Source organism: Triticum urartu, chromosome 3, assembly GCF_003073215.2.
Source record: "Triticum urartu cultivar G1812 chromosome 3, Tu2.1, whole genome shotgun sequence".
Lineage (NCBI taxonomy): Eukaryota > Viridiplantae > Streptophyta > Magnoliopsida > Poales > Poaceae > Triticum > Triticum urartu.
The window spans coordinates 583420685-583492773 of NC_053024.1; positions in this window are offsets into that span (position 1 = coordinate 583420685).

A 72089-nucleotide genomic window follows, 5' to 3' on the forward strand; every position below is an offset into this window, starting at 1 on the left:
AAATATATGTACGAATATTAGGGATGTTTAAAACTTTAAATACACAATGCGTAACTTTGGTGGCACCTGCCTCGCAAACCCGAAAGCACCCTAACAACCACCTAGCTAGGATATATATAATGACATAATGTCGTACCTAGCTAGGATGCTTAGCCCACCACCTCCCACTTCGTGTCAGCGGGGCAGATGCATGTAATGATCGATACTTTGGTCATACATGCATGTCGACATGACCTACCATAAGACGGACCAATAAATCTTTCGTTTGGTCAAATGACAGTTGTTGTTGTCGATAAACCGCTTCGGCCAATAGATTGAACCATCATAAGCATCGCACGAGAGGGACCAGAAAACCTGCACCTCTTGCATGCGGCCCAAAATGATGTACGTTGGGAAGGGGTGATGTGTGTTTTCAATATAGAATAATGTAGAATTTAGATGTGGTGCCTACCTCTCCATATAGACAATCCGAGCATCTGGGAGGGAATCCTGACAATGCATGAGGTCGAGTTTTGGTTGACCGACATTTGACGGTGACCGTCCCTAACATGAACTAGGAGGAATCCATTCATGGCAAACACATACCCCTCAGTATCGGTCAAAGGGATGATATATATACACTCGGGGAGCACACATATATCCGTGTCGTCGCAAAAAACCGCACAAGGGAGACGTGGTTGATCAGAAGACCCCGTATACACTGCATGTGGCCCAAAAATATGTATGGGTACAATGGTGTATGATGTGTTTAAATCCCAAATGCACAACTTCGATGGGCCATGCCAAGTACATTACAAACCGAACACCGTACCCGACTCCAAGCCTGGTTCAATACCTATGATGTTAGTTTCCCAACTTCGAGGCGGCAGCGGGGGGGGGGGGGTCGTCCCATGCATGCGGTCAAACTTTATTTTGTCTAGCATGGGACACATCTATATATATCTATACATCTATATATACATCTATACACATATATAGTGTGCGAATAACTATGAAAGTTGCTCGTTGGATGAAGCCAATCCAACGGTACAGAGATGGCAAATCCAAGCACTACTGGCCGTTTGATATCATCTACATTCCACCAGATTCTGCCACATGTACAATCTAGAAGACTCCATGGTTGAACTTAAGCATAATGCACAAACCTCTAAACACAAGCACTTCTCCTTTGTTCTCTAGAATCTTCCATATCTTAATTGCCCAAACCTTTTTTTCTAAATGAATTGTCACTATTTGTTTTTAGCTTTACAATGCATAATTCCATGAATCTTAAAATAGTTTTTTTTACAAAACTATTTGATTTTGGATGAGATGAACTATAAGAATTAAACGAACATCTACATCATGCATATCTGGGAGAAGAGGCGGGAAACCGATGATAGGAGTGGCGAGAAACGGTAGCCTGTTTTGAGTGAAAACCTAGTAGAGAAGGAATCGTGAACTACACGACGCATGCGCACAGTGCTTACCCATGTACTGCATGTGCTGTCGAAAGGGCTCAGTGTCACGACCGGTTTTCCAATAAAAATATTTATTGAGAAACCAATCTTTTGAGTCCAGTATGAGAAAAATTCTCCTTACCGGTAGACAAATTCTTGATACAATAAGCCAGTAGCATAAAATATATTACAGGGTCGAGCTACGGTTGCTCAACCAAATTATTACAAGCACGCCAATAATTATACATAATGGCGGACATGACACAGTGGTGTGGAGGCATACTACTGACTCGAGGATAGGGTGGTGGTGGAAAAACACAGCGGGGAGTGAGATACATGACTCTAAAACTGGCATCTCATCGAGCGTCGAGGTGAGGCTCGATGAATTTATTTGGTAGCGGAAGCGGATATAATACAGTGACCAAATCCAGGGTCGCACGAGACTGACTGGGACTTCCTCTAGGCGTCGGACTCGCTATCAAATTCTTCATCCATGAGATCGCCTTCGTCAGCATCTGGCCAAATCAACAAGCCAGTGAGTACTTTGAAAGTACTCGCAAGACAGTTCGGACGTAAGATATAACAAATGCATGCATGAATGCGTCATGATTAATTCACCAATGTACATTCAAAAATTAGCATAACGAAGTAAGTAAAAGGGAAACGGCGGTAGTCCGCCTGAAATCCCAACAAAACATAAATGAAAACCGATCGGGTGTCTGAAGCGACGCCTCGAAAGGTGAACACGACACCACATAAAGGGCTTTAAAAGAAATGCCACAGTCGGACGTCGGGGCGACATCACATAAAGGGCTTTAAAAGAAATGCCACAGTCGGGCGTCTTAGCGACACCACATAAAGGGCTTTAAAAGAAATGCCACAGTCGGACGTCGGGGCGACATCACAGAAAGGGCTTTAAAAGAAATGCCACAGTCGGGCGTCTTAGCGACACCACATAAAGGGCTTTAAAAGAAATGCCACAGTCGGACGTCGGGGCGACATCACAGAAAGGGCTTTAAAAGAAATGCCACAGTCGGGCGTCTTAGCGACACCACATAAAGGGCTTTAAAAGAAATGCCACAGTCGGACGTCGGGGCGACATCACAGAAAGGGCTTTAAAAGAAATGCCACAGTCGGGACGTCTTAGCGACACCACATAAAGGGCTTTAAAAGAAATGCCACAGTCGGACGTCGGGGCGACATCACAGAAAGGGCTTTAAAAGAAATGCCACAGTCGGCGTCTTAGCGACACCACATAAAGGGCTTTAAAAGAATGCCACAGTCGGACGTCGGGGCGACATCACAGAAAGGGCTTTTATTGAAAGTAAGTAATAACAATACCACAGTCGGACGTCTGAGCGACATCGCAGAAAGGGCTTTTATTCACAAGTAAATAATACTCATAATAAACATTCAATTCATGAAAATAAACGGGTTAGTCCATCCACAGGAATAATCATTTAACCGGACTTAGCACTCATGCGATTCACCGGAGTCTCTGTCATCAAACTGGCACTTGTCAGGATAAGATAATACTGAACTTGGACATGGAATAGATGATTCAAGGAATATATGACTCTGCAGAGTTTGTACAAAAATTTCCCACAGCCAACGGATTTCCGTAGTCACGAAGGACTAGTTCCGTTTACGGTATTTCGGAAGAAAACACAGCTAACCAGTACACACCCATCCTACCTCTCGATGCTAGGAATCACCCTAGACATCGTCCAAGAAAAACTTTTGAGACGGGGAGATCACAATCTCGAATAGCATGGGATCAAATTTATATACGCGCGCTCTAAGGGGTGCCCCCCTCTCGGTCCCAACCGGAAACACCCATGCCCCCTGACCGGATGACTGGCTTTAATCCAGGGCCATGGAACCATCATCCGGCCTCTCCTTTTGGTGTGTACCAGGAAAGCGGTTTGCAACTTACTAAGCCATATTCCTTGCGGAAAACATGTGGTAGTACAGGGAAGGAAATGGGAGGAACTGGACCGATACGGTTTGACACTGTAGTCATAAGCCTGGCATAAGACTGGCATGCTACAACACTGCCATCTTACCCATCCTCATGCCAACACATGGCCATTCATACTCACATCCATCCACTTATGGATCATCGAACTCACTTACCTCAACAATGCATGGAAATAACGTTCATCGGTATGCTCAACAACATGCCATGAGACTAACTAAATGCAAAACATGCCAAGACACTCATCATATCAAAAGTTCAAACATGCTTGCCTGGTTCGGAGTAGTCGGAGCCTAGCTCGGTGAAGTTCGCGGCTCCGTCACCTCCTTCGGTATCTACGGTATAAAGAAAATATATGCGCTATCGTAAATACCAAGAGGTGCACAAAAAGTATTCCAAATATTTTTCAAATAAATCTGATAAAAAACTAGACAAAATTTTAAAGAGGACAGAAAAAGAATCAATCAAAAATACTTTTCTGTTTAAAAGTTATAAAGGTTTTTGTCCAGGGACTCATCTGTAATGAAACAGAAAGGTTTCCAGGGGCTAGCTTATAAAAACAGAAAGCGCTTCGGTAGCGACTACGCCAGCCCAGAGGGAAAGCGCATTGGCAGAAGATGTTTTCAGAAAACGCTTCGCTCAGACAGGATAGAGAGGCTGACAGGCGGGTCCCGCCCGTCAGGTTTGAATGTTCAAACGGGGCGGCAGAGTTCGCCGGTGCCCGAGAGCCGCGGTGGTCGCCGGCGGCGATCCACGGCGAGGCAGGGAGATCGGAGGGTACCTCCGTGTTCAGGGCGCCCTTCCGCGTCGGTTGGTGGTGGTGGGTGCGGTCGGCGAGCACCACGTCGACGGCGAGCCTCGCTCCGGCGGACGGGCGGCTTCGGGTGGTCGTGGGACTCGTCGGAGGGAGCTGCGAAGGCCAAATTGAGGAGGGGGTTAGCTTACTGGGTGCTAGAGGGGGCTAACTGACAGGGTTTTGGGCGCCGGAGACGGCCTCACCGGAGCGAATCGAGGTGGAGGCCGAGGCGGATCGGGGCGGCCGGAGTCGGGGGAGGAGACCTCCTCGAGGCTCCTCCAGTGGCCTGGCGGGGTGTTTGTGGGTGCAGAGGGAGTGTGTGCTCGAGAGCGAGTTCGGGAGCCCCTTTTATAGGCGGTCCGAGGCGGTGGCCGAGAACGGGGTTCTCCGGCGAAGCTACGGCGGCGCAGGGCATTGGTCGGGGAGGTTTAGGGGTCGAGCGCCGTCGTGGGGGTCCACTGGGTCCGTTTTGGTGCTAAACTAGCCAGGGTTTGGGTGTTTAGGGGGAGCTCGACGGAACGGGGGCGGCGCGGGCCCGTCGGCGGCAGGGAGCGTGCCCAGTGCTTGCCGGGCCACGGCGACGGTGCAACGGGGTTGCTGGCGTTGCATGAGCCACGCGGAGCGCCAGGGAGCGTTGGGCGGCGCCGAACGGCGTGAGCCGCCGTTCTGCTTCTGTCGGTTGCTACGGGTTTCGGCCGCCGCAAGACACGCCGGCGCAGGCGGGCCAGGGCGCCGCCGACGCCGGGAAGGCGCCAAGCGCACGTGTGGTGCTCCAGACAGGAGGAAGAGGCGGCGAGGAACGTGCCAAGGGCACTGTCTACGCGTGATTGAAACTGACGAACGAAAACGACACTGAACTCTGAATTTCTGAATATGAACAGCAACAGTGCATGCAAGGTGTTCGACAGAATGAATTTGGCCTCTGGGGATTTTTCCTTGAGCTGATTTTTGGTGGAGTGGCTACTCATTGCTCCAGTAGGCTGCCTGAATTTTGGTGGAATTTTTGGAGAAGTGTAGATATGAATTTCACCAAATTTGGCAAATCTGGTCCAAACTTGCAGAGACTGAAATTTGAAAAATTTGAAAAGAGGAGGAGTGGATCAAGATGGTTCTGGGTTGTGGGTACAAAGGACTATCCAGGAGAGTTGGTTTGAGGTCAAAACTCAAATGCAAAAGGGTACTTGCTTTGAAATCTCTCAGGCTCCAAATAATTTGCAGAAATGATTTGAGGGGAAAAATAATTAGAATAAAATCCAAAACTTGCTTGGATTAGTTGGGACAGTAGAACTTAGGTTGATTACAAGGAGGAGGGGAGGTTTTGGAGGGGTTTTTACCACATGGGCAAAATACAAAGTCATGGGTGGTTTCCAAGATATGAAAATCCCAAATTTTCCTAGAGTTTCTTTTTAAAAGAAAAAGATTAAACTCCAAAAATAATTTGAGAGGGAACCAACAGAGAAGAAGTTTCAAAAGATCAAACACCATAGTTTGAAGAAAAATAAAATCCTTGCCAAAGAAAAGGAAGTTTTTAAGAGGAAGGATTTCTGGAAAAGAAATTTTAAATGCCCTCTTAAAAAAATCCAACAAAGTTTTTGATGAAAACCAATTAAAATTTTTGGAGTGTCACAACACCTACCCCCTTAGGAAAAATCTCGTCCCCGAGATTTCAGTTGTTCCTCAAATAAGTGTGGATGCTCTATCCGAAGAAAATCCTCTCTTTCCCAAGTTGCTTCACCGTCGGTGTGATTGCTCCACTGAACTTTGAAAAACTTGATGGTTTTCTGTCGGGTTCTCCTTTCAGACTCCTCTAATATTTTTAGGGGGTGTTTCCGGTAAGTGAGGTCTGGCTGCACGTCAATGTTCTCATGGGATACTTGCTTCTCTGGTTTGCTTACGCACTTCCTTAATTGAGAGACGTGGAACACGTCGTGAATGTCGGACAAGTCTTCGGGTAAGTCTAGCTGGTAGGCTACAGTGCCTCTTCGTGCCACTATGCAGAATGGTCCAATGAATCTTGGTGCTAACTTCCCTTTAATCTTAAACCGTTGCAGTCCCCTCATAGGTGATACTCGTAGGTACACAAATTCACCGGGTTCAAAATTGACCCCACGATGTTTCTGATCGGAATAACTCTTCTGTCGGCTTTGAGCGGTCTTGAGTCGGTCCCTGATTAGTTTGACTTTTTCCTCGGATTCTTTGAGCATGTCTGGGCCGAAGATACGGCTGTCTCCGGTCTCTGACCAATTTAGCGGGGTACGACACCTCCGTCCGTATAGGGCTTCAAAAGGTGCCATTTGCAGGCTGGCCTGGTAGCTGTTGTTGTATGCGAACTCGGCATATGGCAGACTTTCTTCCCAACTGGTTCCATATGTGAGGACACATGCTCTCAGCATGTCTTCTAAAATTTGGTTTACGCGTTCAGTCTGTCCATCAGTCTGGGGATGGTAGGCTGTACTGAAGGCCAATTGAGTTCCCAGAGCCTGTTGTAAATGATCCCAGAATCTCGAGACAAATTGAGTGCCTCTGTCGGATATTATAGTCTTCGGGACTCCATGCAGACAAATTATACGGGAGAGATAAATCCTGGCAAGCTTCTGAGTGTTGTAGGTTGTCTTCACTGGAATAAAATGTGCCACCTTGGTTAATCTATCGGTGATGACCCATATGGCATCATTCCCGTGTCGTGACCGAGGTAGTCCGACAATGAAATCCATCCCTATTTCATCCCATTTCCACTCAGGTATTTTGTTTGGTTGCAGTAGTCCGGCTGGTTTTTGATGCTCAACTTTTATGCGTTGACAAGAATCACAACACGCAACGAATGTGGCTATGTCCCTCTTCATACCGTGCCACCAAAATCTTTCCTGAATATCCTTATACATTTTGGTTCCTCCAGGGTGGATTGAATATGGAGTGGTGTGTGCTTCAGCTAGGATTTGCTGTTTGAGGTCTTCTATGTTTGGCACGCAGAGTCTGTCCCCGTATCATAATATTCCATCTTCGCCTATGACAAACTCCGAGGCCTTGCCCATACTCACCTTTCTTTTAATTCCTTCAATGCTGGGGTGACCAGGCTGAGCTTCTTTAATTCTCTCCATAAGGACGGGCTTTATTTCCAAGTTTGATATGGTGCCTTCCGCGATTATTAACAAGTTGAGTTTGGCAAATTCTTGTTGGAGTTCAGGTCTCAAGCTTTGCAGACTATTTTCGTCGGAGCTGGGGTTCCGACTAAGAGCATCGGCCACTACATTTGCTTTCCCTGGATGATAGTGGATACCAACATCATAATCCTTTACCAATTCCAACCAGCGTCGTTGCCGTAAGTTTAGTTCTGGCTGTGTGAAAATATATTTGAGACTTTTATGGTCCGTGTATATTTCACGTCGATTCCCAAGTAAGAAATGCCTCCATTCCTTAAGTGCATGAATGACTGCTGCCATTTCTAAGTCATGAGTGGGATAATTTTCCTCATGCTTGCGGAGTTGTCGTGAAGCGTATGCGACAACCTTGCCTTCTTGCATCAACACGCACCCGAGACCTTTTCGGGATGCGTCACAGTACACCTCAAAGTTTTTGTGTATGTCTGGCACAATTAATACCGGTGCTGTGGTTAATTTCCGTTTTAACTTTTGAAAAAAAAATTCGCATGCTTCTGTCCATTCAAACTTCTTGTCCTTCTTGAGCAACTGCGTCATTGGCTTGGCTAGGGTGGAGAATCCTTCAATAAATCTGCGGTAATATCCTGCCATTCCCAAGAAACTTCGTATGTCCGTTACGCTGGCTGGTGCCTTCCAGTCAAGTATGGCCCTAACTTTCTCTGGGTCCACTGCGATACCGTCTTGGGTTAGCACGTGGCCTAAAAAGCCTACTTGTCTTAGCCAAAATTCGCACTTGCTGAACTTGGCATACAATTGATGTTTCCTGAGTTCTCCTAGCACAATCCTGAGATGTTCCGCGTGCTCTTCTGGTGTTTTGGAGTATATCAGAATATCATCAATAAATACCACAACGAACTTGTCCATAAACTTCATAAATACTTTGTTCATGAGGTGAACAAAATATGCAGGGCCGTTTGTTAATCCAAAAGGCATAACTGTGAACTCATATAGTCCATATCTGGAGGTGAAGGCTGTTTTGGTGATATCTTCTGTTCGCACTTTTAATTGATGGTATCCTGACCTTAAGTCAATCTTTGAGAATACCTTGGCCTGAGCGAGCTGATCAAACAAATCATTTATTCGTGGCATCGGGTATTTGTTCTTGACTGTGACCATGTTAAGTGCTCGTTAGTCTATGCACAATCTTAGTGTTCCATCCTTCTTTTTGGCAAACAAAATTGGTGACCCCCAAGGTGAGGAGCTGGCTCGAATGTATCCCTTGTCCAGTAATTCCTTTATTTGTTTCTTCAACTCAATCAATTCGGATGGTGCCATTCTGTATGGTTTCTTGTATATGGGGGTGGTTCCTGGTGCTAGCTCAATGCTGAATTCTATTTCTCGATCTGGTGGCATGCCTGGTAGTTCTTCGGGAAATACATCTGGAAATTCACATACCACTAGAACCTTGCTTAACTCAGAAACGTCCACCTTATTCAATCTCGGCTGCCGGGGTGTTTTTCTTTCCTTGGCTGATACTTTTATTCTCTTCCCGTGGTGGTGCGTGAGAATTACGGTCCGGTTGAAACAGTCAATAAAACCTTTGTTGGTGGTTAACCAGTCCATCCCTAGGATGACATCCAGTCCTTTATTTTCCAACACAATAAGATTGGCGTAAAATTTCAATCCTTCGAACTCAATGACCACATTCTGACAGTAACTCTGAGTAACTTGCTGAATCCCAGGGGACTTGATGATCATGGATTTTTCCAAGGGAAACATCGAAAAATTATTTTGCAAAGCAAAACTTTTCGAAATGAATGAGTGAGAAGCTCCAGAATCAAACAAAACCGTTGCAGGTATTGTGTTGACAGGAAACGTACCGAGTACGATATCCGGAGCGTTTTGTGCTTCTTCTTTGGTCATGTGGTTTAGATGACCCTTCCTGTGATTGTTGTTGGGGTTGAAATTGTTGCGCTTGGGCGCTGAATTATTTCCACCATTGTTTGGCTTCGGGGTCGAGTTCCTTGGCTTGGGGCACTGTTTGGCGTAGTGCCCTTCTTCTCCACAAGCGTAGCAAGTAACGCCTGGGCGATATGTGAACTCTTTGTCCCTTGCATGGAAATTCTTGATTGGGCGTGAGATGTTTGTCATAGGTTTGTGTGTCCCACCTTTCTGAAAATCTGTCCTGCTTCGATGATTGCGAGCATGGTTAGTCTGGTCCCTTTTTCGCTTGCGGATATCTTCCAGGCTGCGTCTCTCATTTTCCAGAGTAATGGCTTTGTCCACCAGCGTTTTAAAATCTGGAAAAGTATGCACGACCAGTTGGCATTTTAGCGCGGGCGCCAGACCGTCAAGGAATTTCTCCATCTTCTTACTTTCAGTCATACGCTCTTCATTAGCATAGCGAGACAATAGAGTAAATTGACCGTTGTAATCTGACACAGTCATGTTCCTTTGTTTGAGGTCATCGAACTCTCTCTTCTTGATTTTCATAATACTCTTAGGAATGTGTGCACCACGGAAACCTTCCTTGAAATCATCCCAGGTTATATCATTTTCGTTGGGGTGCATGTGCAGAAAATTCTCCCACCATGATGCAGCTGCTCCTGTGAGATAGTGCGGAGCATATAGTACTTTCTCGAGATCTGAACATTTTGCAATAATTAATTTTCTCTCCATATCTCGAAGCCAATCCTCGGCTTCAAGAGGTTTGTCAGTATGAGAAAATGTTTGGGGACGTGTCTTCTGTAGCTCAGATAACTTGGAATGCTGCTGATACTGTCCATGGTGATTTCCCATGTTGATGACTTGGTTCATCATTTCCCGATGTTGTTGCTGACTCTGCTCATAAAGGCGGCACATTTGTGAAAGTGCCGATTCATTGCCCTGTTGGCTTGACTGTCCTTGTGTGAACTTGTTGCTGGGTTGTGTATCATAATTTTCCTCTGGTGGAGTTGGCATGGAATGAGTCCAAGGATGAGACATTTTTCACTCTGGGGATATATTTTGTAAAACCCATAAGAAAAGCGAAAAGAGTCACAAAAATGATTCCATAAATGCATAAAGTTGGCAAATAAAAATTAAATAACCAAGCTTACTTAAGAAAAACAAATCGATTTGCGCACGGAGAAGGACTGCTCATTACATATCTTACACGCGAGCGGTAATTATACAATACATCACTCAGGATATGTGTACATAATCCTGACATGTTATTTAGGCTAGTGCACTCCTCCAGATCCTACATGATGCGCAAACAAGCTACTTCTCACAACCTATGTACATATAAACATATCATACAAAGCGGTACATTGCATGGCGGCTAAGCGTACTCAGGCGGAGATGTTGACGATCTCCTTTGCCCTGCCGAGGGTGAGGCGTAGCGAGGCTGGGGACTCGACTTCCTCCTCGCTAATAGGCTCCATACGTGTAGTGTTGCGCTGAGTAGATGGAGCGGGTGCCAGGGGCGGAACAACACGAACAGGAGTGGGCGCGCAGGGTGGCGCAGTGCGCGCTGGAGTGGGCGCAATAACTTGGTTGAACTCTTCGGTGGTGGGCAGGCGGCGAGTAGGTGCATAAGATGCTGAGGACGAGACCAAAGTCAGTGGCGGTGCGGTGGGTAGGAGCTCCCTCCTGTTGGCAGCACAGCCATGAACTGAGTCCATGCGAGCAGCCACGAAGTCGTCCACCAGGTTGTCGAAGGCTGCCTCCAGGGCCCGGAGATACTCAATGAGCATCTCAAAAGCCTCGTCTCGTTCTCCTCTGGGCAGGAGAATGCATAGTGACAGGTGTAAGGCACATGGCATGGAAGATAACGGTAACGATGAGTCTTCATCATGGGGAGGACGTCCCTGAGACGAGCTATCGCCTCGCGGGCTGCCATCTGCATAGCATGCCTCTCCGTAGGCATGGCTCTTCCCAAGAACCGGAAGCAGCGTAACTCACCACGCCCTCCCTTGAACTGCACTGCGGCCTAGTGCATGGTCAGACTGCCGTTGACTCGGTGCTGGCAGAGTGTGAAGACTGGGCGCACAGATGGCCCCATCGCGACCTGAACGATGAAGGAAAGAAGCTTGACGAACCCATCGGGCACGTTGGCGAAGGTCTGAGACTCGCAGCTGTTGTCGGCCATCTACAAAAGTAGGCAAAAATTCTGCATGGTCAGATCATAAATTTATGCTGACTGACAGAAAATGACTACAATCAAGAAAATAAGAAAAGGCTCAATCATGCTAATAACCAATTAGCGATCACTCCTAGTGGCTTCCTACAGTCAGCCTGGCTCCGGTACCAAGCTTGTCACGACCGGTCTTCCAATAAAAATATTTATTGAGAAACCAATCTTTTGAGTCCAGTATGGGAAAAAATTCTCCTTACCGGTAGACAAATTCTTGATACAATAAGCCAGTAGCATAAAATATATTACAGGGTTGAGCTACGGTTGCTCAACCAAATTATTACAAGCATGCCAATAATTATACATAATGGCGAACATGACACAGTGGTGTGGAGGCATACTACTGACTCGAGGATAGGGTGGTGGTGGAAAAACACAGCGGGGAGTGAGATACATGACTCTAAAACTGGCATCTCATCGAGCGTCGAGGTGGGGCTCGATGAATTTATTTGGTAGCGGAAGCGGATATAATACAGTGACCAAATCTAGGGTCGCACGAGACTGACTGGGACTCCTCTAGGCGTCGGACTCGCTATCAAATTCTTCATCCATGAGATCGCCTTCGTCAGCATCTGGCCAAATCAACAAGCCAGTGAGTACTTTGAAAGTACTCGCAAGACAGTTCGGACGTAAGATATAACAAATGCATGCATGAATGCGTCATAATTAATTCACCAATGTACATTCAAAAATTAGCATAACGAAGTAAGTAAAAGGGAAACGACGGTAGTCCGCCTGAAATCCCAACAAAACATAAATGAAAACCGATCGGGTGTCTGAAGCGACGCCTCGAAAGGTGAATACGACACCACATAAAGGGCTTTAAAAGAAATGCCATAGTCGGACGTCGGGGCGACATCACAGAAAGGGCTTTAAAAGAAATGCCACAGTCGGGCGTCTTAGCGACACCACATAAAGGGCTTTAAAAGAAATGCCACAGTCGGACGTCGGGGCGACATCACAGAAAGGGCTTTAAAAGAAATGCCACAGTCGGGCGTCTTAGCGACACCACATAAAGGGCTTTAAAAGAAATGCCACAGTCGGACGTCGGGGCGACATCACAGAAAGGGCTTTAAAAGAAATACCACAGTCGGGCGTCTTAGCGACACCACATAAAGGGCTTTTATTCACAAGGAAGTAATGCTCATAATAACTATTCAATTCATGAAAATAAACGGGTTAGTCCATCCACAGGAATAATCATTTAACCGGACTTAGCACTCATGCGATTCACCGGAGACTCTGTCATCAAACTGGCACTTGTCAGGATAAGATAATGCTGAACTTGGATATGGAATAGATGATTCAAGGAATATATGACTCTGCAGAGTTTGTACAAAAATTTCCCACAGCCAACGGATTTCTGTAGTCACGAAGGACTAGTTCCGTTTACGGTATTTCAGAAGAAAACACAGCTAACCAGGACACACCCATCCTACCTATCGATGCTAGGAAATCACCCTAGACATCGTCCAAGAAAAACTTTTGAGACGGGGAGATCACAATCTCGAATAGCATGGGATCAAATTTATATACGCGCGCTCTAAGGGGTGCCCCCCTCTCGGTCCCAACCGGAAACACCCATGCCCCTTGACCGGATGACTGGCTTTAATCCAGGGCCATGGAACCATCATCCCGGCCTCTCCTTTTGGTGTGTAACAGGAAAGCGGTTTGCAACTTACTAAGCCATATTCCTTGCGGAAAACATGTGGTAGTACAGGGAAGGAAATGGGAGGAACTGGACCGATGCGGTTTGACACTGTAGTCATACAGCCTGGCATAAGACTGGCATGCTACAACACTTCCATCTTACCCATCCTCATGCCAACACATGGCCATTCATACTCACATCCATCCACTTATGGATCATCGAACTCACTTACCTCAACAATGTATGGAAATAACGTTCATCGGTATGCTCAACAACATGCCATGAGACTAACTAAATGCATAACATGCCAAGACACTCATCATATCAAAAGTTCAAACATGCTTGCCTGGTTCGGAGTAGTCGGAGCCTAGCTCGGTGAAGTTCGCGGCTCTGTCACCTCCTTCGGTATCTACGGTATAAAGAAAATATATGCGCTATCGTAAATACCAAGAGGTGCACAAAAAGTATTCCAAATATTTTTCAAATAAATCTGATAAAAAACTAGACAAAATTTTAAAGAGGATAGAAAAAGAATCAATCAAAAATACTTTCCTGTTTAAAAGTTATAAAGGTTTTTGTCCAGGGACTCATCTGTAATGAAACAGAAGGTTTCCAGGGGCTAGCTTATAAAAACAGAAAGCGCTTCGGTAGCGACTACGCCAGCCCAGAGGGAAAGCGCATTTGGCAGAAGATGTTTTCAGAAAACGCTTCGCTCAGACAGGATAGAGAGGCTGACAGGCGGGTCCCGCCCATTAGGTTTGAATGTTCAAACGGGGCGGCAGAGTTCGCCGGTGCCCGAGAGCCGCGATGGTCGCCGGCGGCGATCCACGGCGAGGCAGGGAGATCGGAGGGTACCTCCGTGTTCAGGGCGCCCTTCCGCGTCGGTTGGTGGTGGTGGTGACGGTCGGCGAGCACCACGTCGACGGCGAGCCTCGCTCCGGCGGACGGCGGCTCGGGTGGTCGTGGGACTCGTCGGAGGGAGCTGCGAAGGCCAAATTGAGGAGGGGGTTAGCTTACTGGGTGCTAGAGGGGGCTACTGACGGGGTTTGGGCGCCGGAGACGGCCTCACCGGAGCGAATCGAGCTGGTGGCCGAGGCGGATCGGGGCGGCCGGAGTCGGGGGAGGAGACCTCCTCGAGGCTCCTCCAGTGGCCTGGCGGGGTGTTTGTGGGGTGCAGAGGGAGTGTGTGCTCGAGAGCGAGTTCGGGAGCCCCTTTTATAGGCGGTCCGAGGCGGTGGCCGAGAACGGGGTTCTCCGGCGAAGCTTACGGCGGCGCAGGGCATTGGTCGGGGAGGTTTAGGGGTCGAGCGCCGTCGTGGGGGTCCACTGGGTCCGTTTTGGTGCTAAACTAGCCAGGGTTTGGGTGTTTAGGGGGAGCTCAATGGAACGGGGCGGCGCGGGCCCGTCGGCGGCAAGGAGCGTGCCCAGTGCTTGCCAGGCCACGGCGACTATGCAACGGGGTTTGCTGGCATGCATGAGGCCACGCGGAGCGCCAGGGAGCGTTGGGCGGCGCCGAACGGCGTTGAGCCGCCGTTCTGCTTCCTGTCGGTTGCTACGGGATTCGGCCGCCGCAAGACACGCCGGCGCAGGCGGGCCAGGGCGCCGCCGACGCCGGGAAGGCGCCAAGCGCACGTGTGGTGCTCCAGACAGGAGGAAGAGGCGGCGAGGAACGTGCCAAGGCACTGTCTACGCGTGACTGAAACTGACGAACGAAAACGACACTGAACTCTGAATTTATCTGAATATGAACAGCAACAGTGCACACCAAGTGTTCGACAGAATGAATTTGGCATCTGGGGATTTTTCCTAGAGCTGATTTTTGGTGGAGTGGCTACTCATTGCTCCAGTAGGCTACCTGAATTTTGGTGGAATTTTTGGAGAAGTGTAGATATGAATTTCACCAAATTTGGCAAATCTGGTCCAAACTTGCAGAGACTGAATTTTGAAAAATTTGAAAAGAGGAGGAGTGGATCAAGATGGTTCTGGGTTGTGGGTACAAAGGACTATCCAGGAGAGTTGGTTTGAGGTCAAAACTCAAATGCAAAAGGGTACTTGCTTTGAAATTCTCTCAGGCTCCAAATAATTTGCAGAAATGATTTGAGGGGAAAAATAATTAGAATAAAATCCAAAACTTGCTTGGATTAGTTGGGACAGATAACTTAGGTTGATTACAAGGAGGAGGGGAGGTTTTGGAGGGTTTTTACCACATGGGCAAAATACAAAGTCATGGGTGGTTTCCAAGATATGAAAATCCCAAATTTTCCTAGAGTTTCTTTTTAAAAGAAAAAGATTAAACTCCAAAAATAATTTGAGAGGGAACCAACAGAGAAGAAGTTTCAAAAGATCAAACACCATAGTTTGAAGAAAAATAAAATCCTTGCCAAAGAAAAGGAAGTTTTTAAGAGGAAGGATTTCTGGAAAAGAAATTTTAAATGCCCTCTTAAAAAAATCCAACAAAGTTTTTGATGAAAACCAATTAAAATTTTTGGAGTGTCACACTCAGGGTTGCCATTTAATCTGGGAGCATCTAATGGTGCACACGTATGATCCATGGGGTTTGGGTTCTGGCCAGTCAGAACGCGGGACTCAGATCACGCATGCAGCGGGGGGGATATCATACGGAAACCAGCATTTGGTGGAAACCGGTGAAAACCACGAGAAAAAGATGTTAAGACGATGATGTTTTATTAGCACACAAAATTTCAAGTTGAAACACATTAAGAGATGTGAGCTATGAAAAAGACAAGATCAGTGTTGAATAGTACCGAATAGTAATGTCACTATTTAGGGCGGAATTTGTCTTTTTCAGAGCTCACATCTCGTAATGTTATTCAACTTGAAATTTTGTGTCGCAATAAAACATCACCTTCTTAACATACCACATTTTTCAGATTTTTATGAAACTTTAAAATATGGTTTCCACGAAGTTTTCATTGAATATCATCTTTCGTGAGTGAATTATGTGCTATTTGAAAACATTTCGTGAGGAGAATCTCGGTTTTAAATCCCCGCAATCCAAAACTAAGCTGAAAATCGTAAAACCTGCCATGGTGTCATGACATCGCACTTATATGTCGAGGAATTTTTTTCGTCCATTGTGGCGCAAGTTTTATTACAAGCCTCTTACAAACCGGAGCTTCTCTCAAAGAAGCCTCATGGTTCCAATAGGGAAATGTGTCTCCCTTGTGGGCGAAACATAATCACTCCCTCTTTTCACCTTGTATTTTCTTCTACGGGCAACATGGAACGATAGGATATGAGTGCTGAAATTTAAACTTATTCAGGGTTTGTTTGGCCTTTTATACACTAATTGAGTTTTCTAGGCATTTAATGTCCATAATTCAAATCTGAACTACAAATACATGCTCCAGTTCACCAAAATGGCTAGAAAAATTATACATGTGTCCTTGGGTGCCTGTTTAGGTCCCATGCCAGGAATGGGAACGAATTACAACCGTACTGGTGTCATGGCCGTACTCAAACATTTTAAATCTCGGTTTTTAAGTCCACATAAATCCTAAACTCACCAGAAAGTCATCAAAGGTGGCATGGTGTCACGTCATGGCACATATATGTCATGGTAAAAACATTGTCCAATTTGGGCCAAGCTTTATTACAAACCTCTTACAAAAGCTGGAACTTCTCTCAAAGAAGCCTCGTGGTTCTGATAGGGAAACGTGTTCCCCTTGTGGGTGATACATAATCACTACCTCTTTTCGCCTTGTATTTTCTTCCACGGGCAACATGGAACCACAAGATGTCCATCCTGAAATTAAAACTTGTTCAGGGTTCGTTTGGCCTTTTATACACTAATTGAGTTTCCTAGGCATTTAATGTCAATAATTCAAATCTGAACTACAAATACATGCTCCAGTTCACCAAAATGGCTAGAAAAATTATACATGTGTCCTTGGGTGCATGTTTAGGTCTCATGACAGGAATGGGAACGAATTAAAACCGTACCGGTGTCCTGGCTCTTCCTCAAACATTTTGAATCTCGGTTTTTAAGTCCCCATAAATCCGAAACTCACCAAAAAGTCATCAAAGGTGGCAAGGTGTCATGTCATGGCACATATATGTCGTGGTAAAAACATTGCCAATTTGGGCCAAGCTTTATTACAAACCTCTTACAAACCAGAGCCTGTCGCAAGAACCCTCGTGGTTTTGATAGGGAAACGTGTCCCCTTGTGGGCCAAACGATAATCACTCCCTCTTCTAGCCTCGTATTTTCTTCTACACGCGACATGGAACAACTGGAGATTCGGGATGAACTTGGAAATTGTTCAGGGTTCGTTTGACCTTTTTTATTCATTAACTGAGTTTTCCAGGAATTTAATTTCCATCATTCAAATCCAAACTACAAATACATGCTTCAGTGCACCAAAATGGCTCGAAAAAACGTACATGTTTCCTTGGGGTGCATGTTTAGGTCCCACGGAATGAATGGGAACGAATTCAACCATCTCGCTGTCCTGTCCTGGCCACAAACATTGTGAATCTTGATTTTTACATGTTTGTAAATCCAAAACTCACCAGGAAATCATGAAACTTGGTATGGTATCACTACATGGTATATATAATTGTCCAATTTGGGCGAAGCTATATTACAAGCCTTTTACAAACTGGAGCCTGTCGCAACCCTCATGGTTCCGGTAGGGACACATGCCCCTCTTGTGGGCGAAACGATAATCGATGCCTCTTCTTGCCTTGAACTTTGTTTTCTACAGGCAACATAGAATAAACGGAGAGTCGGGCTGAAATTTGAAACTGTTCAGGGTTCGTTTGGCCATTATATATATATATATATATTACTAATTACTAAGTTTTCTATGCATTTAATGTAGTCCATAATTCAAATTTGAACTACAACCACATGCTCCAGTGAAGCAAAATGGGTGGGAAATCATACATGTGTCATTGGGTGCATCTTTAGGTCTCGTTTAAGGAATGAGAATGAATTACAAACTTGTCGCCGTCCTGAAACAATGAGAATCTTGGTTTTTAAATCCCAGTAAATAAAAAATTCACCCAAAAAACATGAAACTTGGCATGGTTTCATGACATGGCACATATATGTTGTGGTCAGAAAAATCATCCAGTTTGAGAAGAGGCACATACATTAGTAGCCAACAAAGTCCTTTTTGAAAAAAAAAAGCTAGCACGTTAATATCGCAAATGGTTGTATTATATTTACCATGTCGAAATTTAACCATACTCGGTGGAGTGCGTGCAGCTGTTTGATTAGACGGAACAAGCGCGAGAAGTCCTCCATGCAGCTTCGACAGGACGCGTGCGAGCAGTCCGCCGCGCAGGCTCGACAGGACGCGTGCATCCTGTCCACCTCGCAGGCTCGACGGGACACGTGCGAGAAGCAAGGCCGCCCATGCTCACCGGGAAGCGAGCTCTTTGACCTCCATGCACCAGCTACCGCCCGCCTCGCTGATAACTTCTCCATTAATGGGTTAGTTAAAGCACATGGATGGAGGGTGTTTGCTTGTGATCCCATGGCATTTGCTTTGTTCGTGTTTTCAACTAGTATTCCGCCCTAATTTAAATTGCCACATAGGGCAACGGATAATACGACCACAAATAAAATGGCAACGGATAATACGACGACAAATTTACAATGGCGCACATAATAATTGTCTTACATATTCCGGATAATTTAAAATTCCACATGCGGCAAAGCCCGGAAGACACGGGGGCAAGAGAAGAAGGAAATTGCAGACAACGATCTGGGCCGCTACTATCTCTACTCGTCGATGGATCGCCGGGCGGCGAAATCCTCCAGCTCCTTCTTCAATTCCTCACGACTTTGCTTGAAAGCAGCCACGGATTCCTTGACCTCCTGCTCGCACTCGATCCGGAGCTTCCTCAAGCCACCCATCAGTTCCTCGATGACCGCTTTCAGCGTCATCTCCGAGGCACTGCTCTGCTCATGCAGCATCTTCCATCTAGCGGCCTCCTCCTCCTTCTCGGCGACCAACTTGATGAGCTTCGCATTGTCATCCATGAGTTGCTCGACGAGGCCGGTCGCCTTGTCAACCGAGGCATCGCTAATCTTGAGCAGCTTCATCAAGCCGTCGACCAGCTCCTGCTGCGTAGTGACGCCAACGAGAATGTCGTCGTCGCTGGCGAAGGACTTCAGGAACGCCAGCTCATCGCGATGGCCAACACTGTGAATGCGCTTGTGAAAGCCCTCGCGTGCCCGTGAGAGCTCGTTCGAGGGCTCCGTGGCGCGCTCGGACATCTCTGATGCGGCTGTGGCTTCTCGGCGGGACCTCTCTAGTGCTTCAGCGGCCTTGGTCTTTGCTGCCTGGTTATATGTCCACCCTAAACTCCTCCTACCGGTCATGGTGGAACGACTTGACAGAGAAAACCAGTTTTGTGGGTGATGAGGAGAGGAACTGTGAAGTAATTTTCGAGTGGGTAGTTTTTATAGCTCGATGCTAAGTGTGAACATATATTAGTTTGAGAGGTGTGAACAGATTTGCAATTACTTATTGCGTTGTAATCAGCAATGTGACGAGAAACAAGGTCAAAATTTATTGATGGCAGAAGGTTGACTACATGGTTGCTCGCCGTTGAGGCGGCCGCGGCGCGCTCCGCTCTGGCGTCCCTGCGCGCGCTCTACTCGCCGTTGAGGCAAAGTTACAATGGCAACTCTTAATAATTCTTAATAATTGTCTTACATATTCAGGATAATTTAAAATGCCAAATGCGACAAGGCCCAGAACACTCACGACCTACATATGCATACAATTATAATAAAATATAAGCTAAAAGGCTGAGCTGGCGACCTTCCGACGATTGGTCTTCTCGGACTCCATGATCAGCATAGCACCCTTGCGGCTGTGGGCGATACTCTTAGCCACCGCAAGCAACTAGTTTGTATTTTTCATAGTTTTTTGTACACATAGAATCGCACATGAACTAACTGTATTAACCGTCTATGTTGTAAATTCTCACCGCAAACAGTTCATCCGAGTCGGCTGTTTGCCACGTATCACACACATCTTGTTAACTTGAACTATTTCTGTTGCGTTCGCTAATCGAAAATAGTTCGTTCAAGTGAATCGTATGCCCTATATCACACACACCCTGATGTGGCTAACCATTTATGTTGCACTCCCTAATAGCAAACGGTTCATCGGAGCGAACTATATGTCGTATATCGCACACACATTGATATGGCTGCCCGTTTCTGTTGTTCTGCATCATCGCAAACAGTTTGCACGGGTTAACCGTGTGGCCTGAATCGCACATGCAACTAAAATCTGAACCGTGTTTGATGAATCCTCTATCGTAAACGTTTTGCACCTTTTTGACGGTTCTAATACACCACCGTTTGTGATTACTGCATCGCACATAGTTTCTCGAAGGGTCGCTGGTCGTAGTGTCGTGTTAGTAGCATCCTGCAGTAGTGTCTATCCACAGGTTGCTACCATCAGTCTAGATTTCTGCATGCACTCCTTACATAATCTCACTATGTTTTTTTCCTATGCATGTCAGTTATTGTACACAATGGAACTGAACATATAGAGCAAAAGAGACGAGCCTTGCATGGCAATAAAATTTCGTGCAGACGTCGCTCCATGGTAGGCGCAAAGGCAGCCCCCCACCACCCATTTCAGATTGTAATCGAGAGGAAGATATTTGTTCTAAGGGGGATTCAGAAGGAGAAGACCACTCCTATTTACCCCCTGAGGTCTTCACTCTAACTTGGCATGGTGATGTTGGTTATATCATGCATATGGTGCCTTGCATTGCTTACTTTATACATCAAATATGTCATCTGCTTAGTTTAGACATGCTTTGTGTGAATGCTATCTGTTTAGTTTATTCATCGTTTATGTGAATTATGCAGCGCCATCTTGTTTAGTCAGGCATCATATATGTGAATTTTGCAATGCCATCCTGCTTATCCATTCATCTTATATGTGAATTATATCATGCATGCTTTTTCATTACGAATTACATTTGTCAACAATGTTAGTACATTCAACTACTCTTCATGTGCATCAGCCATTTGACACGATGATGGAAAATTATGGAGTGAAAACAAGGTCTTCAGAGCAGACTATGCTATCTGACGAAGTGCATATCTCGCTGGTTACGGATAGCTCCTCAGAGGAGGATTCAGAGACAGATGACCAGTCCTATCTCCCCCCCCCAAGGTGTATGCTCTATCTTGGCAGGGTTATGTTGCTCATATCATGCGTATGGTGTCTTGCATTGCTATGTCATTTGATTAGTTTAGACATGCTTTGTGTGAATGCCACCTGTTTAGTGTCTAATTACCATATATGTGAATTATCCATTGCCATCTTGTTGCAAGACATTATATATGTGAATTATGCAATGCTATCTTGTTGCAAAGGCATTATATATGTGAATTATCCAATGTCGTGCTGTTTAGCCAATCATCGTGTATGTGAATTATATCATGCTATCATTTGTATATTCAACTACTCTTCCTGTGTATCAGCCATTTGAAGCGGTGATGGAAGTATCTGGAGTGAAAACAAGGTATTCTGAACAGACAATGCTACCTGCTAAAGCAGACATCTTGCTGGTTACAGAGAGCTCCTCGGAGGAGGATTCAGATACTGATGACCAGTCCTATTTCCCCCCTGAGGTCTATGCTCGAACTTGGCAGGGTTATATTACCCATGTCATGCATGTTGTGTTGCATTTCTTAGTTTTTACATCATATATGGATTGCCATCTGCTTACTTGCTTACTATATAAATCGTATATTTGAATTATATCATGCCATCATGTTTACATACACAGCATGTATCTGAATTATGGCATGGCAACCCATTTAATAAAGACATCATATAGTTATATCATCTCATCTTGTTTAGTGTTTACAGTCTTCATATTTTGAATTCTGTCATTGTATCCGTGAATTATATCATGCTATCATGTTTTCATAGGCGGCATGTATGTGAATTATGGCATGTCAAACTATTTAATAAACACATTATATAGTTATATCGTGTCATCATGTTTACATAGTCATCATATTTTGAACTATGTCTTTCCATCTTTTTTAGTTAGCCATCATAATGTGAAATTGTGTCATGCTATCCTGTTTAGTTAGCCATCATATTTGTGAAATTGTGTCATTCTATCATGTTTGGTTAGACAACATAAATGTGAATTATTTCATGCCCTCTTTTATTCCCCACTATCCATTGCACCTGTATTATCATACAATGTATGTACATTCAATTAGTTTTCTTGTTTATCAACCATTTGAATTGGAGAGGGTGATGGCACTATCTAAGGGAGTAACAACACGGTCTTCAGAAAAGATAGTGCTACCAGTTGATGCAGATAGAACCACGGTTTTACTTGCCCAAGAACTGGCCCCACCACACATAACCCAGACTCTCGTAGATTGTACCACTACCTAGTTGGACAGAGAACCAGCTACTCCCCTTCTAACCCCAACCCCAGCAGATAATAACCCAGTTTCAGTTGACACAGCACTGTCTCCACCACAGAGCACCCAAACACGATCAGTTAGTAAGGGAATAGTAGTGCCCAAAGCATGAGGACCACCACTCCGAATCCTAACTCAATGCTTAAAGGAGAAGAAGAATTGTTCTCAGGTCAGGTTCTGTAGCTATGGTTCATACTCCTTTGCTCTTGCATCACTGTATTTACTCATACCAACTATTTTAAAATTTGAAGGATGGAATTGAAACTCCAATGGCTCAACAGGTATGTTTTAAACATGTTTCTTTAACTGGTTTGCTGTTGTAACTTGCTCTATGTTGATTTTAGTTTCAATTGAATAAACAGTTATGTTCTCATGTAATGCACATTACAAGTGTTGTTATTGCTATATAGTTTCCCACACTTATATTCTGTCTATTCTGCTTTGTTTTGAACAAATATTATTTCAATTGTGTCTCTATCTTGATTTGGCAACAAAAACTAGAATGATATAGACCATAAAGTAACCATGGTACATAGATATATGTTTGTTTCATGTTGTTATCGTGTCCACTTTACTACTGAACTGATTTACCAAAATGAGTTTCATATACAACATGGTAAACTTGTGATGTGTCTGCTTGTTTCTCTTTTAGAATGTGGACAAAATATTGGATAAGAGTACCCCGTTATGCAATGGTAAAGGAAGTAATGCAGATAAGGTTCAAGATAGTGAGACATCCATGTTGGTCTCCAAGAAAGCTGATAAAAACTATATTGACGACAGTGAGAGAACCCAAAAGTCCTATCTTAATGTAGTGTTCGAGTTACTGGCCACTACTGCTGGCACAAGCTCTTCAAACTCGCCGCCTGAATCAGTTTGTCTTCTTGAGTCTCAACTTCAAGTTGAAAGACATCGATTAGATGTGTTGCGACAGGAAGATGACGGACTGAGGAAGTCCCTGCAGAATTCATATGCATACTTTCTGGTGCAACAGCAAGAGTTGGAGGATTTAAGCGCCAAACAAGAGAAAGTTAATAAGCTTTCTAAGCATCTTGCCCGCATTGTGGGTACCCAGGATATTGTTTCTTAAGATCTTCTGAAGTGGTTTCAGTTCTGGAATTGTTTTGCTGTGGCATTTATTTGCACTGGTTGCCAACTTTGACAACCAGTGTATATGATATGCTGCTTTGTTCCCTATATTTGCACTGGTGGCGAACTTTGATGCCCAGTGGATGTAATATGTGTAATAGCCGTGATAGCCTAGCGTAAGTTGCTTGCTTATTTATTTCCCTGTTTTCTTGATTATTTGTTTGCTTGTAGTCAGTGCAATTCTTTTTCCACGGTTTGGCCACAATAACCTATTTTTTTAAACTAGGCCACAATAACCATGGGCTACATATTTACTGTAGTTACCATGGGCCTCCTACGGGCCATAGAAACAATGGGCCTTGTAAGGCCCGTGAAGGAAATATGCCCTAGAGGCAATAATAAAGTTGTTATTTATATTTCCTTATATCATGATAAATGTTTATTATTCATGCTTGAATTGTATTAACTAGAAACTTAGTACATGTGTGAATACATAGACAAACAAAAGTGTCACTAGTATGCCTCTACTTGACTAGCTCGTTGAATCAATGATGGTTATGTTTCCTAACCATATACATGAGTTGTCATTTGATTAACGGGGTCACATCATTAGAGAATGATGTGATTGACTTGACCCATCCGTTAGCTTAGCACGATGATCGTTTAGTTTGTTGCTATTGCTTTCTCCATAACTTATACATGTTCCTATGACTATGAGATCATGCAACTCCCGAATACCGGAGGAACACTTAGTGTGCTATCAAACGTCACAACGTAACTAGTGACTATAAAGATGCTCTACAGGTGTCTCCGATGGTGTTTATTGAGTTGGCATAGATCGAGATTAGGATTTGTCACTCCATGTATCAGAGAGGTATCTCTGGGCTCTCTCAGTAATGCACATCACTATAAGCCTTGCAAGCAATATGACTAATGAGTTAGTTATGGGATGTTGCATTACGGAACGAGTAAAGAGACTTGCCGTAACAAGATTGAACTAGGTATTGAGATACCGACGATCGAATCTCGGGCAAGTAACCTACCGATGGCAAAGGGAACAATGTATACCATTATGCGGTTTGACCAATAAAGATCTTCGTAGAATATGTAGGAGCCAATATGAACATCCAGGTTCCGCTATTGGTTATTTACCGGAGACATGTCTCGGTCATGTCTACATAGTTCTCGAACCCGTAGGGTCCGCACGCTTAACGTTGGTGACAATCGGTATTATGAGTTTATGTGTTTTGATGTACCGAAGATAATTCGGAGTCCCAGATGTGATCACGGACATGACGAGGAGTCTCGAAATGGTCGAGACATAAAGATTGATATATTGGATGACTATATTCGGACACTGGATGAGTTCCGGAGGTCACCGGAAAATTATCGGAGTGTCGGGCGGTTATCGGAACACCCGCGGGGACTAATGGGCCAACATGGGCCTTAATGGAGAGATAGAGGGCCGGCCAAGGTAGGGCCACGCGCCCCTCCCCCTCTAGTCCGAATTGGACTAGGGAAGGGGGCGGCGTCCCCCTTTCCATCTCTTCTCTCCCTCTCCTTCCTTCCCCCCTTCCTCCTCCTAGTAGTACTAGGAAAGGGGAGTCCTATTCCTACTAGGAGGAGGACTCCTCCTCTCCTGGCGCGCCTCAAGGGTCGGCCGGCCTCCCCCCTTTTCTTCTTTATATATGGGGGCAGGGGGCACCCTAGGACACACAAGTTGATCATTGATCCCTTAGCCGTGTGCGGTGCCCCCCTCCACCATAATCAACCTCGGTCATATCGTCGTAGTGCTTAGGTGAAGCCCTACGCCGGTAGCTTCATCATCGCCGTCATCATGCTGTCGTGTTGAAGAAGCTCTCCCTCGACACTCAGCTAGATCGAGAGTTCGTGGGACGTCACTGAGCCAAACGTGTGCAGATCGCGGAGGTGTCGTACTTTCGGTACTAGGATCGGTTGGATCGTGAAGACGTACGACTACATCAACCACGTTGTCATAACGCTTCCGCTTACGGTCTACGAGGGTACGTGAACAACACTCTTCCCCTCGCGTTGCTATGCATCACCATGATAAATCTTGCGTGTGCGTAGGAATTTTTTTGAAATTACTGCGTTCCCCAACAGGCCGTAGAAACAATGGGCCTTCTACGGGTCGTAGCATCAATGGGCCTTATACGGGTCGTACCATCAATGGGCCTTATACGGGTCGTATGATCGATCGGCCAAACATGGGCAATAACAAACCACATATGGGCCGTAAACGGGCTAGATTTGGAATTGTCCGTTCATGGGCCGACAATAACGAGTCGTCGTTAATTGGCCGTATTTGATGACGCTATGAAAACAGCCTAACGGATTAACGGGCCGCAAACGGGACGATTGTAACCACGGGCTGAATTTGGCCCACAGCAGAAAAGGCCAGTAACGGGCCGTAAGTAACCTAATGCTGGAAATAAGCCCAAGAATAAAAGGGCCCTGAGAAGGCCGAAAGATAACATGGGTTGGAAACGGGCCTGTAACATCCCAAATTTCCAATTGGAATGTTATACATAGGTAATCATATGCATATCATATTTTATTTGCATTTTGGCTTTGTTATCTCAAAATCCTAAGCAACTCAAGGACCCATGGAGAGAGTTGGGGATTTTATGGTTTTCATATTTGAATTTTCTCAAATATTGAAGAGTGGATCACTTTGGTTTTAATTATTTTCTCTCCAAATAATATTTCCAATATTAAAAATATATGAGACGAGATAATATGACTTCTCCAGAATAAATGAAATATTGGAGGAAAATTATTAAAATCAAAACAATTATTTTATTTGGATTTTATTGCTATTTTATTTGAATTAGAAAAATATGCATTTTTCAAAATTGCATTTTTAGGCCAAGAAAATGTTCACTAAGTTCTAAATATTTTATTTAGACGGTGAAAATTTGTTTTGGCATTTTTAGATTTTCATTTTATTTTATTTAGGATTTTTCTCGGCAGAATCATTTTTTTTCAAGTTCTGGACCGAACTCGGCCGAAGGCCCAGCCGGCCCAACGCAGCGCCACCGCCTTCCCCCACGCGCCCGCGTGCCCGAGCCGGACTCCGGCCGGAGTCCGAGATGCTCCCGCCGCCGCGGCCTGCCCCTTCCCCAAGACGGACCCCCTCCCCCTCTTAAATAGCGCCGCCGCCCCTTACCACCACCTCACCCCGCCCCGCAGCAGCAGCAGCAGCCGCCGCCGCCCGTCGCCTCACCGAGCGTCGCCGCTCGCCGGAAAGTTGCCGAACGCACGCCGGATCCCGCCGGAAACCGCCGCCGTTGATTGCCTGTTGACCGATAGGTTTTTCTTCGGTTAACCTCGGTTTTTTTAGTTTCGTAATTTATTTTCTTGGATCGGTTTTTGCCGGTTCGGTTCAAACAGCGAACGTTCGTTCGTTAGTCTTTTCTTTTTATTTTACTTTTAGCCAGGGACCTATCCGCGATTATTTTTATCGTAGATTAGCCCCTGATCTTCCAACCCTCGCCGTTTCTTAACCGTTTATCCAAATCCAGTGAAACCAATGCCAAAATCTTTGTTTCGAAACCCACTTTATGTTTAATCAACTTGAACAAGGTTTTGACAAATTTAAAATTTGGTTCCAAGCAGATTTGTCTACGAAGTTCTTTTGACCGTAGTTTCAGTTCTGTATATCTGTTTTGATCGATTCTTTTTGCAAATCGAACCTCTTCAGTTGAACTTTCAGTTTGGATCTTCCTACTTGAAGTTTTTCCCTTGCATCTTTGCTTGAGTGCTTATGTATGCTATTGTTTGTTTGCGCTAGAATTCCCGGAGTGCGCAGCGTGCTACTACGAGTCACTAGGTTTTGTGGATCATCAGCAAGGCAACTAACACATTGATCATACCCCTTTATTACCCAGTTTTTATGCATTAGCTCAACCCTCAAACATTGCATGAGTAGGATCTCTTAACATGTGGGTTGTGGGAAGTAGATGATGAGGTAGAACCTATTACCCTTTTTATTATCAAACCCCTCGGAGTTACTTCTATGTTATGCTATTATTGCCATGCTATGCTCGTAGACGTGGATTGGGTTTGCATGTATCCATGACAGATGTGAGATTGTTAATTAATGGTTTACTAAAGGTGGCTACTTAAACACACATCCAGGTGGATTGGTTGTGGGCACCTGGGGATATACCAGTGTTGTCCTTTTTGGTTCGCTACCCAGGCTCAAAGGGATCATAAGATTATTCATGCTAGAAACTTCCGTGTGCAGCCACAAGCCATTATGGGCTCTAGCATAGTTGAGTAAGTTGTGGGGATCCTTTCCATGATGGGCTAGCAGATGTAGGGGATTGTAGGTGTATCGGCCTATCTATCGGTTAAGGGGACCTCTTCGGAAAGACTGTGTCTCGATCATCCATTTCTCAAACACCATGGAGTGCGATAAATACAATGGAGGAGATCGAGTCTTGTGGGGAAAAGTGCGCAAACCTCTGCAGAGTGTACAAACTAATCATGGTTAGCCGTGTCCGCGGTTATGGACATCTTGAGTATCTGGATCTTGGATTATCATGTTGATCTCATCACTCTAAATTAATTTGTTGGGATGTTAAGTACTTTTAATTGGGAAGAGATGGTGTTTTACCATTCTCAATGTTTTTCAACTACCATGATAGTTAAATAAAATATATTCCTTTGTTGTAGGGAAAAATTGGCTTTTTGCAAAAACATTATAACCATAGAGCCTCCACCAGCCATATATTCATGTAGTGGTAGCATTTATTTGTTCATTGCTCTACTGTGTTATCTTGCTAGCATATTCCATGTGCTGACCCGTTCCGGGCTGCAACATATCATGTTGCATACTTTTCAGACGAAGAGTAAGGTGCTCTAGGTCATTGTCGTGCACTCAGCTATGTTGTTGGAGTTGATGGACTCACTTTATCTTCCAAGCCTTCCGTTGTTATCTTATTTAGATGGACTTAAGCCATATTTATTGTAATAACTTCTCTTTTGAGACATTCGATGTAATAAGTGTGTGATTGCCACTCTGTTATAAATCCTTCAAGTACTGTGTGTGTCAGCATTACCGATCCAGGGATGACACTTATGCACAGAGATTTGACCGTTTGAGGTCGGATCGCTACAAGATGGTATCAGAGCACACACTGGATGTAGGACACGACCACTAAGATGAGCCATAGGTCACTCTTCTCTACTCATTTCTGACTTTTCTCCATTTTCTACTCTATAGGATGGCAGACACAAGGAACAAGTTTGCACAACTGGATGAAGACACACCCTTTGGGTGACACTTGAAGGAAGTCACTAGATACCTAAACATTGGAATACCAAGCTTCACCGGGACCTACACTGCCACTTTACCAGAAGAGGAGCGTTGGATGATTTGATTTCAAGTTCCAGGAAGGACGTTCACGCTAGTAACTGAGCCCATGGAGTTTTCCTTTGATGCACTAACCTGGAGTCTAGGAAAGAGCATGGCAGCCCACATCGCCATAGGCCCCATCGGCGAAGTTTATCACAAGGATCTTAAAGAAACCATCTACCAGATATGTGGGCGCCGAGATGAGCAATGGGAGATGATCAGCACCAGGAAGGTGTCAGCACCCCAATTCTAAGTCACACCGATCTAGCCTGTAACACCTCATATAACTTTGCGGCCTCACGCACGGTATTCCCACGAGTGTCGCCTTACCATGGCCCGGGACCATTTGCGCCTTTTGGCTCACATATATGATAGCATCGCTAGCATCCATATGACAGAGAACCCGGGCCGACATGACTAGTCGTGAACCCAAAGTGGCACTAACTTACGGGGACAGGCATACATGAATCAACTTCGAGCATGTCGGTCAGCAGCGTACGAATCCGGGCTGTAACACTGGGCTAACAGGACTCCGGGAACCCGGGCTATAGCATGCTAGGCAGGACTCCGGATGTCACCGCGTGACATTTCCCCGAAGGGACAGACACAGAAACAAAGTGAAACACATGCCGGCCAGTCAAGTGTCCTGAGCAGTAGTGCTGGGCTAGCAGGACTCCGGTGAACCGGGCTGTAGCGGACTACTATGGCTCATGGAAGCACAAGACTACATTTCCCCATAAGAGAGGCTACCAAGGATAAACAACTAGGTTGTCGGATCCCACACATACCAAGCATTTCAATCATACACACAATATGCTCAATATGTGCAATACAACATGGCATCACAACAAGACTCTACGACTCAGAGTATTTATTCCTTAGGCTCCGAGGAGCGAGATATTACAAACATGGGTCTCATGACCCCAACATACAGAGCATACAAGCAACAAGCACATGCGGAAGCTTAACATGTCTGAGTATGGACATCTACAAATGAAAAAGGCTGAGAAGCCTGACTATCTACAAGACCCTCCCAAGGGTACAAGATCGTAGCTGAGGTAACAAGCTAAACTTCGAAGTCCACGCGATACTACTAGTGAGACCGAACTCTCTCTACAAAACATAAATTTAGCAAACGTGAGTACAAATGTACCCAACAAGACTTACATCAGAACTAGCTACATATGCATCGGTATCAACAAAGGGGTGGTGGAGTTTGACTGTAGCAAGCCAGCTTGACTCGGTGGCTATCCTGAACTACGACTGCAAGTGACTCTTTTGAGGTGGCGCACACGAGTCCACAAATTCACCATACCAATACACCACTATGGATCCGCTCCCGTCTCCCTGCGAGAACGCCATCCATAGCACTCACACTTATCTTGCTCATTTTAGAGTATCCACTTTCACTTGTCTATGAACTACGCAAGGGGTCCAAGTTTCCATATCCGAGGAATCCGGCTATTCGAATAGATAATAATAACCCTGCAGGGGTGTACTTCTTCACACACGCTCTCGCCACTTACCACCATGTACACGTCGTGTATCTCGGCAACCTTCAAACGGAAGCCTGGCGAGGGAGTCAGCCACGACCTGACTAACCAACAAGTCTCTAGTCCAGGTTTATCGCCTATTTGGGTTCCATCCGCAAGGAGATCCGACCGCGGTGTCGCTCACGGCCCCAAACGATGTGTACAGGGTTCCCAAGCCCACCATCCTGGTGCCACATGGTACACCGGGCCATGGTGCCTAGTCTGTCCTAAGCCCACCTGTACCGGGTGCCACTTGGTAGACCACTAACACTACCTACAAACACCAGAAACTAGTTGCAACTCCTGGACAGAGATCAGGTTGATTAATAAGTCGAGAGGGGCACTTAAGCATTCCAATGCGTGGTAGTAGTTGTTCATGGATCACAAACACAGAACTCACTTCCTAAGGACGGCTGCAATGAGACAACCCACCATGTACTCCTACATGGCCTCTCACCGCCACCTTTACCAAATCGTGTTCACACACTTAGCTCTCAACAGTAGGACATGTTCACCACATTCCAATTCATCCCTGATGAATCAGACCAGACTCAACTCTAAGCAGTAGCAGGCATGACAAACAAACATGAATGAGTAGGCACATCAGGGCTCAAACAATTCCTACTCATGCTAGTGGGTTTCATCTATTTACTGTGGCAATGATAGGTCATGCAGAGGAAAGGGGTTCAGCTACCACAACATGTAACAGTTGAATCGTTGTTGTTCTAATGCAATAAAAGAGAGCAGGAGCGAGAGAGTGGGATTGTATTGGAATGAACAAAGGGGGGTTTTGCTTGCCTGGCACTTCTGAAGATATCATTGGGTCTTCATCAGTGTCAACGATCACAGCGTCGGTACAACGTCTATCGAGAGGGGACAACCACCGGCAACGGAGAAGGAACACAATCAATGCAATGCACAACATGATGCATGATAATGACATGGCAATATGTTGTTGATTGAGCTAATGCAACTAGGAACACAATTAAATGAAGTTGGTTTGAACCCAAAGTTCAAATTCAAACTCCACATGTGGTTATTTAAATACCATTCATTTGATTTGTCCTAAACAGTGGCCTTAAGTTGTTCTAACATGCATGAAAATGGTACAGATGGATTTCTTGAATTTTTCTGATAATTTTTCATATATAACTTATTTCATTTGGAGTTACGGTTGAATTTCTATGATTTTTAGAAGTTTTGGGCATTTTTTGAAGATAATAAATCATTTAAGATTTATTTAAATTCCAGAAAGGAAATATTGCGTCAGCATGACCTCACAGTGACGTCAGCAGGTCAACGGCTCGGTCCAGGTCAAACCTGACGTGTGGGGCCCGTTGGTCAGTGTGACAAGGCAGGAACAGAGGCTGGCCAGTGGGGCCAGGTCAATGCTGACAGGGCAGGTCAAACCTGACAGCCTGGGCCCACTGGACTTAAACTAATCCTAAACAGAAACTAATCCAGGTTAATTAAGGGTGTGGGTCTCATGTGTCAGTGAGCATGGGGGTTAGTTAGTGGCGTCATTAGCCACTAATGACAGCGCGACGTCGACACGGCCGGAGTTAAGCCGCCGGCGACCTTCCCGCGCGGCGGAGTCCACACGGGCGATGCTACAGGAGGCGGCTGGGCGAGAGAAGGGCACAGGGAGGAGGCCCTCTGTAACACCCTCGATGCGACTATAGCTCCCACGTGTCGAGGCACGACTTAGAGACATAATCGCATTGAAGGCATATGTCGCAAGTTAGACAATCTTCACAACATCCCATGTAATATAGATAATAAAAGGGGAGATAACATAGTTGGCTTACACTCGCCGCGTCAATCAAGTACATATAATAGCATTACATCATACAAACACTCATGGCCCGACTATGGCGCCAAAATAAAAGATAACCCAACATGCGACACGGTCCCGATCACCCCCAACTGGGCACCACTACTGATCATCAGGAAAGGAAACATAGTATCATTGAGAGTCCTCGTTGAACTCCCACTTGAGCTCGAGTGCGTCACCTGGAGCGGAATCATCAGGCCCTGCATCTGGTGTAATAGTAATCTGTGAGCCACAGGGACTCAGCAATCTCCCACCCTCGCGATCAAGACTATTTAAGCTTAATAGGTAAGGCAGGGTAAATATAAGTGGAGCTGCAGCAAGCGACTAGCATATATGGTGGCTATCCTGATCGCAAAAGAGAGCGGGAAGAGAAGGCAAAGCGCGAGCGAGAAACTAGTGGACAACATGCGCAGACATTACTCCAACACCGTGTCCACTTCCCGGACTCCGCCGAGAAGAGGCCATCACGGTAAAACACACTGTTGATTCATTTTAAATAAGTTAAGGTTCAAGTTATCTACAACCAGACATTAACAAATTCCCATCTGCCCATAACCGCGGGCACGGCTTTCGAAAGTTCAAGTCCCTGCAGGGGAGTCCCAACTTAGCCCATGACAAGCTCTCACGGTCAACGAAGGAATAGACCTCCTCCCGAGACGTTCCGATCAGACTCGGTACCTCGGTTCTTCAAGACACTTAGACAGGTTAAAACAAGACCAGCAACACCGCCCGAATGTGCCGACAAATCCCGATAGGAGCTACACATATCTCATTCTCAGGGAACACTCAGATGAGCCAGACATCGGGTAGGCCAGCCCAGAGTTGCCCCTGGTAGCCCCGGACATCGCTCGGTTGGACCAACACTCAGAGGAGCACTGGCCCGGGGGGGCTAAAATAAGATGACCCTCGGGCTCTAGAAACCCAAGGGAAAAAGAGGCTAGGTGGCAAATGGTAAAACCAAGGTTGGGCATTGCTGGAAAAGCTTTAATCAAGGCGAACTATCAAGGGGTTCCCATTATAACCCAACCGAGTAAGGAACGCAAAATCCGGGAACATAACACCGATATGACGGAAACTAGGGCGGCAAGAGTGGAACAAAACACTAGGCGAGAGGCCGAGCCTTCCACCCTTTACCAGGTATATAGATGCATTAAGATAATATGGCAATATAATGATATCCCAACAAGTAAATAAAGTTCCAACAAGGAACGGTCTCCAATCTTCACCTGCAACTAGCAACGCTATAAGAGGGGCTGAGCAAAGCGGTAACATAGCCAATCAATGGTATGGTAGGACAAGGTGGGTTAGAGGTTTGGCATGGCAATTTGGGAGGCTTGCGAGCAAGTGGTAGGCATCGTAGCATAGGCATAGCAAAAGAGCGAGCATCTAGCAAGGCAAAGATAGTAGTGATTTTGAGGGTATGATCATCTTGCCTGCAAAGTTGTCAGAGTTGACTGGATCTTCAAAAGCAAACTCAACGGGCTCCTCGTTAGCGAACTCGTCTCCCGGCTCTACCCAAACAAGACAAACAAGCAAACGGAACACAATCAACCACGTGCAAAGCTCAAACAATATGATGCAAAGATGGTATGCTATGCGGGATGCAATGCGGGATGCATATGCAAGATTTGACAAGGGATGCATGAACCTGTCCTCAACTTGGGAATCTAAGTGTGCCACTGGAAAGATGAGATGAAATCGCTTGAAAACGATATAAAGAACGCCGGAATCGGAGTTACGGTTTGGAAATGGCAAGCGATTCAAATATGACACCGGTCTGCGATTTATAGCAAGTAGCCATCTAAATGCAATGAGATGAACAAGCTACAGCACCCAAACATGGCAACAAAATACATGGCAGGGATGCATTCATGATGCTTAACAAAAGTCTAGCACTGAGCTACGGCCAATTCATCCATTAACAGGTTCAAACAAGCATGGCAAAAATGCATATGGTAAACAGATCTCAGACTTTGTGAAATTAACACTTGTCTGGAATTTCAGATCAGATAGCACTCTTCGGAGCAGCAAAACTACATGCTACAGGACCTGAACATGGCAAAGTAAAGCATGGCATGGAGCTACTCAAAGAGCTTAACAAAAGTCCCTTAGTGACCTTTAGCCAAAAGGGATTAGAAAATACAATTGCAAGCATGTGAACATGGCAAAAACATAATCAGATCACAGACTTAGTGAAAACTAGAGCATGCTGAAAACATATATCAAGTAGGCATGTTTACGAGCTCGATGCACTCACTACGGAGCAAGTCATGACCAACTAAGCATACATCCATCAAGAATACACAAAATGCAAGCTAGACATGGCAAGAACAATAACATAGCATGCACGGATCAACTACAACATCATCGGCAAAATCGCTAACAAGTAGACAATCTGCCCAGATTCGCGAAGTAGCAAAAGTCGAGCTCGATTGACTCAATCTAGGGTGCTCCATAATTTCAAACAAAGACATGTATGGATAGATCACTACAATATTAACAAAACATCCTTACTGATTAGCCTCAAAAGAGGCACGGATCACTAGGAAACAACATGAACATATGGCAACATGAGATAAACAGATCAAGGATGGCTCACTTTTGAAGCTTGTGCTAGTCACCACACATCACAAAAATACATGGGTTGCACCTCTGGAAAGATGGCAAAACCCTTAACAAAACATATGTAGAACTCATGGGCATATCATGCACATAATAATCATGGCAAAAATGACAAATATCTAAATGGAGCAGCAGATCTGACAAATATCTCAAGTAGCACTCTTCTAACAGCATTTCGGACATCAAGATGAACTCAAAAGAAAATGATGCAATGGAATGAAATGATGTACTCTCTGAGACGAACATTTTGATATGCTATATGCCCAAAACGGAGCTACGGATGCAGAGTTATAGCACGATGAACAGGAGCATATGGATCTGAGATTTGAGGACTTAGAAGAAAAAAACCACCTCGCGGATTAGGGTTTACTGTTCACCCGCGAGATCCACTGTTCACCCGCGACGGAATGCGAGGTCGCCGGTGAGGATCCCTACTCCAGCGAAGAGGAGGCGCTGCTCCGGCGCGGGGGAATCCGGAGCCGGCGAGAGGAGGGACAGGACGGCGACGGCGGCCGTCGGGCGCGGCCCCGGCGCGGATTGGCGGCGGCGGGCGATGGTCCGGTGGGGCGGCGCGGTCGCCGGTGAGGGGGCGGCGACCGACGTCGGCTCCGTGCGGTGGCGCGGGGTCGCCGGATGGCAGGAAGAAGGCGGCGGGGCACGGTAGGCGGCTCGGCCCGGGCGGCGGCGAAGGAGGGCCCGCCTTGGCCCTCGCGGGCCGGCGGCGGAGGGAGGCCCCGCGCGGGACAGGTGCGGCCCCTCACAGGCTGGACGCGACGGCTCTGTATGTCCGGCCCGGGACAGACATTGTCCGGCGCGGCGGATCTAGGATTTTAGGGTTTCGAAGAGGGGATCCGCGAATTGGGGGAGGGGGTCTATTTATAGAGGTAGAGGGAGCTAGGAGTGTCCAAATGAGGTGCGGTTTTCGGCCACGCGATCGTGATCGAACGCTCTAGATGATGGAGAAGGTTTTGGTGGGTTTTGGGCCAAATTGGAGGGGTGTTGGGCTGCAACACACACGAGGCCTTATCGGTCCCTCGGTTAACCGTTGGAGTATCAAATGAAGTCCAAATGGTACGAAACTTGACAGGCGGTCTACCGGTAGTAAACCAAGGCCGCTTGGCCAGTCTCGGTCCAATCCGGAAATGTTTGAACCCCACACACGAAAGAAAGGTAGAATTGACCACCGGAGGAGAACGAAGCGCCGGAATGCAAAACGGACAACGGGGAAAATGCTCGAATGCATGAGATGAACACGTATGCAAATGCAATGCACATGATGACATGATATGAGATGCATGACAACGACAACAACACACGGAGACAAAGACCTGAACCCGAGAAAATAAAATAACTTAACGCCGGAAATGGCAAGAGTTGGAATACATATTGGGAAAGTCATATCCGGGGTGTTACACCCTCTCTCGCGCGCATCCAACGGAGCAGGTGGGAGGCCGCGGGGTGAATGGAGCTCGCCAGAAGTGAGCTCGCAGCGGCGCCAGAGTTCGGGTGAGTGCGGGGTTGCGGCTGCAGTGCTCGAGCGAGCAAACGGAGTGGGTACGCAGCCTCCTGGAGGCGCCAGGAGCGTGTCAGTGCCCCTGGAGCGAGCAGGAGAGGCTCTGGAGCGCGGGCTCGCCGGCCATGGCGGACGGCGGCCTCGGTTTCACGGGCGATGAGGCTAGGGGAAGAAATCGAGCAGGGGAGTATGGGGGAAACGACCAGTAGCTCACAGCGCGTCGTCTGAAGTACTCGTCAGCTCGGGGGTGGCTCTGGAGACGACGGAGTGGCGACGGCGATCACTGGCGCTGGAGCTTGAAGATGATGTCGATGACAGCGATACGGCGCGTCTCCGGTTGCTTGGCTCGTCGAGGAGGCATAGATGACGGAGGCGGAGCCCATGGGCACTTCAAAGGGGCGAGGGGGTGGCGGTGGCTGTTACTACGGCGAACGGCAGCGACGGCGGTTCTTGGTCTCGCTTGGGGCCGAGAGATAGAGGAGGGGAGGAGCTCCAGGGAGAGAGGGGAAAGTGACAGGGGACCGAGGAGGGTCGCGTGGCGATGCTAGAAGGGCCGAGGCGTCGCGGTGGAAGTAGGAGGTGGTCGGGCGTGCGCCGGCGCGCGGTGGCCACGCGCCCCTGTCCTTCTGTCAAAGGAGGAAGAAGACCGGGGAGCCCCTGGTGGGCTGGGCCAGATCAGGAGCTGGGCTGGCTCTGCTGCAGGTGAGAAGCCCAGGTGAGTCCTTCTCTCTCTCTCTCTTTTATTAATTGTTCTGTTTTTTCTATTTCTGCTAATATGTTTTGATTCAGTTCAAAGACCAAACCATTTCCAAAATTCATGAAAATAATTGTGTGAACTAAATGGACTTATCCAAAGCTACACAACAATTTCCAGAATTATTGAACATATATTTATTATATAATAAATATAGATCCAATTCAAATAGTTATTGAATTAATTTCAAATGCCCAAAATAAATATTTCTGAAACTCCAAAAATGTTGGTTTGAATTTTCCTCTTGCCAATAATTTTACAGAATAACAGGAACATTTCCTTGGACTCATTTGAAAAGATTTTTAATGTTGATTATTTCTGAAGTGATTTTTGAGGGTTTCAACTAACCTCAATTCGACTTTCAGAATTTAGACATGATGCATGGATGCTCTCTTATGCATCTATTGCAAACAATTCTAGGGCTGTGACAGAAAGACAGGTCCATTGCAGCTTACATCCAGGAGTTAAACCAGTACATTCGTCGCCAGGAGAACCAAATGTGCGCAAGCATGACAAATCTGAAGAAGTTGATGACTAGGAACATGGAGCTGGAAGAGGAACTCAAGTCTACACGCGACGGATATGAGGAGGAAATCACAATACTAGTGGAGAAGAATGACGACCTGACAAGGAAGCTAGGAGTATTCGTGGGAGACCCTGCGCCAGGAGGAGATGACGACCACCCCAAGGACTACATCATCATCGATGACACCAACTCTGACCCCCAGTGATGATGATTATGAAGAAGAAGCTGGAGCAGATATCATGGAGTCATCTACGGATCAAATTTTTTAGCAGACCACCATACTATTAGTAGTATTTCCCCCATGTATATATTAGTAGTCCGAGCACTCTAATGATAGTTAGATCGATTGTATGCCTTGTTTGAAATTGTTTTGGTGTGATATGTTTGTGTTTGTCTCATGTGTATATGGGTAGTGCTTTCTCACTAGACCTCATTCTATTATAATCTCTCCCCTCTAAACCCATCAGATGCCTCCGAGACGTGACCCCGGATTTGCTTTCCCACCGGAGCTCACTTAGTTGATCCAACAGCAGAATACACTGATGTAGTTGCTAGTCCAGAATCAAGGCAACAACAATAACAACAACCCACCGCCACCACCTCCAGTTGACAACTTAGCCCTTTTTCTGAGGTTACAACCGCCGGTGTTTTCCAATAGCACCGAGCCCATAGTTGCGGATGACTGGCTATGCAGGATTGGAAGGGAGTTAACCACAGCAGGTTGCATAGATGCTGAGAAGGTGTGTTTTTCCGCACACCAATTGGATGGACCTGCAGCCTCATAGTGGGAGAATTACACAGCCACCTTCCCCATAGCCAATGTTACTTGGGAGTAGTTTCAGCAAGCGTTCTGCACTCCTCATGTCTCAACTGAAGCTATGATCTTGAAGAGGCGTGAGTTTCGCAACTTACGCCAGGGCAACCATACTGTGGGGCAGTACGTGGATGAGTTTAGCAAGTTAGCTCGTTATGCCCCAGATGATGTGGCCACAGATGCCGCGAAGCAAGAGAAATTTATGGAAGGGATGAACGATGAGATGAGTATGCAGTTAATGGTGGCAACCTTTAACAACTACCAGGAGTTGGTAGATAAGGCTCTTATGATTGAAGGGAAGCAGCAGTAGACTGAGAGCCGCAAAAAGAAGAATGGACAAGGGAGGTACAATTCAGGAGCTCAGCAGAAACGCCGTTTCACCCCGAACTCGGGAGGATATACCCATAATCATGGAGGCCATAACCACAATGGAGGAAGTTCGCATAACCACAGTTGCCCCAAGAATGGAAACGGGAATGGAGCAGGCAGTAACCAGAACCGCTCTAACCCAACCACACCCGCCAAAAGGGATCTAAGTCATGTTACTTGTTTCAAGTGCGGGAAGACTGGACATTACGCCACCGAATGTCCTGAAGGAAAGAATGGAAATGGCAATGGAAACTTGGGGAAGAAGCCCAACCCTTTCAACAAGGGACAAGTGAACCACGTGAAGGTGGAGGAGGTTGAAGAGCAGCCAGATGCAGTTATCGGTAAGTTTTTGGTTAAGTCATTTACCTCTCTCGTTCTTTTTTATACTCGTGCATTGCATTCATACATATCAAGGGGATTTTTGGAAAGTATAGGTTGCCCACTAAAGTTCTTAAGACACATATGTTAGTAAGCTCACCTGGAGCGGAGTATATGGCAAGCAGTGGATGTTTCCAGATGCCATTGACCATAGGTAGGCATGTTTTCCCCTAAGACTTAATAATTTTGGAATCACAATGATTGGATGTGATACTTGGTATGGATTGGCTATCGATGTATGGGGGAAACATTGATTGCGCCAGTAAGTCAATTCTGCTCACCACACCGGAGCGAAAAAGGATTAAGTATGTATCTAGGCATACACCAAAGAGGACGCACGTAAATTCCCTCACGGGAGTTGTTCAGGAGGAAGTGCCTGTAGTGAAGGATTACCCGGATGTATTTCCAAAGGAACTACCAGGCATGCCGCTGGATCGAGACATTAAGTTTTTGATAGAGCTGTTGCCAGGCACCGGACCAATATTGAAGAGACCATACCGGATGCCCGTGAATGATCTGGAGGATATTAAGAAACAGATTAAGAAGTTATTTGAGAAAGGTTACATTCGCCGAAGTTCGTCACCAATGGGAGCCCCAGTGCTCCTGGTCGAGAAGAAGGATAAATCTTTGAGAATGGTTGTTGATTATCGTGCATTGAATGAATTGACGATCAAGAACAAGTACCCACTGCCATTGATCAATGATTTGTTTGACCAGCTACAAGGAGCTAAAGTATTTTCCAAGATCGATCTTCGATCAGGATACCACCAGCTGAAGATCCAATAACAGGATATACCTAAGACAGCTTTCACCACAAGGTACAGGCTATACAAGTACACAGTTATGTCATTCGGATTGACTAACGCCCCTGCCTATTTCATCAATATGATGAATAAGGTGTTCATGGAGTTCTTGGATAAATTTGTCGTGGTGTTCATTGATGACATTTTGGTATACTCAAAGAATGAAGAGGAACACAAGGAACATTTGCGCTTAGTTCTCGAGAAGCTCACGGAACATCAGTTATACACCAAGTTCAGCAAATGTGAGTTTTGGTTGAAAGAAGTTGGATTCCTTGGACATGTTATATTAGGAGAAGGTATAGCAGTAGACCCTACCAAGGTTCAGTCAGTCACTGAGTGGTTGGCATCCACCTCATTTGGAGAAATCCGTAGTTTTCTTGGACTCGCGGGATATTATCGCAGGTTCATTGAGAATTTCTCTAAGATTGCGAAGCCTATGACAGAGTTGTTGAAAAAGGACAACAAGTTCAAATGGACAGATGAATGTGAGGCAAGTTTCCAGGAGTTGAAGAATCATTTGGTTACAGCCCCAGTGCTGATTCTGCCGGATATACACAAGGATTTCCAAGTGTATTGAGACGCATCTCGCTTAGGACTTGGGGCATACTTATGAAAGACGGAAGAGTTGTTTCATATGCCTCACGTGAGCTTCGACCACATGAGTTGAATTATGCCACGCATGATTTGAGTTAGCAGCGGTAGTGCATGTGCTCAAGACCTAGAGACATTTCCTTATGGGGAATCATTGTGACGTGTACACGGATCATAAGAGTTTGAAGTACTTTTTCACACAAAAGGATTTGAATCTCAGGCAAAGGAGATGGTTGGAGCTTATAAAGGATTATGATATGAAGTTGCACTATCATCCAGGTAAGGCCAATGTCGTAGCAGACGCCTTGAGCCGGAAGAGTTACGCCAATACCCTCATAAGTGGAGGATTGCCAAAGCAGTTAGCTAAAGATCTCAGGGAGCTACGCTTGGAGATAGTCCCTAGAGGATTTTTCTGCCGCATTGGAAATTTAGTCGACATTATGGGGAGAAATTCGAGCAGCTCATAAGGATGATAAGGAAATTTCTGAGATAAAGGAAAAGATGAGAGAAGAAAAAGCCAAGGGTTTTCGTGAGGATGAGCACGACACCTTGTGGTTTGAGGACCGTGTTTTTGTACCCAATAATGCAGAGATCAGGAAGTTGATACTTCAGGAGGCTCATGACTCGCCGTACTCGATACACCTCGGAAACACCATGATGTATTTGGATTTGAAGGAGCGTTTCTGGTGGACTGGTATGAAGAAGGATATTGCCGAGTATGTAGCCGTATGTGATATATGTCAGAGAGTGAAGGCAGAACATCAGAAGCCAGCAGGATTACTGCAGCCTATGCCGATACCTGAATGGAAGTGGGACAAGCTTGGCATGGATTTCATCACCGGATTACCCAGGACCCGATCGGGATACGATTCTATTTGGGTAGTAGTGGATCGTTTGACCAAAGTGGCTCACTTTATCCCAGTGAAAACCACCTATACAAGTGCGAAGTTGGCCGAGATATATATGACCAGGATCGTATGTCTGCATGGAGTTCTGAGGACTATCGTATCAGATAGGGGAACATAGTTTACTTCAAAGTTTTGGCACCACCTACACCACACTTTGGACACCATGCTACAGTTCAGTATACTTTTCATCCGCAGACAGACGGACAGACCGAGAGAGTCAATCATATTCTGGAGGACATGTTGAGGGCTTGTGCGCTAGATTATCGATCTAGTTGGGATGATAATTTGCCCTACGCAGAGTTCTCATACAACAACAGTTACCTAGCCAGTCCGAAGATGGCACCTTTCGAAGCTTTGCGTGGTAGAAGGTGTAGAACACCGTTGATGTGGGATGAATTGGAGACCACCAGTTGTTTGGACCAGATTTGATCAAAGAGTCCGAAGAGAAGGTTAAGTTGATTCGAGATAGACTGAAGGTAGCTCAGTCTAGGAAGAAGAGTTATGCAGACTCAAAACGCAAGGAGGTAGTCTATGAAATCAGAGAGAGAGCATATCTTAGGGTGTCACCCCTGCAAGGAGTTAAACGTTTTGGAGTTAAGGGAAAGCTAGCCCCAAGGTTTGTAGGACCATACCGAGTTTTGGAATGTATGGGAGAAGTTGCCTACAAGCTCGAGTTACTCGAAGGACTGTCAGGAGTTCATGATGTGTTTCACATTTCCCAGTTGAAGAAGTGTCATGCAGAGATGGCTGATATTCCTCTGAGAGATACAGTGCCCCTGGAAGCAATTCAGTTGGATAGTGATCTGACCTATGAGGAGAAACCAGTCAAGATACTCGAGTTTGCCAGCTGAGTCACATGCAGTAAGGTTATCAAGTTTTGCAAAGTTCAGTGGAGCCACCATACCGAGGATGAAGCCACCTAGGAACAAGAGGATGATCTACGGAAAGACCACCCACACCTATTTTCTAGCCAACCCAAATCTCGAGGGCGAGATTCACCTTAAAGGGGGTAGGTTTGTAACATCCCAAATTTCCAATTTGGAATCTTATAAATAGGTCATCATATGCATATAATATTTTATTTGCATTTTGGCTTTGTGATCCCAAAATCCTAAGCAACTCAAGGACCCACAGAGGGAGTTGGGGATTTTATGGTTTTCATATTTGAATTTCTAAAATATTGAAAAGTGGATCACTTTGGTTTTAATTATTTTCTCTCCAAATAATATTTCCAATATTAAAAATATATGAGAGGAGATAATATGACTTCTCCAAAATTAATGAAATATTGGAGGAAAATTACTAAAATCAAATAAATTATTTTATTTGGATTTTATTGCTATTTTATTTGAATTAGAAAAATATGCATTTTTAGGCCAAGAAAATGTTCACTAAGTTCTAAATATTTTATTTAGATGGTGAAAATTTGTTTTGGCATTTTTAGATTTTTATTTTATTTTATTTAGGATTTTTCTCAGTGGAATCGTTTGTTTTAAAAAACATTCCGGACCAAACCGGGCCGAAGGACCAGCCGGCCCAGCGCAGCGCCACCGCCTTCCCCCGCGTGCCCGCGTGCCCGAGCCGGAGTCCGGGATGCCCCCGCGGCCGCGGCCTGCCCCTTCCCCAAGACAGACCCCCTCCCCCTCTTAAATAGCGCCGCCTACGCCCCTTACCACCACCTCGCCCCGCCCCTCAACAGCAGCAGCCGCCGCCGCCTGCAGCCGCCGCCGCCACCGCAGCGCCGCGCCGTCTGCGCCGCCCGTCGCCTCGCCGAGCTCCGCCACTCGCCGAAAAGCCGCCGCCCGCCCGCCGGATCCCGCCGGAAACAGCCGCCGTTGACCGCCCGTTGACCAATCGGTTTTTCTTCGGTTAACCCTGATTTTTTTAGTTTTGCGGTTTATTTTCTTAGATTGGTTTTCATCGGTTTATTTATTTAGCGGACGTTCGTCCATTCATTCGTTTTAACGAGCGTTGTTCGGAGGTTAGGTTCAGACAGCGAACGTTCATTCGTTAGTCTTTTCTTTTTATTTTATTTTCCGCCAAGGACCTATCCGTGATTATTTTTATCGCAGATTAGCCCCTGATATTCCAACCCTCGCCGTTTCTTAACCGTTTGGCCAAATCTAGTGAAACCAATGCCAAAATCTTTGTTTCGAAAGCCTCTTTATGTTTAATCAACTTGAACATGGTTTTGACAAATTTAAAATTTGGTTTCAAGCAGATTTGTCTACAAAGTTCTTTTGACCGTAGTTTCAGTTCCGTATCTCCGTTGTGATCGATTCTTTTTGCAAATCGAACCTCTTCGGTTGAACTTTCAGTTTGGATCTTCCTAATTGAAGTTTTTCCCTTGCATCTTTGCTTGAGTGCTTATGTATGATATTGTTTGTTTGCGCTAGAATTCCCGGAGTGCGCAGCGTGCTACTACGAGTCACTAGGTTTTGCAGATCATCAGCAAGGCAAGTAACACATGGATCATACCCCTTTATTACCCAGTTTTTATGCATTACCTCAACCCTCAAACATTGCATGTGTAGGATCTCTTAACATGTGGGATTTGGGAAGTAGATGATGAGGTAGAACCTATTACCCTTTTTATTATCAAACCCCTGGGAGTTACTTCTACATTATGCTATTATTGCCATGCTATGCTCGTAGACGTGGATTGGGTTTGAGTGTATCCATGACAGATGTGATATTGTTAATTAATGGTTTACTTAAGGTGGCTACTTAAACACACATCTGGGTGGATTGGTTGCGGGCACCTGGGGATATACCAGTGCTGTCCTTTTTGGTTCTCCACCCAGGCTCAAAGGGATCATAAGATTATTCATGCTAGAAACTTCCGCGTGCAACCACAAGCCATTATGGGCTCTAGCATAGTTGATTAAGTTGTGGGGATCCTTCCCATGATGGACTAGCAGATGTAGGGGATTGTACGTGTACCGGCCTATCTATCGATTAAGGGACCTCTTCGGAAAGACTGTGTCTCGGTCATCCGTTTCTCAAAAACCATGCAGTGCGAGAAATACAACGGAGGAGATCGAGTCTTGTGGGGAAAAGTGTGCAAATCTCTGCAGAGTGTACAAACTAATCATGGTTAGCCGTGCCCCCGGTTATGGACATCTTGAGTATATGGATCTTGGATTATCATGTTGATCTCATCACTCTAAATTAATTTGTTGGGATGTTATTTACTTTTAATTGGGATTGATATGGGGTTTTACCATTCTCAATGTTTTTCAACTACCATGATAGTTAAATAAAATATATTCCTTTGTTGTAGGGAAAAATTGGCTTTTTCACAAAAACATTGTTGGATCACAGGTTCTGGCAAAACACTTAAAGTTCGAACACTGGGGTGCATGCGAAGATCTCCCCCCTATCAATCCGCGTCCTAACTTAGCCAAGATCTCCTGAACTAACTCGATGAACTTGCAACACAAAGGACACAAGATTTATACTAGTTCGGGCCACCGTTGTGGTGTAATACCCTACTCCAGTGTGGTGGTGGTGGATTGCCTCTTGGGCTGAAGACGAACAGTACAAGGGGAAGAACAGTCTCCTGAGGTTGAGGTGTTCTTGTGTTTGGTGGGTGTGCCGCTAAGGATGTGGTGGATCCAATCCCCCTCCTACTATGGTGGTGGCTAGTCCTATTTATAGAGTCCCTGGTCCTCTCCCCAAATATTGAGCGAGAAGGGAGCCAACAACAGCCAATTTGAAAGGGGACAGCTAGTACAAGCTATCCTGACAAAAGCAGTCTTCGCCTGCCAAAGGCTCTGGTGGTGACGCCGTCTTGGGCTCCACGGTGACCTCCGTCCTGCCGTCCTTTTGGTCTTGGTCTCGTCGCGCCAATATGGAAACCTTTGCTCAATTCCTCGGTACTCCGCGCCTGTGCTTGCCCCCTTAGTACCAAAGAGGAAACAAGGACACTGCGCGCGCTGGCACCCACCTGGTCTCGATCGTAACGGCTTACGTCACTAGAACCTCGCGAGGTTTGCCCGGCCTTGAACTCTCCGCCCCTCACGAGCCAGCCTGGTGAGGCCGCTCCTGAGGAGGTCTTGTGTCGTCCACCTCACGAGGCTTGTCCCCTTGCGAGGGTCTTGATTCCTTGTTGATGAAGATGGGCCGTACAGGCCTACTAGCAAAGCCATGCCGTGGGCTGCAGGCAGGCAATTCTGGGGACCCCCATTCCCAGAACGCCGACAGTAGCCCCCGGGCCCAAGGCGCGCTCGAGCTTGGCTTTGAGGCGAAGCCAAGGGGAAAGTGCGGAGCGCCGCGGGCTGCAATAGCCTGCGGCCTCGATCGATGCGTGGCGGTTGATTGGACGTGGGCGTCTCTGCTTCCCCACGCTGCCTTGATACCCTCCTGGCTAAACGGCCACCGCGGTCCACACAGTTATTCTTCCATTGCTTGCGCCATTCTCCTCCAATTCCTCTGCTTCCCCCAGACTCTGCTCCTCTTTCGAATATGACCTTAGCTCTGCTCACCCCATCGCCATGGCGCCGACGCAAGCGGTTAAGGGGAAGAAGCCTCTGTCTTCGGCTAGTGCACCCCCGGCCGCCGAGCCCGTAGTAGGCCGATCGCGGGTGCTCAATGAGGAGGCCATGGGCAAGGTGCATCCCATGCTCGCATCCAGCTTCAACGAGTGGGGAGAGACGGTGGCTTGGCCTACTTCCCGTGCTCACATTGACCGGACGGCCACTGAGGTCCCCTTCTTCATCAATGCCCTCTGGGCTGGCTTGGTCCCTCCTTTCTCCGCCTTCCTCAACGCAGTGCTTTCTCATTATCAGATCCACATGCTGCACCTTGATCCCCAATCCGTGACCCTTCTTGCCGTCTTCTCCTTCATTTGTGAGGCCATGGTAGGCATTGCTCCCTCCATGGCTCTTCTTCGCCACTTCTTCTCGCTGCACCTGATTGATCCTCGGCAGAGCTCCGGATTCCTGAGCTTTCAGGCCGCGGCGGTGACGGCCGGCGACGGGATCGACTTCGAGCTTCCACCATCCACGAGCGGGTTCCGGACACGGTGGGTGTTTGTTGACGCCGGAGTGCTCATCCCCCTACTCTCTTCTCCGTCAAAGCCCGCCATTCCTAACTCCGGTTGGTGCCAGCGGAGGCTCGCCGATCCACGCCTTGTCCCCATCTGGCTCAGATTGAGATGGCTCAAAGACCTTGGCGTGACTGCGCCTATGGTGGTGAGGGATTTCGTCCGGCGCCGAAATTGCTCCGCTTCAGCGCCACTCCCGGCTGATGTGGGCCTTGCTCAGCAGCCAGGACCACATGAGACTTTGGGAGTCTAAGCTCCCCCATGAGGCGCGGCGAACGATGCTTGAGGTCCTGATGGGCGTTCCATTGCCGGACGACTTGCCGAGGAAGAGTTGCGTTTTGTACGGCTGCTCGAACAAGATGACCTTCGCGGAGCGGATGCCCTTCTTCGACGAATGGGAGCTGCGCCCAACTGGCCTCGTGGGGCCCCGTGAGAACCCCATCGTCGTGGTTCCTTTCCTCGATGTTGGCACCGAGCTCGCCCCAAGTGTTGGTGCAGAGGGGCGTACACCGCTGGGGGCCGATAGTAAAGGTGCTGAGATGCCAATGCTACCCACGGCTCCCGAGGCATCGACCTCGGGGTCTCGTGACTCTTGCCCTCGGGAGGCGATTGAAGGGGCGATGCAGCCCGCGTCTCCCACGGCCGGGGCTCCTGAGGCCTCGGCAAGTCACTGCGAGGCAGAGCCGGCTAGCTCTTCTCCGCCTAGCGCTTCTCAGGCTTCCCCTCCGAGCACTTCTCCAGCCGCGCCTTGTGTCAGCCTCCATGTCCAGCACTTCGGCCGGCTATGCGTGGAATTTGCAGAACTCCGCAAGAGAAAGGGGGCCCCGAGCTGCGGCAGCGGCACCTTCGGGCCGTTGAAACGGAGGAAGTATATCGCCGTTGAAGAGTAAGTACCTTATGTTGGTGATCTTCTGTGTGCCGCTTTCCTTCCTGACGATTGTCCCCTCAGGACCCCTTCTGCCAAGGCCGTGTAATCTCCTGAGAAGTAGCTCCCTCTTGTCCCGTTGCACATGCCAAGCTCGAGCGCTGCAGGGTCGTACGCCGCCCACGGCATGGGGTCAACCGTGGGAGTTGGCCCGTCATCAGGGCATCTTGAGCTTGCGTCTTCGCCGTCCTTTCTTCACGGCCTTGCTCGGAGCGGAGTAAGCGTGCCAAGGGCTCCTCCCCTGGTCACGGTCGGCGACTGGCTGGCTTCGATCCCGGGGTCTTCTTCAAGCAGTGGGCCCCATTTAGTTCGAGCCCCTCGCGAGGCCCAGCTGGCGCCTGGGGAAGCGCCAGCCCCCATCCCCCTACTGAGAGGGGGCACACCGCATCGGGCGTCGCCCATAGCCCCTGTAGCGGAGGGCGAGATGGGTTGTGCGCTCGAGTTCGAGCATGGGCGGAGCGTCGTTCGTCGTCAGCTCTTCCAGGAGGCGATGGGCGCGATGAACCGACTCAATGAAGACTTGTGGGTGTCGACGCGCACCTTGAGGCCGAGGGTCTTCGGTTGGCGGAGGAGTGGCACAAGTTGAAGGTGTCCATCAATCTCGGGCGCCACCAGCGTGAGCTAGATAACATGAAGGCTGAGGCTTCCCTTGCAGCCTCCCATGAGGCCTGCTCCCGAGCTCTGGAGGAGGCTCGGGAAGCTGACCGCCGTCGCAAGGCCGCGGAGAAACGCGCATGGGAGCTCCAAGCCTTGATCGCTGTCTTTGATCAGCAGGTGGAGGCGCGCAGGGCTGCCCTTGCGTCGTTGAGGGGGTCGCCCACCGAGGAGGAAGAGATCCGAAAGCGCGAGGAGGTGCTGGCGCTGGAAGCCGTGGAGCGCAGCCTTGAACTCGAACGGCTGGAGACGAGGGAGCGCCAGGTTGCTCAGGCGGAGGACGACGTCGGCACGCGTGAGGTCAGGGCCCAGGAGGAGGTCGACCACTGGGTGGCCGAGGCCCGCGCGGATCTCGAGAGCAGGCACAACCTGAAGCTGAAGCTCGTGGAAGCCAGGGCCACTAGTAGGACCGCTGCCCTCAAGTCTAGGTTGGTCGAGGTAGAGCGGCGCGAGGAGGCCGCCGCATCCTCCCTGGCCTCGGCGTAGGCTAAGCTGGCTTCCGCCCGCGCCGAGCTGCCCTCTCTTCGACAGCGGGTCATCGACGCTGAGTCCGTCACGCGGCAGAACAAGGATGAAGTGCTTGAGCGGCAGACGTTGGAGCGTGTGCACACCCCCATGCCCGAGGACCTCAGGAATAGGGCCAACACCACCCTGGGCCATATCTGCGATGAGAATGCTCCTCATCCCCATGCAAACGACTATGCCAGCCACCTCTGCTTCTTGGGAGATGTGGTGACGCGCCTGCAGAATCTTTCCGAGAGGGCTCGCCAACTTGTTGAAGAGGGGAGTCGCAGTGTGCTTGGGTGCGCGTTCTCCCGCATCTTCACCCACCTCCGGAACATCAATCCCACCTTCGATTTTGATGCCGCCATTGCTCCCATACCGGAAGCTATCCGGGGCGACTTGGCGCGATGGGTCGAAGACAACGTGGATGCGTTGGTCAGGGCCTTCGCTTCTGACGACGACGGGGTAGTTGTTGCGGCGGACGAAGGCGACGTGGTTGATGATAGCGACACCGGCGCCAATGAAGGTGGAGGCACCAACCATGGCGACAGCGACGCCAGCGGTGCGTCTGAAGATGACATGGGGGACGCGGCGAGTGATATATCCGGCTGATCCCTTGTTTCCCTACCGTTTTACACTGTAAAATCTTGTGCGTGGCCCCGGAAGATTGTAAGAGCACTTTGAGAGGGGGAGCCCCTCATGTAAACAAATCACAACTTTTATACTTCTGTGTCAAATTGAGTACGCGTCTTCACGAGCTTACGTATGTTGGGGCAAGGTTATTGTTGCGGTTTACCTTAGCCTGGACGAGCCCAAAACCGGCTCAAGAGATTGTGGGTTTCTGAGAAGCTCCTGAGGAATTCGTCGTCACACCCGAGAGGGCCGTGTGATAAGCGAGCACCAGCGACAGCTCGGCACGTGTGTGGCTCGTGTGCTTCATGCCCAGCCCGGCTCGCGAGGGGGGAGCGACTGGTGCGAACTCCCAAACAAGGCAAGAACTAGACTGTGAGAATAGCTCGAACGAGAAAAGGCATCCCCCCCCCCCGCGCGCATCAAATGAAAATTCAACTTCAACTTAAATCCAAATCCAGAAGGCAGGGTTACAGAAAGGAGATCCAAAGCAAAAGGCCGCGTCCGACGCCTAGTCTAGTCTTCGACGTCTTCTCACCAACGCGGAGCTAAGTGCTGCCACTGGGCGTGGGAGGGAGCACGCGAGGCCCGAGGGCGGCTCTCCTGAGGCTCCGGGGCGTGTATAGCCTCACTCATTATTACGTGAGAGTGTCACGGGCGGCGATCTTCATAGGCGTGAGCCTTACTTCATATCGCCTGATGAGGGCCGCGCCTTGCGCCACCCCTACCACTGTTGGGATGACCAGAAACCAGGACGGCCCAACGAGGGCAGAGGGGACGCTAGCGGCGCCCCCGGTGACCATGGGTCCTCTGCCGGGGGAAAGGTCGCGGATGCCCCCCCCCCCCCGGCAGAGGGCCTACCTCCGGGGGTTGCCTTGCTCCATGCGATGCGGGGAGGGACCTTGCTCCTGGCCCCTTCCATGCAGCCCCCAGTGGGTCTCTCCTGTCGGGGCAGGCATCGCCGTGCTGGAACCATCGTTCGGCGCCGTGACCTGGTTCATCTGTGACTCTTGGTTAGCGTAAGCCTGCCCCTCAGGGATTAATAGTACCATGTATCTATCGTCGATGGCGCGGCTATAGGCCTCTCTGGCGGCTCTTGAAGGCTTTAGCTCCTAACGCCTCCTCCTCCCATCCTGGCGGCTCGGATGCGAGAGGGCGCCCTCCGCCATGGACCGTGCTGATGTCGATGAAGCCCCCGGGCGCACTTGGGGGTACACGGGCGCGGCGAGGCCCGCCGTGGGATCCTGCCGCTGCCTAGGGCGTGAGCTGGTAGCAGAAAGGCGGTGCTCCCGTGGCCATCGCATCTAGGAGCTCGGGGACATGTTCCAGCAATGCATCCCGCCCGCTCTCCATCAGTCGGCACCGCAGTAGCTCCCATGCCACTGTGAGCGCGGCCCACATGTTCGCCTGCTCCCTCCTGGTGTGCGGCGCTGTCACTGCGGCGTGGCTGGCGGCCCTTGCAATGGCTCGCGTCTGTCGGGGGGTAAGAGCAGAGGGTCAGTGGCCGCGCCGCCCACGCCCCGTGGTGCTTGGTGCGCGCGCCGCCTGAGATGCAGGGTTGAGGTCTTCCTGGGCAGACGGCGCCACCCGGGCGGGCCAAGCTGCCCATCGGTCGTCGTCAGCCCTCGGGTCGCCGGACATCGGAACCGCGGAGCGTTGGCAGATCGTCTGGTGGGGAAGAAGCTTCGGCGCACCCCTACCTGGCGCGCCAAATGTCGGATCACGGGTTCCGGCAAAACCCTTAAGGTTCGAACACTGGGGTCCGCGCGAAGATCTCCCCCCTATCGATCCGCGTCCTAACTTAGCTAAGATCTCATGAAGTAACTCGATGAACTCGCAACACAAAGGACACAAGATTTATACTGTTTCGGGCCACCATTGTGGTGTAATACCCTACTCCAGTGTGGTGGTGGTGGATTGCCTCTTGGGCTGAAGACGAACAGTACAAGGGGAAGAACAACCTCCTGAGGTTGAGGTGTTCTTGTGTTTGGTGGGTGTGCCGCCAAGGATGTGGCGGATCCAATCCCCCTCCTACTATGGTGGTGGCTAGTCCTATTTATAGAGGCCCTGGTCCTCTCCCCAAATATTGAGAGAGAAGGGAGCCAACAACGGCCAATTTGAAAGGGGACAGCTAGTACAAGCTATCCTGACAAAAGCAGTCTTTGCCTGCCAAAGGCTCTGGTGGTGACGCCGTCTTGGGCTCCACGGTGACCTCCGTCCTGCCGTCCTTCTGGTCCTGGTCTCGTCGCGCCAATATGGAAACCTTTGCTCGATGCCTCGATACTCCGCGCATGTGCTTGCCCCCCTTAGTACCAAAGAGGAAACCAGGACACTGCGCGCGCTGGCACCCACCTGGTCTCGATCATCACGGCTTACGTCACGAGAACCTCGTGAGGTTTGCCCGGCCATGAACTCTCCGCCCCTCGCGAGCCAGCCTGGTGAGGCCGCTCCTGAGGAGGTCTTGTGCCGTCCGCCTCGCGAGGCTTGGCCCCTCGCGAGGGTCTTGATTCCTAATTGATGAAGATGGGTCGTACAGGCCTCCTAGCAAAGCCACGCCGTGGGCCGCAGGCAGGCAAGTCTGGGGACCCCCATTCCCAGAACGCCGACAAACATTATAACCATAGAGCCTCCACCAGCCATATATGCATGTAGTGATAGCATTTATTTGTTCATTGCTCTACTGTGTTATCTTGCCAGCATATTCCATGTGCTGACCCGTTTCGGGCTGCAACATATCATGTTGCAGACTTTTCAGACGAAGAGTATGGTGCGCTAGGTCATTGTCATGCACTCAGCTATGCTGTTGGAGTTGATGGACTCACTTTATCTTCCAAGCCTTCCGCTGTTATCTTATTTAGATGGCCTTAAGCCATATTTATTGTAATAAGTTCTCTTCTGAGACATTCGATGTAATAAGTGTGTGATTGCCACTCTGTTATGAATCCTTCAAGTACTCTGTGTATCAGCATTACCGTTCTAGGGATGACACTTATGCATAGAGATTTGACCGTTTGAGGTTGGATCGCTACAGGGCCAATGGAATAATGGGCCGTTAGTGGGTATGAAGCGATACACTATTCATTGAGGGCCAGATTCACTACGGGCCATGAATGGGCCAAGAGTTACAAATGGCCTCGTATGGGCCGAAATACATCATGGGCCATACATGGGCCGGAAGTTACAGCGGGCTGGAATCATATTGGACGGCTCAGATGAAGCTACTGGGCTTAATTCTGATAGGCTGTAACGGGCCGTGAGTTAGCGGGCTGTAAATGGGCTATATACGAACAGATTTTCCGTGGGCCGGCCAGTTACCTTTTGACCAAGGCAAACGGGCCGGCCTGTTCACCGAAATGGGCCTCTATTGGGCCATGCCATGTGTCGACCTATCATAGGCGCCTCCTGTCCAATGGATGGATGACATCTGTCCCAACGGTGAGACAACACGTGTTTCCTCTGGCCAATGACAATTTTACACGTGGAAAATCCTCATTGGTCTGGGCTATTAACGGGTTATCGGATCCAAAACCGGACCCGATAGCTTAACGGCGACCTGTTACGGTGGATACCACGTGTCGGTCACCCTTGACGAAAGCACTTCCATGACGCGCGATTTATTGTCATGGAAGTGGACACTTCCATGATGATATTTTTGGTAATGTCATGGAACACTTCTACGACAGCACAGGTATGAGTATCTTGATTCTGTCATAAATTTGTCATGGATGTACATGCATGACAGAAAACGTGACCTACTGTGACAAACACGTATCATCGCGGAAGTGTATTTTTTATAGTGAGTCCGGCGGGTTTTTGGTGTTCAGCCTTTATTTTGTTGCAGATGTCACAACAAGCGACAAAATATGGGATGTCCCTTTTCATTCCATCCCACCAAAATACCTGTCAAAGGTCTTCATACATTTTGGTGCCACCTGGGTGTATTGAATATGAGGATTCGTGTGCTTTTGCCAAAATTTGGTTCCTCAAATCTGCTTGCTCACGTACGCATATCCTTCCTCGGAACCTAAGTGTACCCATTGTGTCCCTTGAGAAATCATGAGTCTTGCCTTCATGCAGATTTTTGATATATACTTGCAGAATCTTGTCTTCAGCCTGTGCTATGCGAATCTCCTCTTCTAGAGTAGGAGTTACTTCCAAAATATTCACAAGGCCGGCATTTATAATTACCAAGTTGAGCTGAGCGATCTCTTGCTAGAGTTCTAAAGGAAAAGACTCCATCATAGCATTTAAGTTGGCAGGCTTGCGACTGAGGGCATCAGCAACTACATTGGCTTTTCCCGGATGGTAGTTTATTTCTAGATCATAGTCTTTGACCAACTCGAGCCATCTTTGCTATCAAAGGTTTAAGTATGGCTGGGTGAATATATATTTGAGACTCTTGTGGTCGGTAAATATTTGACATCTCTTTCCAATGACGTAATGTCTCCAAATCTTTAGAGAGTGCACAACAGCGGCTAGTTCCAAATCATGTGTAGGATAGTTTCCTTCATGAGGTCGTAGCTGGCGGGATGCGTAAGCTACCACCTTTCCATCTTGCATAAGTACACACCCAATGCCTTGTCTGGATGCATCGCAATACACATCAAAGCTGCGGTAAATGTCTGGGGAAGTCAGTACTGGTGCTGATGTCAATCTTGTTTTTTGCTCGTTAAAGCTCTACTCGCAATCCTCAGTCCATTCAAACTTCTTGTCTTTCTTGAGGAGTTCTGTCATTGGCTTGGCAATTTTGGAGATTCCTTCAATGAACCGATGGTAGTATCCGGCTAATCCAAGAAAACTCTGGATTTGGGATACTGTCGTGGGTGCTTCCCAATCAAGCACATCTTTCACTTTGCTAGGATCCACTGCGATACCTTCTACGGAAAAATATGCCCCAGAAATCCGACTTGTTTGAGCCAAAACTCACACTTGCTGAATTTTGCATAAAGCTGATGGTCACGGAGTCTTTGTAAGACTGCTCGGAGGTGTTCCGCGTGTTCTTCGTTACTCTTAGAGTATATGAGAATATCATCGTTGAAAACCACCACAAACTTATCCAAGAATTCCATGAACACCTTATTCATCATATGCATGAAAAAGGCAGGGGCATTTGTGAGCCCGAAGGACATCACCGTATATTCATAGAGACAGTACCGGGTAGTGAACGCAGTCTTAGGAATATCTTCCTTCTTGATTTTTAGTTGATGATATTTGGTCCTTAATTCAACCTTGGAAAATACTTTTGCACCACTAAGCTGATCGAACAAGTCATCAATCCTTGGTAGCGGGTATTTGTTCTTGATTGTGACATCGTTCAGCTTACGGTAGTCAATGCACATTCTGAGACCACCGTCTTTCTTGTCTACAAATATTGCAGGTGATCCCCAGGGTGATGAATTTGGGCGGATATATCCTTTCTGTGGCATCTCATCAAGCATTTTCTTTAACTCCACTAATTCTGACGAAGGCGTCCGATAATACTTCTTGTATAACGGTGTGGTTCTGGGCACAAGATCAATTGCAAACTCAAGCTCTCGGTCAGGTGGCATGCCTGGCAATTCTTCTGGGAATACATTGGGAAACTCACTGACCACAGGAATTAATCCCAACTCGTCTGCCACGGCGGTGAAGACCATTTCTTTCTTGGGTATACTTCTGCGAGCATAGAAGTTTGTAGTCTGCCCTTCCTGACTTGTCAATGTTACTTCTCGAGTCGGACAGTTTGTGCATACTTGATATTGAGTCAACCAATTCATTCCCAAAATGGCATCCAACTTGGCAGACTCAATGACTATCAAAACAGTTGGAAATCTGACCCCCTTGATATCAGTTTCCAAATTCCGGCAGACCAAATTGATTTTGAGCACAGATCCCGGGGACTGAACCAGCATACTTTTTCCCAAAAGCGAGCAAGGAAATTTGTTTGGGGCAACGAAACTTCGAGAAACAAAAGACTGGGAAGCCCTAGAGTCGAATAAAATTATTGCGGGTATGCTATTAACAGAAAACATACCAATAACGACTTCGGGGTTTTCCTGAGCCTCGTCTATGGAGAGGTGATGAACTTTCCCTTGGACGATCTGCTGGGTATGATATGGCCCCAGTGATTGACTTGCGGACAGAACGTGGCATTTGACTTCTTGGGACACTGCCTGACATAATGCCCGGTCTGTGCACAATTAAAGCAGGCGTTATTGCGCTGATGCTCCTCATGTACTGGACTAGTCACGACATTCTTGACTTGAGTAGTGGTCTTGTTCACATTCTGCTGCCAATTGGGTTTGTACTCCACTTGAGTCTGTTGCCAAGTATGGGCCTTCTGTATGGGTTGTCCGTCCTTCTTTGGCTCAAATTTACGCTTGTCGTCATTGTTTGCGGGTTGGTTGTCTGGCACAGGCTTGTACTCTCTTTCTGCGAGGAGGGCCTTTTTTTACCAGAGACTGGAAATCTAGAAAATCGAGCATGCAAAGAGCACTCCTGGTGTTGATTTAATCCTCCAAGGAACCTGGCGACCTTCCTTTCTTCCATGGCCACATCATAAAGGGAATAACGGGCCAGATGGTTGAACTTGTACAAATATTCACTAACTGATAGACTGCCTTGAGTGAGACCAAGAAATTCGCGTTGCTTGACCTTCATGATACCAGCTAGAATATGATACTTGAGAAATTGATCCTTGAAATTAGTCCACGTAATTTCTTCTCTCGCAGGCCACAGAGCTTTAGCATTATCCCACCATATAGTAGCGGCTCCTTCAAGATTGTGGGTAGCGAATGGAACCTTGTCAGGTTCCTTAGTGCGAGAAATCTCAAGTTTCTTCTCAATGGTTCATAACCAATTGTCTTCTTCCAAAGGGTCAACCACTTAACTAAAACTAGGAGGCTTAGTCCTTTGAAAATCTAATAGCTTGGAGTGATGGCCATTTTGATTCCCATTCTGTCCAACCATAGCTTGCACACTCTTTAACAGCTCAATCAGATCATTGTTCCTTCTTTCCTCAAACATGTGCATAAGTTGTTCAGTGGAGGGTGGATTTCGCGGTGGAGGCGGTGGCTGCGGATACGGCTCGGGGGAGTGTCATGTCTGCCTTATTGAGCGACGAATAGGGACATCCTCACAACCCTGCGTGTTGCTGCCTCCTCGCGTCATACTACTGTTTATTTTTCCGAATAAGAGCAACCGCGATGAGAAACACCCAAATGTGGGAAGAAGAGACAGTGACAAACCCAAAAGAGAAAAACAAACCAAGAAACACGACGATCGAATAAAAAGTTCCAACGTAATTATAGATAGACTCATACCTGAAAGATAAACATCATGACTGGTACGACTACTAGCATACATGCAACGATACACCATGGCTCATACAACTACATCCATACATCACATGACCACTGTGGATACTCAAACGTTCTAGGACTCTGCCAGTGCTGCCGGATCCTCTCCTGAGTCAGACCCAGATCCTGAACTGACGACGCCAACTGAGACCTCCGGGTTAATGGAGAAGCTTGTATTTACAAGAGAGTGAGTGGGATCTCTGTAGCATTTCTAATATTATATGTGGATGACATATTGTTGATTGGAAATAATACAGACTTTTTGGATAGCATAAAAGGATACTTGAATAAGAATTTTTCAATGAAAGACCTCGATGAAGCTGCTTATATATTGGGCATCAAGATCTATAGAGATATATCTAGATGCTTAACTGGACTTTCAGAAAGCACATACCTTGATAAAGTTTTGAAGAAGTTCAAAATGGATCAGTCAAAGAAAGGGTTCTTGCCTGTGTTACAAGGTGTGAAGTTGAGTCAGACTCAATGCCCGACCAGTGCAAAAGATAGGGAGAAAATGAAAGTCATTCCCTATGCCTCAACCATAGGTTCTATCATGTATGCAATGTTGTGTACCAGACCTGATGTGTGCCTTGCTATAAGTTTAGCAGGGAGGTACCAAAGTAATCCAGGAGTGGATCACTGGGCAGCGGTCAAGAACATCCTAAAATACTAGAAAAGGACTATGGATATGTTTCTCGTTTAAGGAGGTGACAAAGAGCTCATCATAAATGGTTACGTCGACGCAAGCTTTGACACTGGTCCGGATGACTCTAAGTCACAAACCGGATACGTGTTTATATTGAATGGTGGAGTTGTTGGTTGGTGCAGTTCCAAGCAGAGCGTCGTGGTGGGATCTATGTGTGAAGTGGAGTACATAGCTGCTTTGGAAGCAGCAAATGAAGGAGTCTCGATGAAGGAGTTCATATCCGATCTAGGTGTAGTACCTAGTGCATCGGGTCTAATGAAAATCTTTTGTGACAATACTGGAGCAATTGCCTTGGCGAAGGAATCCAGATTTCACAAGAGAACCAAGCACATCAAGAGACGCTTCAATTCCATCCGCCATCAAGTCAAGGAGGGATACATAGAGATTTGCAAGATACATACGGATCTGAATGTTGTAGACCCATTGACTAAGCCTCTCTCACGAGAAAAACATGATCAGCATCAAGACTCCATGGCTGTTAGAATCATTACTATGTAATCTAGATTATTGACTCTAGTGCAAGTGGGAGACTGGAGGAAAAATGCCCTAGAGGCAATAATAATTTTTTATTTATATTTCCTTATATCATGATAAATATTTATTATTCATGCTAGAATTATATTAACCTGAAACTTAGTAAATGTGTGAACACATAGACAAACAGAATGTCCCTAGTATGCCTCTACTTGACTAACTCGTTAATCAAAGATGGTTAAGTTTCCTAACCATAGACAGGTGTTGTCATTTGATGAATGGGATCGCAACATTAGAGAATGATGTGATGGAAAAGACCCATCCGTTAGCTTATCATAATGATCGGTTAGTTTTATTGCTATTTCTTTCTTCATGACTTATACATGTTCCTATGACTATGATATTATGCAACTACCGAATATCAAAGAAACACCTTGTGTGCTATCAAACGTCACAACATAACTGGGTGATTATAAAGATGCTCTACAGGTGTCTCCGATGGTGTTTGTTGAGTGGCATAGATCGAGATTAGGATTTGTCACTCCGAGTATCGGAGAGGTATCTCTAGGCCCTCTCGGTAATGCACATCACTATGAGCCTTGCAAGCAATGTAACTAATGAGTTAGTTACGGGATAATGCATTACGGAACGAGTAAAGAGACTTACCGGTAACGAGATTGAACTAGGTATGATGATACTGACGATCAAATCTCGGGCAAGTAACATACTGCTGACAAAGGGAATAGCTGTAACATCCCAAAATTCTAAATTTTGGAATGTTATATTAAATAAATTATTATGATTGTTTGTTTGATTGCTGTGTGATTGATTGTGTGAAATTGAGTGGAAATTGAAACTTTTGAAAGTTGCATGAGAGGGAATAAAAGGATTTTCCCAAAACTTTTCATCTTGCATTTTGATCTCCCTGAATTCAAATTCATTTCATCACAAAACCCTAGAGTGAAGATAATATGACTTGTCCCAGGAGCGCCCTAGCGGCACAGCCGTGCGAAACGGCCCAAGGCAAGCCCCTGCGCCCAAAAATAGAATGCCACGGCTGCCTGCACGCGACTCCCCTTGCTCGCACGCTCCTTCCTCGCTCGCCATACTCGCTGACAAGTAGGGCCCGACCCCGTCTTCCCCAACCTCCTACGCCTCCCGCTCAGGATGAGCTCGCAGCTCGCGCTAACCCGCAACCGCCGGCCGCCTCCCCGCGGATAAGCTTATCCCGCAGCCCCGAGCACTCCACTCCACGCATATAAAATCCCCGTGTCCCCTCTCTCGATCTCTCTGATCCTCTCGTCCTCTCGCCGCTCACAGCCACTGCGCCGTCCGTTTGCATCTCGCCAAAGCCGAGCCGGTCCGCCGTCAAATTCGTCGCAGTGAGCACACCTGAGGCCTCCAAACTCCATCTTGCGAGTCCCCAACTCTGTGCGCATCCGTTTGACATCCGCTGATCGCTTAGGTACCGCCGGAGACACTGCAAGCCCGATGCCCAAGCCCGCTGGAGCACCGGAGCTCCGCCGTGAGCCCCAGCTCAACTCCGACGTCCCCGACGATCTCCAACCCCACCATCCGGACCCCCTCGATGCGCCCGACCTCCCCGACTTCATCCCCACCGCCGAAGACCGCTGGAGCCGACGTCGCCGCCGCCGTTGTTGCCCTCTGTGAGCCGCCCCTCCCCTCGTTCAAATTAGATTAGGTTTTTTTTACTGGTGCAGATTAACCGCGATTCGTTTAAACCGAGCAGTTTTAAATAAACCACCATTGGTTTTTCTTTATTTAGCCGTGGCCAACCGTTTGGCTTATTTAGTGGCTGTTCGCCATTTAGCCTAAGTCGCGAACACTGCTCGGCCAGCCACTAGCTGCCACGTGGCCGAGGACCTGCTCGTGATTAGTTTTCTTTCTGTTTAGTCCCTTTTATCACAGATTAGTCCATGATCTTAGATTAGCCATAAATTTTTAACCATACATCCAAACTCGATGAAACCAGTGGAAAATTCTTCGTCATGTTTAGATCTATCCAGTGGTATCATTTTTGTAAACTTTTGTCAGATTCAAATTTGAATTTATTCAGATTCGAATTCAAACTTCAAATGTCCATATCTCCTAAACTGTAGCTCGGTTTGAGTTGATTCTTTTTGCGTTTTGTCATCATAGCCAAACCTATAACTTGGACCTTTCTTGTGATATTTTTCACACACTTAGGATCTGTTCATGATATTTTTGCTCGTATGCCTTGTATGCACCTTAGTTCACATCAAGTCTTTGAACCCTATGCCACATGTTGTTTTGCACTTAGGAAATTTTGTGATAGTTGAGTGTGTTGGATTTTCATTTGGTTTTTCTGAGTATTTTTGGTGTGCATGTTATTTTGGTTCTTTGAAATCATTGCTTATGTGAATGCAATGTTTGACTTTATAGATTTTCATCGGAGAGTGACGAATAGTTCTATTAAGGGAAAATTTTGAGAGCGATATAATCTTCATCAACTATTACCAGGCAAGTTCACATTTGACCATTCTTCCAATTGCCTGTGTTTATATTATGCACTTAGTCCTTTTGTGGTAGGATTTCATGGTGGGATTTATTGTTGCCAGATGCCTATGTCATTAGCTAGTAGTTCATTTGAGGTAGGTCTGATCTATACATCCTTGTCACCATCGTGTAAGTTTATTTTTGCCTCGCTAAATGTAGACGTGGTTTGGGAAGAGAACATGGTGAGGCATGAGTGACAAAGTAGTAATCAGGACCAAGACTTGTAAATGAACTACCTGGGTGGTATTTGGTTTGAATGGTGGCGAAGTACAGTGGGAGCATGCATGGTTAATCCATGGTGGTGCACCACTAGTGGTCGGCAGCCTAGGCTCAAAGGGATCAAACGTATTTTCATGTCTAGAAGCTTACGTATGCAGCCACAAGCCAATATGGGCTCTGGCTTAGTTGAGTAGATAGTGTGACCTCTTCCGGGATAGGCTAGCAGATGTAGAATGAGTAGGTGTACCGGCCTATCCGTGGGTTAAGGGGGAATACTTTCGAAAGACTATGTCTCGGTCATCCTGTTCTCAAACGCCAGGCAGTGCGAGAACTTCAAGGAAGGCGATCGAGTCTTGTGGGGAAAAGTGCACAAACCTCTACAGAGTGTTTAAACATAATCGATTAGTCGTGTCCCCGGTTACGGACAACTTGAGCATCTAGTAGTGGAAATGTCGGGAGATCTCATCACTCTTAATTTAAACAGTTGGGTTTTAAATGAAACTTTGGGAATGGATTGAGTTGGGTTTGTCAACTCATCCTATGCTATCTTGTAGTGGTAGAGTAATATCTTTTATTCCAGGGAAAAACTAGCTTTATGCAAAAACTAAACTTAGAGCTTTCCACCAGCCAAATTGCATGTATAAATAGGTTCATTATTCTTATGATGTGACTTGCCAGTACATTTAATGTACTTACCTACATGGCTGCAACGTCTTATGTTGTAGGAATTTTTACAATGAGTAAGGGTTACGTTGTAGGGTTACGGTCTACACTCAACTTGTCGTTGGCGTTGATGGCACTCCACACCCTTATGATTGTTTTCACTGAGACTTATGAGGTATATATATCAATTTTACGTAATTTATACATGTGATTTCATTTTGATATATACATCGATGTTTTGTGTGTGCCAGCATACTGGTCTAGGGATGGCATAGATACACAGAGGCTTGACCGTTTGAGGTCGGGTCGCTACAATATCGTATGTTGTTATGTGGTTTGACCGATAAAGATCTTCGTAGAATATGTAGGAGCCAATATGAGCATCCAGGTTCCGCTATTGGTTATTGATCGGAGATGTGTCTCGGTCATGTCTACATAGTTCTCGAACCTGTAGGGTCCGCACGCTTAATGTTTGATGGCGATTTGTATTATGAGTTATGTGATTTGATGACCGAAGTTTGTTCGGAGTCCCGGATGAGATCACGAACATGACGAGGAGTCTCGAAATGGTCGAGAGGTAAAGATCGATATATTGGAAGGTTATATTCGGACACCGGAATGGTTCCGAAGTGTTTCGGGTATTTTCGGAGTACCGGGAGGTTACCGGAACCCCCCGGGGAAGTAGTGGGTCTTAATGGGCTTTAGGGGAAATGAGAGAAGGGCCTCAAGGGGTGGCCCCCCATGGCTGGTCCGAATTCGACTCGGAGGGGGGCACCCCCCCCCTCTTTCCTTCTCCCCTCTTCCTCCTTCCCTCCTTCTCCTTGTTGGAATAGGAAAGGGGGGGACGAATTCTACTTGGACCGGGAGTCCAAGTAGGACTCCACCCTTTGGCGCGCCCCCTTGGGCCGGCCTCCTCTTCCCCCATCCTTTATATATGTGGGAGGGGGCACCCCAAAGGCACACCAAGTCTTATCTTAGTCGTGTGCGGTGCCCCCCTCCATAGTTACACATCTCGATCATATCATCGTAGTACTTAGGCGAAGCCCTGCGCCGGTAACTTCATCATCACCGTCAACACACCATCGTGCTGACGAAACTATCCCTTGTCCTCAACTGGATCTAGAGCCCGAGGGACGTCATCGTGTTGAACGTGTGCTGAACACGGAGGTGTCGTACGTTCGGTGCTAGGATCGGTTGGATCGCGAAGACATTTGACTACATCAACCGCGTTACTAAACGCTTCCGCTTTCGGTCTTCGAGGGTATGTGGACACACTCTCCCCGTCTCGTTGCTATGCATCTCCTAGATAGATCTTACATGATCGTAGGAAATATTTTGAAATACTGTGTTCCCTAACAGGTAGTCAAGTCGAACTCACGTTTAGGCAAAAAATTACCGTTGAGATGATGGAACTTTGGTACTAGTTAGTTGAAATCACAAATGGCATCACTCCCACAGATGAATCAGATGCTTTGATTTGACTGTTAGAATGTAAAGGGCGGTACTCTAGCAGTTTTCTCTGTCATGTTATTAACTTTAGGGGGTTCAACCAACTTGTATTCATGTTGTATGGAAGCTTAATGTTCACCTAAAATTCATGTTTTCCTTTGGTTGATTTCTCATAACTAAATTATGACTAGAGAAAAACTAAGGAAAGGCATATTATAAAACCTTTGGGTTGTGTTTTCTGCTTTGAAAATGAACCTATCCATCATCTGCTATTTGATTGTGTAGTTGGTAAACAAATATGGATCATGATCAATGAGCATTTTAACACTGACCTAGGATCCGATTATTTTTCTGTTGCTAGGCTTCGGCTTTCCAATAAGCATAACTCTGCCCTTAGTGTTCCATGTGCTTCTTCTTTGTGATGTTTGTAGAAACTTAGGAATTCTGTTGACGTTAATAACGCCACACGGATCTCTATTAAGTAGGTGATGGGGAGAATCCTCCAGACATAAAAAATTTGGTCGATATTATCTACGAAGCAGGGGAAGATGAGGTTGGAAGCCTTCGCAGCCTTCCTGGCACTATAGCTGAGGAAACCTCTAGCCATCATGAATGGCTACGATGGGACAGGTTGAATATCTCTGAATGCATGTTCCATGGATCCCTAACTTCCACACCGAGCAAGATGGCTGGGATGGCTCTGGTTCCCAGTCCTGCATCTGTCCTGGAGTCAATCTGGTCTCCGCAGCCTCCTTCTGCACCACTGTTAAAGACCAGGAGGGCACTCTACACCAGCGCCCTCTTCTCTGTTTAGTTTCTATCTGCTTTGTTATTTTGCACATGCGTGTGTTATTCTTGGTGAACTGTTGTTTGGGTTTTTAGCTTTTGAATAGACCTAGGGTATGAGTTGGGGTTAGTTCCCCAGGTCTATAATTCAATTTGCTTTTCTCATACATGGTTTGGATACGGCCCCGAGCCCTTGACCTTGTTTGCTATTTAGTTCATGCAATGGAACCCAGGATGGTGATCGCTTTTTATCTAAAAAGGTACTTCACCTAGATGTAAGATTTAAAAAACAAAATAACAAAAGTTAGCTTACTTCCCATTGTAGCAAAATAAAACAGGGCTTTGTCTACAAGGACTTAGGGCATCTCCGACACCGACCCTAAAATCTTCCGTATATGTCCGGACCGCGCGCTCCAGACGTGTTGTGCCATCCAACGCGGACCTGTATCGGCCCGCCGAGCGGTTCGGATGCACTTTTTCCCGCAAAACCGAGACAAAGTTGGGGAGCTTTGCCACAGCCTGGACAGCGGCCATGTAGGACTCCGACACCCCAGCCCACTAAATCCCCCTCCGGTCCCATTTTCTTTCAATCCTCCCCTTCTCCCCCTCGCTTTGCATTCGCACCCTATTCCTCTGATTATGCCGATGTACCTCTCTGGCTGGCACACAGGCATTGTCGGATCTCCGCAACCAGCACCGACACGCCCACTCGCCTTTTACGACGGTGTCGTCCGGCTAGGACCCGTCTGAGGCAGGTACACCCTCCCTCCCCCCCTCTGTTGATGTCATCCATGGCGGTCACCACATTCGGTAGGTGTTCGGTCAAATGCCATTGAGCTTATTATCGAACGCCATGTCATTTTTAGAGTATGAAGGATGGCGGAGTACTCAATCATGGAGAATGAGTGTGTTGTGCAATGTGTGGTTGGCCGTATCCGCGGATTTCGTAAGCAGGACCAGAGGGGGGCTTTTCGCTATTGGCAGCGCATGCATGTTTCGTTTCACAGGTGAAAGCACATTGCGCCCTACGACATGCACATCATCCATGATCTTAATGTGAGGTCGTTATCGTCGATGGTAGGCTATGCAGACCATCATCACCAAACTTTCTGGCGCGGTTGATATGCTGAAGACAAGGTGGCCATTGCGCGCGGCAGCCGAAGAGATCGTAAGCTTTGCTTCTTCTTGCTCAATTGGTTTATCGATTCATTCATTTCATTTAATGTTGCTCTACACATTATGTAGCCCATATGTGCTGTCGGGATGTACCACCGTATAGAGAAACGGTCATTTAGGTACATACATTGTTGGATGAAACTGAAGAGACAGTATGTGTTACGACATGATTTACTCATAAAAAACATGTTGAACATCTAGTTAATCTAATTAGGAATTTAAACTATTATTGTACTAGACTAATTTGCATGCTATGTATGAATAATTTGTGTTATTTTCTATCCAAACATTGATAAAATTCGTCGTGTTTACATGAAATTTCGTTTGATTAATTAAAACCTGACTTGAAATGTATGCGGGTTGGTACGCCATGGGATGTGGCCGGTCGGCGGCCGTCTACACATGGCTGAACTAGCGTCTTCCCTCTGCCGCCGTGGCCCTGCTCGAGGTCTCTGTCGCCGTCACCCAGGTGCCCAGCCGTCGTTGCACCGCTGCCCACTCTAGCTCTAAGAACATGTGCGTGCGATCGGGATTCGGGTGCTAATCGATCAGGAGTTAGAATTGTGAATCGATGGGCTGCAGGGGGTGCATACGTTTTTTTAACAGTGTGCGTAGGTGTATTTGGATAACTAGCAACCATGCTCGTGCGTTGCACCGGGAGAGTAATAAATTACCTCTCATACACACTCTCTCCACTGCACGATGTCACATGAAAAACAACATGATAAGTTATGTCGCGCAAAAACATAAAGATGTGATGATTTTTAAAGTGCATTCAAGTTGTTTCCAATTTATAGACAATAGAAATATCTATCTAGTTGCAGGTATCTTTACGCATTTGTTGTCGTTCCTCCTCGGTGGTGCCCAACAAATATTTGCATTAAGATGAAAATATCAAAGTATGTTTTATAATTAATGATAGCATATGCTTAAGAGCATTATTTTTGCCTTCCTGATATATGTGTTTTTTTGTAATCCAAGTTAAGTCTTAATTTGGTTGCAAACATATTATACAGCTCCATTCAAAACAATCAATTTGTAAGGACATGCATACCAAATGTTCAAATTGCATATTAACATCGATATTCTTAAAAAAATATGGAAATAATTTCAAATAATATGAAAATTAAAGTCAAGCCATTGGTTTACGTAAAGCTTGTATCAGAAAAATTGTACATTTTTTATACATCAAAAACATTGTATATATACACGTTTAATACTTTCCAATTACATGGACAACATTTTTGAAAACATATTTATTTTTATGTCTACTTTTTTAATACAGATTCTACATTTTTTTATACACGGGGAACATTTTTATATACACATTTAGCATTGTCCAAATACATGATAATATTTTTGAAAACTTATATTTTTTTTATCTCTAGTTTGTTCCATACACATTGTATATGTTTCTATACATTTTTCTTATACATCAGAAACATTTTTTCTATGCACATTTAACATTTTTAAATACATGATTAACATTTATTTAAAAATGAAAAAATAACAATTATTTTATATTCGCACTGTACTTTTTTGTATAAAATGGAAACATTTTTTCGATACAACTTTGACATTTCTTAAATACATGATTAACATTTTTACAAATTTTGCATAATTATACAGCTCCATTGAAAACAATCAATTTGGAAGGACATGCATACTAAATGTTCAAGTTGCATATCAACATCAATATTCTTAAAAAAAATATGGAAATAGTTAAAACAATATGAAAATTAAAGTCAAGCCATTCGTTTACGTAAACCTTGTATCAGAAAAATTGTACATTTTTTATACATCAGAAACATTTTATATATACACATTTCATACTTTCCAATTACATGGTCAACATTTTTCAAAACATACTTATTTTATATGTCTACTTTTTTAATACACATTCTACATTTTTTTTATACAAGAGGAACATTTTTTACATACACATTTAGCATTGTCCAAATACATGATAATATTTTCCAAAATTTATATTTTTTATCTTTACTTTCTTCCATACACATTGTATATGTTTGTATACACTTTTCTTATACATCAGAAACATTGTTTCTATGCACATTTAACATTTTTAAATATATGATTAACATTTATTAAAAAATGAAAAATGTTATTTTTTATACACACTGTACTTTTTTATATAAAATGGAAACATTTTTTCTATACAACTTTGTCATTTCTTAAATCATGATTAACATTTTTACAAAGTCTGCATCATACAGCTCCATTGAAAACAATCAATTTGTAAGGACATGCATACCAAATGTTCAAGTTGCATATCAACATCGATATTCTTAAAAAAATTATGGAAGTAATTTAAAACAATATGAAAATTAAAGTCAAGCCATTAGTTTACGTAAATCTTGTATCAGCAAAATTGAACATTGTTTTATACATCAGAAACATTTTATATATACAAGTTTAATACTTTCCAATTACATGGTCAACATTTTTGAAAACATATTTATTTTTTATGTCTAGTTTTTTAATACACATTCTACATTTTTTATATGAGGAACATTTTTTACACACACATTTAGCATTGTGCAAACAGATGATAATATTTTTGAAAACTTATATTTTTTATCTCTACTTTGTTCCATACACATTGTATATGTTTGTTACATTTTTCTTATACATCAGAAACATTGTTTCTATGGACATTTAACATGTTTAAATACATAATTAACATTTATTAAAAATGAAAAAAATCATTTTTCTATACGCACTGTAATTTTTTGTATAAAATGGAAACAATTTTTCTATACAACTTTTGATATTTCTTAAATGCATGATTAACATTTTTACAAAGTTTGCATGATTATACAGCTCCATTGAAAACGATCAATTTGTAAGGAAATGCATACCAAATGTTCAAGTTGCACATCAACATCAATATTCTTTAAAAAATATTATGGAAATAATTTAAAACAATATGAAAATTAAAGTCAAGCCGTTTGTTTACGTAAACCTTGTATCAACAAAATTGTACATTTTTTATACATCAAAAACATTTTATATATACACGTTTAATACTTTCCAATTACATGGTCAACATTTTTGAAAACACATTTATTTTTTATGTCTACTTTTTTAATATGCATTCTACATTTTTTTTATACATGAGGAACACTTTTTATATACACATTTAGCATTGTCCAAATACATGATAATATTTTTGATAACTTATATTTTTTATCTCTACTTTGTTCCATACACATTGTATATGTTTGTATACATTTTTCCTATACATCAGAAACATTGTTTCTATGCACATTTAATATTTTTAAATACATGAGTAACATTTATCAAAAAATGAAAATAATAGTTATTTTTTTCTATACGCATTGTACTTTTTTGTATAAAATGGAAACATTTTTTCTATACAACTTTGACATTTCTTAAATGCATGATTAACATTTTTACAAAGTCTGCATATATGTGATTTTAATAATTAAAATATTCATAGTATTAGGAAATAAATCCATAAAAATACAAATGAATGTAAAAGAAGTGAAAAAAGTAAGAAAATTAAGTGTTAAATGCCGCGATGTGCCGACCAATCGGGTAGATGGGTCAGCCCAATCGGGTAAGTGGAAAAATGGTTTGTTTTTCTTCTTTAAGTCTGTCGTTGCTTTTGATTGAATAGACAGCGACCCCTCAGCAAATTACAAGCGCATGCCCACCCGGACTAGCTTGACCTTTACATATTATGCATACTATACTTGCTAGGCTGGGCCCCAAAAATTTGGGGTGCTCCTATTCGACGCTTCAGGCGCCAGAACACCTCCCTTGCGCTCACGCATCTCCGTTGGTGGGCCGGCCCAAGAAGAAGCGCAAGTGATCGACTTGTCTGGTCATCATGTTTGACCAATTGTGGTTGACCTGTCCACCGTTGACTTCTTTAAAAAACAAAAAAGGAATATATAATGTGAATTAAAAATGTTCACAGATTTTGAAAAAAAATCATCGATTCGAGAAAAGTTCATCAATTTTTCAAAAATCATAGAATTTAGGAATTGTTTAATTTGAAAAAATCATCAATTATGCAGAAAATGTTATCAATTTTGATAAATTCATCAAATTTATATAAAATAATCATAGAAAATAAAAAAAATCATCAATTTGAAAAAAACATACATTTTTAGAAGTTTATCTTTTTTGAAAGAAAATCATGATTTGAAAACAAAAAGGAAATATTAATATAAAGAAAATAAAATATAAAATAAAAAGGAACCAAACAAAAACTGATCTGGAAAAAATAAAAACGAAAAATTCTGGGGTTTCTGCGAACTGAAGAAAGAATAAGAGGTAAAAACAGGCTAAGTAGTCACAAGCGTTAGAGTAATCTTAATGGTTACACGGTTTCTTGTCGAAGGAAGAGGTCTCGAGTTTGAATCCACCACTCGCACTTTTTTCGGAATTTAGCAAAAAAGGGAGAAAAAAGATAAATGAGTCGACCCACCCAACATCGATAGAAGGAGGGGGTGCGTCCGTTTGCGTCGATTCCTGTAACGGGCGCAACATGCGCCGTATTGGAAACACCAAAATTTGGGGACCCGTTGCGGTCGGCCCAATCTGGCCAGGCTGATCAACAGGGCAAGGCCTTCGTGCCACTTGGTTCATGCACAATGGAAGGGGCCCAGCAGGGGGCCAAGGTCATCTAGGGTGGCCGCCGTGGTGGCCGTTCGGGAGGCTGGTCTAGTGTAGGCGGTACGGGCAATGGAACAAACAGGAAGGAATATGGAGGTGATGAACTTGAAGCACCTTCTGTTGATGTGGACATGCTAGGCCTAAGGAGAAAGAGAACCATCCCAATTGAAAGTATTATACTGGATGACATCGCTCTTGGCGATTCAGTAAAGAAAAACGCACGCAGCTCTATTGTTGTGCCTGGCGTTCAGTTAGCAATTGTGCCCCTTGGCTCTTATCGTGTTAGTCCTTGATGAGGATATCCCAACCATGGGCACCACACCACCAACCATCAACGGTCCAATCACAAGAAGTCGCGTAATGCAAATACATGATCAGGTTGTAACACCCCGGTAGTCCAGCTACAGTAACCACACACTAATGATGCCATGTCATCGCAATTAAATTTCTAAACCTCACTCGGATCCAAGCCGAATTCAAATTCAAATTGAAAAGAAAGTCCAATTTTTATTTTTTTCAAACGGTAAAACAAAAATGTCCGCTGGGCTGCAAAAATTCACTAACAATTTTCTTGAAAGAAACCAACATTTTATGAGTAATTAAAATGCCCTTAAACTAATTAAAATTGGACCAACAACTTTTAATTGATCCTTTTCAATTTAAATAAGTATTTGCATGTTTCAAAATAACTTGGAACTTGCCGTGCTAGCTCATAGCATTACATAGTATTTATGTGTCAAGTACCTTGTTGAACCAAAAATCCTTTGCCTTTAATAGAAATAGCAAAACAGTAGCTAAAAGTAAAACAGAAATAAATAAATAAAAAGAAAATGTTGCAAAGAAAACAAAAAAAGAGAAAATAAAAGGGAAACAACCCACCCCTGTCCCACCGGGCTTTGGCCCACTACACCATGCCAGCCCACCTAACCCCCTCATCACCTCCCTCCTCGCTACAGGAGCGGAAGACAGGGCGTGGCACCCATTGACCGACGCCACTGCCGGGGATGCCCACGCGCCGCCCATCTGACGGTTCGCGGGAGGCGATAAGGCCGCACGCAACCCCCTCCCTCGTGGAGGAACCCTAATGCGCCCCAATCGCCACCTCCACGCTCTCTCTCCCTCCCGAGCTCGTCTGCCTGTTGCCGTCGCCGTGTCATCGCCGTTGTCGTGGCCTCGACCACTCCCCTGCCAAGCCTTTGTATCCAGAAGATGCAGGCCATCGTCCTCAACCCCGAAGTGGACTGCCTCGAGCCGGATCGACAAGACGGCGCCGCATCCGTCGATCCCCTCCATCGACAACCGCTTCTGTTCGTCTTTGATTCGCCCATCTTCGAGCAGCTCTGGCATCCCCGAGTCCTCCTTGAGCTCTGATGTGAGCTCCACTTCCTCCCCTGCATCTTCTTAAGCTTGTCCGAGCTCCCGCGTACGCGTACGCGTACGTGCATACTAGCTGATGCTGCTGTTGCGCTGCCATTGCTACTGCTCTCTGCTGCCCCTACTACCTACTGCCTGCTGCTGCGTGCTAGTGCTTACTCGCAGCCGCCACTCGCCCCGCGTGCCTGCCTCGCCAAAAGTTGCCTGGATTAATTCCTATGAAAATGACAAAATTCTATGTTCTGTTAACTGGCATGACTAAAAACAGATATACTGCCATAGCAACTTTGGAGCAGAAAATAAACAAGATACAGGGATCTAACAATGATGCAATTGTTACCAATCTGTAGACCACAGGAAAGTGATCAATATTGGTATAAGGCACCAATTCATAGGGTGAATAGAATACTAGTTATAGCCTCTGGAAAACAGCTAAATGATGTTTAAAACTGAGGACTTAGCAGAATTTTAGTAATTCTAGAAAATGAAGTAAAACTTTGAAAATTAATAGAAAATAAACCGCAAGTCGGATGAAAATACTTTGTACATGAAAGTTGCTCAGAACGACGAGACGAATCCGGATACGTAGCCCGTTCATCCGCCACACATCCCTAGCATAGCGAACATGCAACTTTCCCCCTCCAGTTCATGTGTCTGAAAACGCGAAACACCGGAAATACTTTCCTGGATGTTTCCCCCATTCGCCTGTATCGCCTACTACTGCGTTAGGTCACCCCTAGCACCGCGTATTGCCATGTTATGCTTTTGATTGCTCTGTTATTTATTGTGTTCCCCCTTCGTTACTTCTTTCTGGTAGACCCCGAGACTGCCGGCAAACCGCAGTTCGACTACGTTGTTGACGACCCTTCCTTCTTGCCGGAGCAACCAGGCAAGCCCGCCCTTGATCACCAGATATCACCTATTCCTTCTCTCTACTGCTTGCATTAGAGTAGTGTAGCATGTTACTTCTTTTGGTTAATCCTATTCTGCTGCATAGCCTATCATTGTTGCCACAGTTGTTACCCTTACCTGCAATCCTAAATGCTTAGTATAGGATGCTAGTATTCCATCAGTGGCCTACATTCTTGTCTGTCTGCCATGCTATACTATCGGGCCGTGATCACTCGGGAGGTGATCACGGGTATATACTTGCATACATATTATACGATACATGTGGTGACTAAAGTCGGGTCGGCTCAGAGAGTACCCGCAAGTGATTCCGATGTGGGGGGC